General features: G+C 41.4%; 3 protein-coding genes across 3 annotated transcripts in view; all 3 read left to right on the top strand.

Annotated features, from left to right (window-relative positions):
- Positions 1-15,035: 15,035 nt before the first annotated feature.
- LOC120570373 (CD209 antigen-like protein E) lies at positions 15,036-33,768 on the top strand. Its single transcript, XM_039818684.1, has 6 exons — positions 15,036-15,244; positions 24,270-24,371; positions 25,896-26,075; positions 29,530-29,672; positions 29,832-29,935; positions 33,192-33,768. The coding sequence occupies exons 1-6, from the start codon at positions 15,130-15,132 to the stop codon at positions 33,343-33,345; spliced, it is 798 nt and encodes a 265-aa protein (XP_039674618.1). The 5' UTR covers positions 15,036-15,129; the 3' UTR covers positions 33,346-33,768.
- A 2,522-nt stretch (positions 33,769-36,290) lies between these two features.
- Positions 36,291-40,815, top strand: LOC120570103 (CD209 antigen-like protein E). Its single transcript, XM_039818330.1, has 7 exons — positions 36,291-36,360; positions 36,463-36,564; positions 38,656-38,799; positions 39,094-39,237; positions 39,895-40,037; positions 40,203-40,312; positions 40,491-40,815. Exons 1-7 carry the CDS (start codon positions 36,291-36,293, stop codon positions 40,636-40,638), a joined length of 861 nt encoding a protein of 286 aa, XP_039674264.1. The 3' UTR covers positions 40,639-40,815.
- A 21,113-nt stretch (positions 40,816-61,928) lies between these two features.
- The window catches only part of LOC120570372 (CD209 antigen-like protein E), an 18,055-nt gene continuing 8,140 nt past the window's right edge, over positions 61,929-71,843 (top strand). Inside the window, exons 1-4 of the mRNA XM_039818683.1 lie at positions 61,929-62,088; positions 62,196-62,297; positions 68,041-68,142; positions 70,808-70,921. Coding sequence (XP_039674617.1) covers positions 62,019-62,088; positions 62,196-62,297; positions 68,041-68,142; positions 70,808-70,921 — 388 coding nt within the window. The 5' untranslated portion in view covers positions 61,929-62,018. The remainder of the gene's footprint in view (positions 62,089-62,195; positions 62,298-68,040; positions 68,143-70,807; positions 70,922-71,843) is intronic.

The raw sequence follows: 71,843 nt of genomic DNA, 5'->3' as shown, positions 1-71,843 counted from the left end.
AAAGGGGCGTGGCAAAAGCGTAGGGGGCGGATCAAACCATCACCAATTAAAAAGGATGTCTGTGCTGAGTTCAATGATACCTCACATAAGACTCTACCTCAAACGGGTCAAAAGTTATGAAAGGGGGCGTGGCTTAAGCTTAGGGGGCGGGTCAAACCATCACCAATTAAAAAGGAAGTCTGTGCTGAGTTCAATGATACCTCACACAAGGGTCTGCATCAAACGGGTCATTAGTTATAAAAGGGGGCGTGGCTAAAGCTTAGGCGGTGGGCCAAACCATCACCAATGAAGAATGAAGTCTCTGCTGAGTTCAATGACACCTCACACAAGACTCTACCTTAAACGGTTCAAATGTTATGAAAGGGGGCGGGGCCTGAGTAAGTGGGCGTGGTCATATTATAGGGGGCGGATCAGTATCACATGTAGACCACACATTATAAGTTTCATGTAAATCTGATGATGTTTGTCATATAAGGCGCATTTCATGTTGCCAGCAGGGGGCGCTATGACCAAAAGTCAATTTTGGCCTGTAGGTGTCCTCAGGCCTGGACCCTTGTCAATCGTGAGAAATTTCGGGCAGATACGACAACGTACACTCAAGTTACAACAACTTCTTTGTTCATCGCTAAACACTCAAAATGGCCGCCACGCCACGCCCACACCGTCTGACGAAAAGTTTTTCTTTTAATAACTTTTCATCGTTAAGGTGTTGGGATGGTACAGACCAAGTTTGAAGTTGATCGGATGAAATCTGTAGGAGGAGTTCGTTAAAGTATAGCAACTTGACTTTTAGGCCTACTTCCTGTTGCCACTAGGGGGCGCTATGACTTTAAGTAAATATTGGCCTTTATTTGTCCTCAGGGTTGGACTCTTATGAATCCTGAAAAGTTTCGAGGTAATCGGACAATGTACACTCGAGTTACACCCACTTCCTGTTTCGGCGGCGAAACGCACAAAATGGCCGCCCCGCCACGGCCACGCCCTATGACGAAAAGTTTTTCTTTTAACAACTTTTCATCTTTAACTTCTTAAGACCGAGTTTGAAGTTGATCGGATGAAATCTCTAGGAGGAGTTCGTTAAAGTACGACGTGGAAATGGCCAAAATCGCACTAATTTCGAACATTTAATTCAAAATGGCGGACTTCCTGTTGGGTTTAGGGTATGGCTCTAATGAAGTTTTTTGTACATCTTGACATATGTTACATATGTGTACCAAGTTTCGTGAGTCTACGTTAAACGCACTGCGGGGGCTCAATTTTCTTAACTTTCTAGGGGGCACTAGCGAGCCATTTTTGTGCGCCTATTCCCGGAACCCTTAAAATACATAAATTTTCACCAGACTTGATGCGACCGCCAAATTTGGTGAGTTTTTGAATATATTAAGCCCCTCAAAAAGCCAATTCATTTGACGGGAAAATAATAATAGAAAGAAAGAAAGAAAGAAACAATAATTCCTTCAGTTAGAAACAATAATTCCTTCAGTTAGAAACAATAATTCCTTCAGTTAGAAACAATAATTCCTTCAGTTTCAATAGGGCCTTCGCCGCTGTCGCTGTCGGCGCTCGGGCCCTAAATATATAAATATATAGATCACTTACATTTGGTTCAGTCTGTGCTGCAGCGCTGACCCTTCAGGGAATAGTTGGCCACCTTATGAGTGATGGATGACATGAATGCCAATGTTGAAAATGACAAGTCTGTTAACACAAGACTTTCAACAAATCAGACAGGTAAGAATGTTCAGTCAGACAGAGAGGCTGACACACTGATCTGTATATTAACATCTAATTACTGTTGTATGATTAAATGCTCTTCTCTGTGTTTAGGTCCCAGGAGCTCAGAGAGGAGATTTCATGGAGCTGTTGTTCTCTGTCTGGGGCTGCTGAGTGTTTTCCTGCTGGCTGGGATCATCAGCCTCGGTGTCCACTGTGAGTCTAAAATCACATTCAGAAGTTAAAGTGTATAAAGTAATTGTTTTGTAAACCACCAGCAAACATAATTTGGATGGCTGTTATAAAGTTGCAACTGATGCTTATTTTATTTAGTTAATAATTAATTAGTGGTTTATAAAGCATCAATTAGCATTAATTTGGCCCCATTAAATCTTTTTTCGTGATCTACAAAAGAGATGACTTTATTATTTGTGTACTTATAATAGCTATCTAAATATTGTTTATAGACGCTTTACAAAGTGTGTATTAACCATTATAGTCATCAGTTGCAAATAATAGCATTATAATAGCAATCCAAATAATATTTATCGACAGTTTACAAAAGATTTCTTAAAGGTTTACAAATCATTTCATAACCTTAAAAAAGACTTTTTATAATGTATACATGAAGCTACTATAGGACAGCACTCCAATTTGATAGACAACGGACGTTTGGGCCAGCGCCCTTCTTCAACGTGTGCACAGGCAATTACAAACAATACTCCACACACAGGTGGGTTTAATTATACAACCAGTACTGCACAGGTGGAATAAATCATCCACAATTAGCACATCAGTCCCAACGGAGGGAGCCACAACCAATCCACATCACGGTTAGGAAACACAACCCAAAACCTAATAAGCAGTGACAAATAATATTGATACCTGAAACTGAATAAAACTAAAATCTACAGGAAAACCAAAACCAAACTAAAACTACATAATCAGGCCAAAGAAACCAACAATTAATGGAAAAAAAACCTCGTAAATTATAGCATTACTAATAATTATCATCATTAGCACTGTTCTACTCCAAAAGATGTAGATGCTTTCCCTGGATATGTGTGTTACTTTCTTTTTACTTTAAATCCAGGATCTCTTTTGTTCCTTTAAAGCAGTTTTGTTTTCATTTTGTAACAATATACACAGTAATCTAAATGAAACAGCAAAATCAACAAAACAATCATTTCATATTTAAATTCCAGCATCAACTTATTTGTCTTTTTTGACACAAGCAGCAATGACATGTTGTGTCTCTACACCTGACAGACTGAGTTATGTTAGAGATAAAACTGCAGTAGAAAATATGCTTACTGAAGTCTGCTGCAGAGTTCACTACACCCTTTGACATGTCATAGGTTGGTTAGTATGATTATCATATATCTAAAGAAAATGTAGTCTTGTGAAATACATTGGAAATGACATGAATGCAGAAGGTGTTTTGTGTTTCTGAGAAATGTCTCTTGATTATTTTAGACCATGTGTTGTTACGTAGATCAGCTGCAGAGTTCTCCTCTATCAAAGCCAACCTGACTGAGTGTCTCCAGGCCAGTGATAACAAGTCTTCTTCCCTGACTGAAGAGAGAGACCGGCTTCACTGAAATGGCTAAAGAGTTGGCTTAAACAGTGTGAGTGCTTGTGTCTGGTATTTAGATTTACCTGCTGTAACATTTTTACTCAGTCACCCTGCATTGTGATGAGGTCTGTGATTTTGGTAGGGCTGCACGATTTGAGGAAAATAGGCTCACCCTCCCCCACCCCCTTGACATGTCATAGGTTGGTTAGTATGATTATCTTTCACTATCATGGGGCAAAAAAAGGATATCAAGTTTTGTGAAATAAATTAGACATGACATGAATGCAGAAGGTGTTTTGTGTTTCTGAGAAATTTCTCTTGATTATTTCCGACCATGTGTCATTACGTGGATCAGCTGCCAACCTGACTGAGCGTCTCCAGGCCAGTGATGACAAGTCTTCTTCCCTGACTGAAGAGAGAGACCGGCTGAACTCCAGCCTCACTGAAATGGCTAAAGAGTTGGACCGGCTTCATCGTTGGTCCAAATAGGCTCACCCTTGACATGTCATAGGTTGGTTAGTATGATTATCTTTCACTATCATTGGGCAAAAAAAGGATATCAAGTTTTGTGAAATAAATTAGACTTGTGTTTCTGAGAAATGTCTCTTGATTATTTTAGACCATGTGACATTACGTGGATCAGCTGCAGAGCTCTCCACTATCAAAGCCAACCTGACTTGATTGCGCAAGAGTCAAAATTTATAAGATGATCATTAGTAGATAATAGGTATATAGATGGATAATCTATCAATTTGGTACAAAACCAGTCAAGTCTCAAACCATCTGATAAGATTAAATTAACCAAATGAGCACCATCATTAAAAAAGTTGACATCTACAGAACTAAATAACACATTGACATGAGTCTTGTTGATCTGTAATGTATCTTGTTTGTATCTTACAGAGAAAACGTGTCCAGCAGGATGGAGGATGTTCAGTTCTTCCTGTTATCTCCTCTCTGCTGAGAAAGGTTCCTGGGAGAAAGGCAGACAAGACTGCAGAGATAGAGGAGCAGATCTGGTGATGATAGAAAGCTCTGAAAAGCAGGTACAGTCCATGATAGGCTACAAGATTTACTTATTTTTTTCTAGATAATATTTAATAATGATGATTAGGCTAAAGTTAAGTTTTGGGTGGAGCTAAATACTTGTAAACTGCACATATTGTGGTTAAAACTCAAATGTGATGTGGATTTCTTTTACAGACTTTTCTCTCTGAATTCATCAAAAATGATACTTGGTATTGGATTGGTTTGACTAACAGAGATGAGGAGGGGACCTGGAAATGGGTAGATGGAACTCCACTGACTCTGAAGTAAGGCTTCACTTTGATTTAATATAGACATTAACTTATAGAATTCCCTCAAAGCTGAATTTTTACTGCTGACACTTAATGCTCCAGTCATCAACCGGGAGAGCATTATGTGACACAGAGGAACTGTGTTCATGTCAGATATTTGCAGTATCATGATTCTCTTTAATTAATTTGTTAGGAACTGGAAGAGAGGGCAGCCTGATAATGGCCGTGGAGATCCACGGTGGGGCGAAGAGGACTGTGCACTTATTGGATCAACCTTCACTGGGTGGAATGACCTTTCATGTGATTATGTTATGTACTGGATCTGTGAGAATAAAGCTTAACATTGGTGTACGTTTTGAGATCATACATTTGATAAAGCTTTTTACAGTGTAAGCTATGATCTCCGTCATGTGATGATATGCATGTGTGCTTGTGTGTCCATAGGGTATCAGTGAACACAAAATACTGGGACTAATATGTATGTATAAAATGCCTGATTAATCTATACCTAATATAAGCAGCAATGTAACCAATTCCTCTTCAGTCTAGTGTTGTTTGCAATCAATAAATAATCCTTTAAAATCAGAGACAAAGACTGGTGTGCATGAGGCTTTATAGTAAGAGTGATATTCATCATACAAAGAGTTTGCATGTTTGTTTTACTTCCTTTAAAAACATTTAAAGCTGTAACATTTACTCAGTGCGTTTGTACTGTCTTAATTACTTTTACTTGAATATAATATTCCGATAATGTTTCCACCTGTTTAAATACAAATCTCATGTCTTCATCACAGACCACAGCAATCTCCACAGCACTGCGGAGGAAGGTCTGGACCCTCCACACATACACTGTTAACGCCATACAGTACACATACATAGTTCAACATAATCTGCTCTTACTATAGTGTATCGCTGTGTGTATTTTGACCATAGTGAATCCCTGCCAATAGGTCCGTGACTATTTAACCTACTTTTTTTTGCACTTCTGGTTGGACGCAAACTGCATTTCTTGTCTTTGTACTTGTACTCTGCACAATGACAATAAAGTTGAATCTAATCAAATGCTCACATTCAATGGCGTCTGGCACTTTGGAGAGGTGTTCTCTTCATGGAGGAATCTCGGTTTTCACTGTACAGGGCAAATGGTGGTCACACCAGATCCAGAACTGTTGCCAATTACATTTTATTTTTTGCAAGTTAGACAGTGTGCGGGAGTTTCTTTGCAACTTTTGAACTACTTATCTCCCTCCGATGCACCTAGTATTTGTCTTTACTGGAAACACTTTTAAAAAAAAATGAATTTCGCGGCCCCCCTGCAGTAACTCTGAGGACCCCCTACGGGCCCCGGAACCCCTGTTGAAGATCTGTGCTCTAGATGCATGTCAACTCCTTTTCTTACTTTTCATCCAGAAGTTTTATCTGATTTGTTTGATTCACCGTCTTGTGTCAATTTTCTCATTTAGGTTTCAACATTTGGTGAATTATACAGAGAAAAGAAATCAAACAGCCAAATTGTCAAAACAATCATTTAAAATTCAAATTGAAGTTGGTGCAGTTCATCATTTCAGTTTTTATCCAGTATCAACTTATTTGCAGTTATTTAATTTTTTTTCGATTGCTAAACGACAGTGTGCACAACTGAAGCCACATGTCCAAAACTTTAACCAGAGTGTGTGTCTTCACAGCAGCAGTTCTTGTAGTGAGCTAAACCCTATTTGGTTTTTCATTGCTTGAACACAGTTTTATTCTACACACTTATCCCATGGCTTTAACCACAACCTGCACAACACTGTGAATTTACAGCACTTTGTTCAAATGCTAACACACTGCTGTCAAAACACACATGCAAAACAGAATGGATTTCAGCCTGGTCGACCTAAACCGCAGCTGATTGCAATTTTAGCTGAAAGCCTAAGCATGTGTCTTGTTTAAGACTCATTAGTGAACACAGTGTATTTATATAGAAAAAGCTCAGAAAGACCTTTTAGGAAATAAGGAAACACAAAGTAAGAATGAAACAGTTATACAGTGTACCGTTTGAGAGAAACAGTGAACAGGTAAAAGAGCAAAGATACCAATATGTCCAGGTAAGATGTCTGAGGTTATATAATACAGCTATAAACAAAATACAATATAAACAAAAAAAACACTAGCTTTACTACAGTAAAACTGTGCACATTAAGAAAGTAATAAAGGTGGAAGTAATAAAAACATCACATTCATCTGTATTCATAGATGCTGAAGGTGCATGGCAGGCAAGGACATCTAATGTGATGATGAAAACTTGTGGCCGGATGCTGGAGAGAGGAAGTTCTTTGTTACCATTACACAACTTTAGTTTGTTACTTCCCCAGTAATTACTTAACTTACTACAGACAAAATAAATAAATAAATAAATAAATAAATATATATTGAAGGAAACTGCTTATTTTCATTCCTTCTTGTTTACCTAAACAGGTTTAGTTATAAAAAGAAATGATGTAAACAAAGTATTGATTTGTGTGAAGTCATTCAAATTATTCAAACATTCATTTCTGTATTGGCGTTTCATGCTAGTGTTTTTACTCTGTGTGTGTTCTGAGTGACAGTGTGTGTTGTCTCGATGAGGATTGTTCAAAATGTTTCAGTGCACTGAATCTGTTTTGAGATGTGCGTGTGAAGAGTTGGGTTGTTTGGCATGAGTTTTGCAGCTGATATGAACTGTTTAGCTCAGTAGACTGTTGGCAATGCAGACTGTGGTAAGAGTTTTGCACATGTGGCTTCAGTTGTGACCACTGTCGTTTAGTGATATGTGTTGGTGATAAAACTGCAGTAGAAAAAAAGACTTACTAAAGTCTGCTGCAGAGTTCACTATGCCCTTTGATATGTCAGAGGAATAGCAAATTAAGGAAATGTAGTCTCATGAAATACACAAGACATGACATGAATGCAAAAGGCAAAGCAAGGCAGCTTTATTTTTATAGCACATTTCAGCAACAGGGAAATTCAAAGTGCTTTACATAAAACATGAAAGAGCAGTTAGAAAACAATTAAAACAATTTAAAACATTAAAAGACAAGAATAAAATGTACAGATGTTCACAGATGTTGTCTTTCTTACTGTTCTAGTTCACAGACTAAATCTGACCAGTTCACAGACGTGGTCCTTGTATGGATAATCTCATGTCACACCTGTGTTGTCACACCTGTGTTGGAGAGGTAATATCAGAAATATGTCCGTTATCTGCCAGTCCATATTTCTCCATCATTTCTCTGACCACAGGTCCTTTTGGCTCAAGTGACTTGGTGTTTTTTGTTACCCATTACAAGATTGCAGTAGTTCTACTTTTCACTACGATGTAGCCGTCGCTACAAAGCTTAGTTTAATCTCGGTAAACCTTGCTAAATCCGGGACAGTGTCTGTCTCTTGATAAGTTCACTGAAATATCTGACAAGTTCACAGACGTTGTCTTTCTTATTGATCTAGTTCACAGACTAAATCAGTCAAGAATAAAATTTACAGTGCAGTATAAGAATTAAAAAAACAGAGAAACATGAAAGAGCAGTTACAAAACAAAATCAATTAAAACAGTTAAACATATAAATGCAGATAAAATGGGTTATTTAAAGAAAGGCAAGATCAAAAAGATAGGTCTTCAGCCTTGATTTAAAAGAACTGAGAGTTGCAGCGGACCTGCAGTTTTCTGGGAGTTTGTTCCAGATATGTGGAGCATAAAAACTGAACGCTGCTTCCTCCTGTTTAGTTCTGACTCTGGGGACAACAAGTAGACCTGTCCAAGACGACCTGAGAGGTCTGGGTGGCTCATAGTGTAGTAGCAGATCAGAAATGTATTTTGGCCCAAAACCGTTTAGTGATTTATAAACCAGCAAAAGTATTTTGAAATCAATTCTTTGAGGCACTGGAAGCCAGTGTAGAGACTTCAGTACTGGAGTGATGTGATCCACTTTCCTGGTTTTAGTGAGGACTCGGGCAGCAGCATTCTGAATCAGCTGCAGCTGTCTGATTTTTTAGGGAGACCTGTAAAGACACCGTTACAGTAGTCAAGTCTACTGAAGATAAAAGCATGGACAAGTTTTTCCAAATCCTTCTGAGACATAAGTCCTTTAACCCTTGATATATTTTTAAGGTGATAATAGGCTGATTTTGTAATTGTCTTAATGTGGCTTTTAAAATTCAGGTCTGAGTCCATGACTACACCAAGATTTCTGGCTTTGTCTGTTGTTTTTAACATTGTCGTTTGAAGCTGAGCGCTGACTTTTAATCATTCCTCTTTAGCTCCAAAAACAACCACCTCAGTTTTTTCTTCATTTAATTTAAGAAAGTTCTGGCACATCCAGTTGTTAATTTGTTCAATGCACTTATTCATTTGTTGTATTGGGCTATAGTTCCCTGGCGATAAGGTTATGTAAATTTGTGTGTCATCCGCATAACTATGGTAACTTATTTTGTTTTTTTCCATAATCTGAGCCAGTGGAAGCACGTAGATGTTGAACAGAAGAGGCCCCAGAACTGAGCCTTGGGGAACTCTGCACGTCATATTTGTATGCTCAGATGTATAATTACCTATAGACACAAAGTAGTCCCTATTCTTTAAATAGGATTCAAACCACTTTAGTACTGAGCCAGAAAGACCAACCCAGTTTTTCAATGGGTCAAGTAATATGTCATGGTCGACCATATCAAATGCAGCACTGAGATCAAGTAATCCTAAGACTGAAATTTTAAGTGGATGTCATTAAAGGGAAACTTCACCGATTAGCATTAAGCTTTGTATCAGTAGAAACCTGGTAGTATTTTTGAATGACCATGCTTCCCTCCCTCATGTCCCCCTGAGAGGGAAGATCTCTGTATTGTGGGTCTGGAAAAAAGCCTCAGATGACGCAAAATGACGATTTTTGCGTCATCTGAGTTTTTTTTGCCCAGAGGCAAAAGACTACAGCCTGTACTAGGAGCCACGTCCACATAGCCCAAAGGGGGTTGGACTGTTGGCTTTTTCCGGAGATTGCCGAGGAAAAAACGAGTGTCAGCCATCTTGAATCCTCGCTTAGCTTCTCAGCAGGAGCAGAAACTGTTCATCCCGACGGAAATTTTGGAACAACAATTATGTGCATTCAGACTCCCACACACGTGTACCACCGGGATACATTGGAACACATCGGAGAATATGCAGGACACTTTATTACAGACGCAATACTCGACACACTACGCGAGCTTTGCCTGCACGGAGACCAGCGGTGGTGCTCGATTCCTGTGGCCGGTAAAGTGACCTCATCAGCGGGGAGCGTTGAACGAGTGTGCCGGTGGAAAGCTAACGCTAGCCAGCCATCTGTTCACCAATCCTGCTTGCAAGTGTCCGCTCATTAAACAAACTGGACTACATCCAACTTCAACGAAACTCCCAACGCGAGTTCAGAGACTGCTGTGCTGTGTTTTTGTTGTTGTGGAAGACTACTAGTGGAGGTGGGCTGTGTTACCTCGGACTGCCTGTTGCAGAAATGGGGTGATTTGCATCCAACTAACTGCTAACTGCTGGTGGAGTTTGTGACTGTAAAATGCCGACAATTCTAGCTACATCCCATGCAAATGTACGGCTGTGTTTATACTCGATGTTTATACCACAGCCCACCAAGAGCTAATGCTAGTAGCTATGTGTTAGCCTTCTTTTATTACATGGCTTGCTTGAATTCTAATGTAGAATGCTGTCTGTTATTTCTTGATAACAGACCGCTGCTAAGGATAACACACCGTTGCCATGCAAAAGCAGAGCGTTGCCATGGACGCAGTTCTGTTCACTCTGGAGGACAGCTATCAATCAATCCGCTGAAAGAAGTCCGGATAATTTAGCCTATCAGCTGTGGCAAAAAGTGGGGAAACGTGGAGCAACTTCTGTCCTCCAAGCAATGACAGCAGATCTGATGAGCGTCTATCGCTAGTATCTTTCTATACCGTCTATGATCGCTAGCTACGCAGTAACAGCCGTAGGGACAACAACGCTAATTAGTTAGCTTACATTGCAACTTGTTTAACGTTAAATTACAGGTGTGTCAACATGCAGCGGCTCTGCAAAAAGGAAACGAGATGAATGAGGACATAAACGTCCACATAAATATTCCCAAAGAAGCCATTCACCGTGTCTCACTTCACCGTCAACAGAAATGTTCAGTTTACTGTAAATTAGAGCAGCCGATAGCCCGCTAGCTCACTACAACGCTACGCTTCACTGTCAATGCCTGCAGTGATTAAAACAGCAGCTGGGTCATTTGTCCACCACGGCAGCACCCCATAAAATATACGGCTACTACCACAGCCCGTAAGGTGGTGTTGAGTAGCTAATAGACGAAGGATTGCATTACAGAGTTTTTACGTTGCTATGGACGCAGGATTCCAACCGTAGAGACGGAACGGACTATTTTCTCTAGTGGAAGCAATGCAATCGTATTTAAATCAATAAACTCCCATTTAAATCTATATTTTGTCAAGTTATTAGTCAAATTATTGATTTATTTGGTAAGTAGCCATGTAATAAGCGGGATAATGTAGAGCGAGGCGGTTGTTATAGCGAATACAACCCTTTCAGGCTGATTCAAGTCCTGATCACCCTGTCGGGGTTGTATTCACTATAACAACCGCCTCGCTCTACATTATCCCTTACTTATTACATGGCTTGGTTGAATTCTAATGTAGAATGCGGTCTGTTATTTCTTGATAACAGACCGTTGCTAAGGATAACACACTGTTGCCATGCATAGCAGAGCGTTGCCATGGACACAGTTCTGTTCACTCTGGAGCTATCAATCAATCCGCTGAAAGAAGTCCGGATAATTTATCAGCTGTGGCCAAAAAAAAGCATGTTTTAAATGTGTAACACCACTTGAGCCACGGTGAAACGTTTTTTCGTGTATATGGTTGAAATGACAATAAAACACACTTGTTGAGTTGATCGTCTCACTGTCTGTCTGTAAAGGGTAGGCGTGGCTTGAGAGTGGCCTCATACAGCAGCAAAGCAAGTGCATTCTGGGATTTGGTGTCTTTCATCCATATGAGCCAAAAACACATTTTCTGGCTTATCTCGGCCTAGAAGGCACCAATTTCAATTTTCTTTTCACATTTCTACTACATTAGTGACCCAATTTAAAGATATATTCAGCTTTCCAGTGGTGAAATTTCCCTTTAAAGACTTTAACAAGAGCTGTCTCAGTGCTGTGGTGTGGTCGAAAACCTGACTGGAAGGCATCAAAACTGTTGTTTAGTGATAAGAAAAGGTTGAGTTGTTGAAAAAACGCTTTTTCTATGATTTTACTTAAAAATGGAAGGTTTGATATCGGCGTATAGTTGCTCATTAGTGACGTGTCTAGATTGTTCTTTTTTAGGAGTGGTTTGATGACTGCAATTTTTAGGGCCTGTGGGAAAATACCTGAGAGCAGAGATGTGTTTACAATCTGTAGAAGATCAGAAGCCAAACAATTCGAAACATTTTTGAAAACACCCGTTGGTAGAATATCAAGGCAACAGGAGGAGGTATTCAAATGTTGTATAATGTCCTCCAGGTTTTTATGGTTGATCATATGAAATTGTGTCATGTTGGAATTAGTTTTGCGTGAACACTCACTGTAAATTTTAACAAGTTGACTTTACTTAGAAAATGTATGGAAACTCATTGCCTTGAAAAAAGTAAGTTCAATGAACTTAGTAATGGTAAATTAGTGCAGCTTAATTGTAAACAATACTTAATAAACTTAAAATGTTTAAGTGAACACAGCTTGTTTATTCTCAGTTAGTAACACTCAATAAGCTTATACTTATTAAGTGAAGACAACTTGTTTATTTTAAGTAAATTACACTTAATTTGCTCATGGTTTTTAAGTTAATGCAGCTTGCTTTTTCTGAGTAAATACTTAATTAGCTCACATTTTTTAAGTGAGTACTACTTAATTATCTGGCATTCACATAGAAAATCACCCTGCCATTTAACAACTTTATAGTACACTGTAAACCCGAATAAGTTACCAGACCTCAAATTATTTTCAGTTATTATGACTTACAGTTTTGAGGTTTCAAACCACAGGAATAAGTTCACAGAACTTTAAAAAATAAGTACACAACCACACCATTTTATGTTACGTCTGCTTTTTAACAGTTAAATGTTAAAATGAAATAGAAAAATAAATAAACATTTATAAATTAAAATAAAAAAATAATTTTAAAATATACTTAAATAAATTGTAATTGATTTTAAAGAAAAAAACTCAAAATTCTCTGATTCGCGCTAAGTGACTAGATAGCTCTATAGCAGCTAACCTATATCTGACAAGTTGCCAATCCCAACAAGACTCCCGTGATAAGCCAGTGAAGGGTGGGGGCTTGGAGAAGGTCTACGCTCTCTGAGACAAACACATAAAAAAATATATAAAAGAAGTAAAAGTGAATGAATGTTAACATTCAAAACTTACAGTAAGTCCAGTGATCCTGATTGCTGCTGCGTAGGTAGTTTCTGCAACCCTACTGTCTGTTGCTTCTAGCCTTGCTGCGTTGTTCAAACTTTTCTTCTTCTGTGTTTTTCCAAAGAGCGGTAAGGAATCAGTGTAGTATGTAAATTAGCGCCACCTTCTGCTTTGCAGGTTGAATCAGAGATTAACTCGCCATATAGTTGGGTCATCTATAGCATTTCCGTGACCCTGGAGAGGAAAGGTTTGTTTCTCACTGGATTTGTCATCTATGAAGGTTAAAGAGAGAAATTAGCCAGGGTGCCCCTCACAAAAATGTGTGGAAAGTTTTTGGGAGCCCTATATCCAAAATGGCTGCCGTCAGCCTAGCTGGAAATTAACTTTTTAATGGTTTTGCCCACAGTGCTGCATAATACATGGTTTCAGAGTCTATTTGGGTCAAGAAATTCATAAATGATAAAGATTTATTGATTTGACCTATGTCTGACCTTCAAATTCAAGATGGCCACCAGTTTTTGGCTCTTTAAATGTAATTTCTTCAAAATCGTCAAAGAGCCTTAATATTAGGCTCAAATGAAAGCTCTGCCATACTGAGTGCAGTTATGGACAGCAACATTATATAAACATACACATTATGTCATCAGATGTCTGGGGTGGAACCAATGAAAGACAGAGGAGATTATTAGGCGAGTGCCGACATTGGCCCTATTGAAACTGAAGGAATTATTATTATTTCCTGCAAATTAATCGCCTTTTTGAGGGGCTTAACATATTCAAAAACTCACCAAAATTGGCAGTCTCATCAAGTCTGGTGAAAATGTACGTATTTTAAGGGTTTTGGGAATAGGCGCACACAAATGGCTCGCTAGCGCCCCCTACAAAGTTAAAAAAAGTGAACCCGTGCAGTGTGTTTAACGTAGACTCACAAAACTTGGTACACATATGTAACATGTCAAGATGTACAAAAAGCTTCATTGGAGCCATACCCTAAACCCAACAGGAAGTCCGCCATTTTGATTTCAAAGTTCGAAATTAGTGCGATTTTGGCCATTTCCACGTCGTACTTTAACAAACTCCTCTTAGAGATTTCATCTGATCAACTTCAAATTCGGTCTGTGCAATCTTAAGACCTTAAAGGGGTGATATAATGAATATATAGGGTATTTCACACTGTTCCTTATGGTCTCCTAATGGGGTATGTAACATTGGTTGGGCTGAAAATGGGCAGGTTGATATTTCATTGGCCCTTATGCGTCCCTGTGTTTTGGCCCTATTTGTATCAAGAGCTTTTCTTCCAAATATGGTATGCTCACAGTGACAGACTGGTAATCTGGCATTTGGGCAGATGCCAGAGGGGCCACGGGCCCTCATGGGCCGTTTGGGCCAGCCGGCCAATGGGAGAGCCGCATGAGGCATGAGCCCATATAATTTCTCTCGGCCCCCTTTCAAGCATCAATAATAAAGCTTGATGGCCAAATAATAACCAAACTTGTCCAAATCCTTCAAATCTAGTAATGGAATCTGATCAGTATTTATACCACATATGACTCTCTCAATATCACAGTCATAGTTACCCTCTAGTCTACAGTGACGGACTTTTACATTAGTCTGTATTGTTTTGTAGCTAAATTACTTATTCACATCAGATGTTCAAAAACGTAAACATGCATGGTTTGAAATAAAAACAATCTACCTGCATTTTTTTAATTTTAATATTTTTTTGCAAAAGTTAAAATGAAGCAATGCCTTCTGGGAATTTCAAGACAGAATCGAGTAGATCGCGTCTTTATATATACGGTCTATGGTCTGCGTCAGCGTGGTTGTTGGAAGTTGGAAGCTTTACTGTTGACAAAAAAATTAATCGAGGCATCAAGCGACACAAAGGGGGGAGGGGGACAGAGAAAAAGAGAGAGAAATATAAGAGAGCTTTAAACTGACTGTTTTTAAAATCAAGTGCAGCTTCAGCTAGCATTAGTGCTAATACTGCTAGCATGTTATCGACACATCTGAGCCAGCACACCAGGGAGAAAGACAGGACAGTGAGGAATATGAGGAAGAGGAAGAACAAAACGAGCAAGAGGAGGATGAAGCGATAGACATGGATAACGAATCTATGGAACTAACCAACACAGAACAACAAGCCTGCTGTGGGTCTGAATGGGGATTACCAGAAGCAACAGAGATGGAGACCAATGCTGCAGGAGGGAGTGTAGGTACAGTAAGTTTGGCTACTTCAGAATATTATATTATGGAGCGGCTGGCACATACATACATACATACATACATACATACCATCACTGGGGCTATCAAAAGTGCATGTACTTTCCGTGCGTCAAAAGATCTATCAGCTAACAAAAGCTAACAGTCCGATTTGAATTTAAGGCATTTTTATAAACGCAAGGCGTCTTGTTAGGACGAGCAGCTACCTAGCTATATGTCCCATTCAATACAATGGGAAAAGTTCACGGCTAGCTAGCTACACTTTTGGCATAACTATAGTTTATTTACAGTTTCATCACGTCACTTATATTACAGGTTCCCCAAGGTCTTATAAAGCTAACAGTTGTGTCCGATTTCAATTTAAGGCATTTTTGTGAACGTTGGGGGTCTTGTTATGAGGAGCAGCTAACGAGCTATGTGTCCCATTCAATACAATGGGAAAAGATCACAGCTAGCTAGCTACACTTTTGGCGTTTGAATTTTGTCACGGCACATATATTATATACTATATAAATAACTCAACACACATATCCATTATAAGATTAACTGGAACCTTCACAGACCCTGGCCTGCTGTGAGCTAGATTGAGCTCCGTCACGGCCGGCAGCCCGCGGTGCTCACAAAAAGAAACCAAGGAAGTCCTGAGCGCAGCAGCAGGCAAAAAAAAAAATACCTCGGCAGCAGGGGACAGAGAGGCCTCTGGGAACAGGGGGCCGCAGAGAAGGCCGACTCCTACAGGCGGCCGGCGACGGAGGCAGAATCCTTCAGGCGACCAGCGGCGAAGGTAGAAGCCCTCAGGCGGCCGGCAACGAAGGCAGAAGACCTCAGGCGGCCGGCGACGAAGGCAGAAGCCCTCAGGTGGCCGGCGACGAAGGTAGAGCCCTCAGGCGGCCAAGCAGGACGTTAAGGACTCCGAGGTGGTCGTCGGCAAAGGCGAATCCCATCAGGAGGCCAATGGCAAAGGTGAAACCCCTCTGGCGGCCGAACAGCAGGTCGAGGACGGGGCCCCTCTAGAGGCTGGTGGTGAAGGAGAGTCCTCTCTGAAGGCCGATGGCGAAACCCATCTGGAGGCCAACGGCGAAGGCGGAACCTCTCAGGCGGCCGTCGGCGAAGGAGATATCCCTCTGTAGGCCGTCGGCGAAGGAGGGTCCCCTCTAGAGGCCGATGGTGAAGGCGAAACCCATCAGAAGGCTATGCAGGCCGACAGCGAAGGCGAAACCCCTCTGAAGGACATCCGCGAAGACGAATCCCCTCTGGAGGACGTCCACGAAGGCGAATCCCCTCTGAAGGACGTCTGCAGCGAAGGCAAATCCTCTCTGGAGAACGTCTGCAGCGAAGGCGAAACCCTTCAGGAGACCTGGCAGGCCGGTGAAGGCTAAAACCCTCAGAGGGCCGGGCAGGCAACGGGTCAGCTGAGCTGGAGCCAGGCGACAGGTCAGCTGGGCTGGAGTCCGCCAAACAGATAACCGGAACAGAGGTCGACAGGGGTGCCAACAGGACACGAGGGGCAGGAGTCAGCCTGACCACAGACAGGACAGGAGGGGCAGGAGTCAGCCTGACCACCGACAAAACACGGGGAGCAGGAGTCGGTCGGACCACTGACAAAACACGGGGTGCAGGAGTCGGTCGGACCACCGACAAAACACGGGGTGCAGGAGTCGGTCGGACCACCGACAAAACACGGGGTGCAGGAGTCGGTCGGACCACCGACAAAGGCAAAGTCTCTGGGGAGTAGGACAAAGGCAAAGTCTCTGCGGAACAGGACAAAGGCAAAGTCTCTGCGGAACAGGACAAAGGCATAGTCACTGTGGCGGTCTCAAGGGCGGTGACAGGAGCGCCGGAGACCGGCAAAGCCACTGGGGCGGTCTCTGGGGCACCGGAGACCGGCAAAGCGACTGGGGCAGTCTCTGTGGCGCCAGAGACCGGCAAAGTCAGACTCTGGACGACTGGAAGACTCTTGCAGAGCTGTCATCGGAGACTCTGGACGACTGGACGTCAGCGGCGAGTCTGGGCGGCTGGACGTCAGAGGCGAGTCTGGGCGGCTGCACGTCAGCGGCGGGTCTGGGCCGCTGCACATCAGGGTCAACAGATACTACCTGCAAAGATTCAAGAAGATTGAAATCACGGCCAAGGACAAGTTCGAATTCCAATTTTTGTGAGTTTTCTTATATATTGAGGCCGTCAAAAATGTGCCCAAGTGCTAAATCCAATTAGGGGGCGCTATAGAGCAACCGTACCACTCCCAAGCCTAAATGTGTATTCAGATGAAAGATTTTAATATTCTGCAAATGGCTGCAAAAGTTTGAGAGTTTTCGTGCATCCTAAAGTCCTCAAACATGTGTTCATAAAATGAAGATTTTTTCACGAAAACCAATATTTCAGAAATTTTTGAATTTTGTAATTTTTTCTAAAAATAGCACGATGGAGTTCAAGATGAGACCTATGTTCCCTCTAAAGTTTTTTGTGAGTTTTCGTGCATACTAACCCCCTCAAAATTGCAACAAAGGACTCGGAATAATAATAATAATCTGACGAAAAACAATAGGTTCCTTCGCACTTTCAGTGCAAGGCACCGTTGGGGCCTTGCACTTTCGTGCTCGGGCCCTAATAAATACATTTTGTGACCATTTGCTGATTGCAATTTATTTATTATGATTGATTTTACTTATTTGGTGAAGCACTTTGAGATTTTATTGTATTTTAACATGTGCTACATAATTAGGGCCCGAGCACGAAAGTGCAAGGCCCCAACGGTGCCTTGCACTGAAAGTGCGAAGGAACCTATTGTTTTTCGTCAGATTATTATTATTTTTCCGAGTCCTTTGTTGCATTTTTGAGGGGGTTAGTATGCACGAAAACTCACAAAAATTTGCACACATGTCACAACTGGTGAAAATTGCAAAGTTCTGTAGTGATTGGGCTTGGGCGTTGCCAGGGGGCTCCATAGCGCCCCCTAACGTGCGCCTTAAATTAGACAAAAGTAATAAGTTAATATACCAACTTTTGAGGGAACATAGATCTCATCTTGAAGTCTATGGTGCTATTTTTAGAAAAAATTAAAAAAATTCTAATATTTCCGAAATCTTGGTTTTCGTGAAAAAATCTTCATTTTACGAACACATGTTTGAGGACTTTAGGATGCATGAAAACTCTCAAACTTTTGCAGCCATGTGCAGAATATTAAACTCTTTCATCTGAATTCACATTTAGGCTTGGGAGTGGTACGGTTGCTCTATAGCGCCCCCTAATTGGTTTTAGCACCTTTATGACGGCCTCATTATATACAAAAACTCACAAACATTAGCCCCCACATAAAGACCTGGGAGCTTTGCGAGACTGTACAGCGATTTGGGCCATACCTGTAAGCGGGTTCCATAGCGCCCCCTAATGCGTGGAAGGCCTTAACTTGGACATAGTTGCTCCGATCTTCACCAGACTTAATACACATATTGCTCTAATCATTGCAGACATATTTCCAATTTACCTTCATTAGCTCCGCCCAACCGGAAGGCGGCCATTTTTAATTATGCATATTTCAGGCGTTTTACATTCTTTCGAACTCGTCCTAGGCCGTGATTTCAAACTTCTTGAATCTTTGCAGGTAGTATCTGTTGACCCTCATGACGAAAAGTTATCCAGAGAATTTTGATAGTTGAAATAACGCGCAAGTTATATCAACTTCCTGTCTAAACAGGAAGTTGCCTTATCGTGGCAACAATTATTCGGATTGCCGCGAAACTTGACAAGGTTGTTCTCGTGACAAAAAGTTATCAAAAGAATATTGATAGCTAACACAATGCGCAAGTTACAGCGGACCAACTTCCTGTAGGTGGATGTCGAAACAGGAACGGTTGTATCTTGCGCACGGCTATTCCAATGGACACAAAACTTAAAGGGGTGATAAAATGATTATATAGGGTATTTCACACTGTTCCTTATGGTCTCCTAATGGGGTATGTAACATTGGTTGGGCTGAAAATGGCCTGGTTGATATTTTACTGGCCCTTATGCATCCCTGTGTTTTGGCCCTGTTTGTAACAAGAGCTTTTCTTCCAAATATGGTATGGTCATGAATATTTAGATGAGCTGCGCGCTGATTCGTTGAGCGAATCCCCAATACACATACATTAGAGAAGCGACAGAATCTCATATTCCAGACACTGCAATGTTTCATTACCAAATTCACTTCTGAGACTTTTTTAAGCGAGAAATCAACTATATAAAGCTGAAATATGGGCCGTTTTACAAACATTGATGGCTAATTGCAAATTTGGTAAGACGTGTCGGACATTAGGAGCTCCACACAGTCTGACGAGAAAGCGGCAGCCTGCTGGGCTCCATACCCAGCGCAAAGTCACCCTTTGTGGATACTGCACTACGGGGCTCCGCGGCCAGCTGCCGGCATAACTCTAATATATTTACGGTTTGAATTTCGTCACGCCACTTATATAACATCATTCCCCAATGTCTTATAAAGCTAACCGTTGTGTCCGATTTGATTTTAAGGCATTTTTACGGATTTGTAGGACGAGCAGCTGCTTGCTATATGTCCCATTCATTACAATGGGGAAATACCGCAGCTAGCTAGCTACACTGTCGCCATAACTAAATTATATTTACAGTTTGAATTTCGTCACGCCACTTATACAACATCATTCCCCAATGTCTTATAAAGCTAACCGTTGTGTCCGATTTGATTTTAAGGCATTTTTATGAACGCAAGGCGTCTTTGTAGGACGAGCAGCTGCTTGCTATATGTCCCATTCATTACAATGGGGAAATACCGCAGCTTGCTCACTTTCGCATAACTAAAGTATATTTACAGTTTGAATTTCGTCACAGCATTAATATTACAGGTTCCTCAAGGTCTTACAAAGCTTAACTAACACTTGTCCGATTTCGGATTTCAATTGAATGTATTTTTGTGAATGTCAGAGTTAGGAGGAGGCTAGCTAGCTCTCATTGATGGACTCCATCTCACCGCGGCTCTATCAATGAGACTCGCGGACAAGAGGCGTTCATTTCCCCGATTGTTTGTTTAAATAACTCAACACACATACCCATTATAAGATTTACTGGAACCTGCGGGCTGCGGTAAAAGATTGCGGGCGTAACAAGCTGCGCCGATCTGCGGTCAGGGCGGCGATGTAGCAACCCAGGCAGCACCAACACGACGCACTAAACTCCGACACACAGTCGGAGAAAATTTGCAATTAGCCATCCATTTTCGTAAAGCGGCCCATATTTGAGCTTTATATGGTTGATTTCTCGCATAAAAAAGTTTCAGAAGTGAATTTTGTAATGGAATAGCAGAGATCTGCGTGACCTAGCTAGATTCAGAAAACTACCTGATCTCAGGTCAGTTGTGTAAATGTTGGGGCGTGACCGTTCTCTTAATACACCCATGGGCTGACAAAGGTTCCGGTTTTTGGGAGGTTGACGTCAACTTCCAGCTTTGTTGGGATTCGCCCGTTTTCAGCGGCAGTTTCAAAATATGAGATTTTCATAGTAAAGGGGTGTCAATGGGATTTTGAGCTTCTATGTATGTCCTATTTACCCACCGAACTGTCCTCATTCAACTATGACAGGGTAAAATTGGTTTTGCATTCTATCACCCCTTTAAGACAGTTGTTCCTCATATGCCAGTGAGGCTGTGTGCTAAATATGGCGTTGATTGGCCTTTAGATGGCGCTGTTTTCATTTTTTAAATTAATTAGCAAATTTGCTTTGAGCGAAACCTATTTTTTTTAACTCCTCCTAGAGCGTGAGTCCCATTTGCACAAAAATGTGCACGTAGACTCTGTGGACCGTCATGACAAAAATGTATCAAAAGAATTTTGAAAACTAACACAATGTGCAAGTTACAGAGGACCAACTTCCTGTAGGGGCTGTCGAAACAAGAAGTGGCGTATCTTACCAAGATTCATTCTGATTGTCATCAAACATGACACAGATGTTCCACATAGGGGCTTGAGCATCCATGCCAAATTTAGAGTGAATCGGCCATTAGATGGCGCTGTTAGAATTTTTTTTATTAAATAGCCACATCGTGATATAGGCCTATGGGAAACCTACTTTGTCTAACTACACCTGGGCCGTTAGTCCGATCTGCACGAAAGCTTGCATAGAGACTCGGAGGACCCTCATGACAAAAAGTTATCAAAAGATTTTTGATAGCTAAAACAATGCGCAAGTTATGGAGGACCAAGTTACTGTAGGTGGGTGTCGAAACAGGAACGGTTGTATTTTGGCAAAAGTTTTTCCGATTTACATGAAACTTAGAATGTGTGGTCTACATGTGATGTTGCGTCTGCCAGTACCCCCCAATGCAAGAAGCGAGGGCCCGTCATCACTCCTTGCAGCTTTAATTAAGTTTATTTTTAAATCATCCCTATTTTAAACAATAGAAATACTATAAAGATGTTAAATGGCAGGGTGGTTTTCTATGTGAATGCCAGATAATTAAAAATAAAGAAATTATGTGATTAATCTAAAACAACCTTCTCATTTCATTCTTTTAGATAGATTTTTTTTAAATAGATGTATATGCTACTTGTGTAGTCATTTTCAGTCTGTAAACTGAACCAGAAAACAAGTCAGTAGTATTAGGTAGTGCTCACTCTCAAAATTCACACACAAATGCTTCACAGCTCACAGACCGCAAGCAGTTTGTAAATCAAGATATATTTGTGTGTGCATCAGAAATACATTTCTGAATCTTGTCCTGTGCATTTCTGAATCTTGTGTGCATTTGTAAATTTTGTTTGCATTTCTGAATTGTGTGTGAATTTATGAATTTTGTGTGCATTTATGAATTTTGTATGCATTTGTGAATCTTCTGTGCTTTTTAAATTTTGTGTGTATTTGTGAAATTTGTGCGCATTTGTGTATCCTGTGTGTGTATTTATGAATCATGTGTGTGCATGTATGAATCCTGTGTGTGCATATGTGAATGTAGTGTTTGCATTTATCTTTATTGAGACTGTTCTAGCTCCATAGATAATTGCGTGCATTTGAATGAGTCATTAAACAAAATGGCGACTCCACCTCCTTTCTTATTCACTCTATTCTCACTCATAAAACTAAAGTTAGGGGGGGCTGACTCAATGAGAACAGCAGCACTGTTATTATGGTCCAACCAGGTTTCAGTTAAAAACATGAAATCAAGATTGTGCTTAATAATACAATCATTGATTAAAAATGATTTTCCTGCCAAAGACCTAACGTTTAGTAGTGCTAATGTTAGTGCATTTTCATTTTTTGGGACAGACTGTGGCTGACGAGGAATGGATGCTAAATTTGCAGTTAAGTGCTTATTCACCATTCTTTTTCTATTACCTATCACAACATAAATTGTGGAAGAATGTAATACACAGGGCCCAGGCTTGTCTTGGAAAGAGTCATGAGTGCTACTAGGCATGCAGCCTGGACCTGGCCCATATCAGTTAATGCTTGCTGCATTTTGCACACAAGCATCCTTATCAGTTTGGGGAGTAGGAGTTAACTGCCGTCCTTGAGGGGGCAGAGGTGGCTGGTGTTTTACGATGGGAGAAGGAAGTGGGGCATACTTGGTTCCAGCATTCACCAGCTGCTTCATCTGGTCAGTGAACTCCTTGAACTGTCCTTGAACTCCAACGTGGGGATGGGGGAAAGAGGGGAGAGCGACGTATCCTCAAAGGCGTCCTCAAAAGGTGTCGTGGTTGTCAAAGGGGTTTGAGGAGTGTTGGACGGGTGAGAAGGGGGGGTTGAGATTTCTCATCTCCACTCTTTGGTCTCCCATGGTCAAATCTTTGCTCAGGTGGGGGCTGTGGTGAATCACTGCCGCACTTTGTTGTGTCTTCCTCTTGTTTTGGTTAATCTTGTCTTGTGTCCTTGGCCAAGGGAGCAGATGTGTGGCGCAGAAAGTAAAGTAGGCTAGAGGTGAACAGCTTTACTCCTGGCTTGTTAAGGAAGAGTCCATCTGCTTTAAAAAGATGTCTGCGGCCCCAGAAAATGTTAAAATTGTCAATGAACTACAGAGAATGGTTGGTACATGCATTTGAAAGCCATCTGTTCAGTGCCAACAGTCTGCCGAATCTCTCAGCTCCTCTTCTGACTGGCGGTATGGACCTTTTTCACAGCAGACATTTTGACTTGTCATAGTAGGAAAAGCACAGCTGAAATTGATAACCTTAATGATGGCTCAATTCCATCAAGTGTCCCAGGAAGCTATTTCAGTGAGTCAGCATGCACAATACCAGGGCCTCTCCTAAGTGGACTGCAGCCAGCATTAATGGGTTTGAATACACCTGTGCTTTTCCTGCTATGACATGTCAACATGTCTGCCGTGAAAAAGGTCTATAGGGCCACTGATAAACACCTTTGCGTTTAGGGAGCTGACTGTGTTCAACAGATTCATAAAGTCACGATTCAGCAGTTCAGACTCTTGCTTTACAACATCATTTGACCCTATATGCAGTATAATGTTCTTCACAGTTGGGTGTGCTGTTACGATATCCTGGATTCTTTGGGCTAGGTCAGACACCATGTCTTTGGGAAAACAGAGTATTTTGGTGTTTTTACTGCTTTTTATATCTTTCAAAAGGTGTTTTGTGTTTCTGAGAAATGTAATGTGATGTTAGCAAATAACATTTTTAGTATTTCTATGTAATTGAAAAGGTGTTTAGACGTCTGTACTTGATCATTTAAGGAAGTATTAAATTACTCGCAAGCAGTTCCTGTTTTAAGTGGTGTAGCAGACGAAGTTCCTCAAAAATTAAACTTCAGAGAAACTATTAAGAAACCAACTAGACTCAGTTTAGTCTGTGCTGCAGCGCTGACCCTTAAGGAAATAGTCAACCTCCTTCTGAACAATGGAGGAAATCTATGCCAATGTTGACAATGACAAGTCTGTTAACCTAAGACCTTCAACACATCAGACAGGTAAGAATGTTCAGTCAGACAGAGAGGCTGACACACTGATCTGTATATTATCATCTAATTACTGTTGTATGATTAAATGCTCTTCTCTGTGTTTAGGTCCCAGGAGCTCAGAGAGGAGATTTCATGGAGCTGTTGTTCTCTGTCTGGGGCTGCTGAGTGTTTTCCTGCTGGCTGGGATCATCAGCCTCGGTGTCCACTGTGAGTCTAAATCACATTCAGAAGTTAAAGTGTATAAAGTAATTGTTTTGTAAAGCAACAGCAAACATCATTTGGATCGCTATTATAAAGTTGCAACTGATGCTTATAATATTTAGTTAATAATTAATTAGTGGTTTATAAGGCATCAAGTAACATTAATTTGGCCCCATTAAATCTTTCTTTGTGATCTACAAAAGAGATGACTTTATTATTTGTGTACTGATTATAGCTATCTAAATATTGTTTATAGATGTTACAAAGTATGTATTAACCATTAACAAGGTATTATATTCATCAGTAGCAAATAATAGCATTATGATAGCAATCCAAATAATGTTCGACAGTTTACAAAAGATTTCTTAAAGGTTTTCAAATAATTTCATAACCTTAAAAACAATATACTTTTTATAATGTATACATGAAGCTACTATAGGACAGCACTCCAATTTGATCGACAACGGACGTTTAGGGCAGCGCCCTTCCTCAACGTGTGCACAGGCAATTACAAACAATACTCCACACACAGGTGGGTTTAATTATACAACCAGTACTGCACAGGTGGAGTAAATCATCCACAATTAGCACATCAGTCCCAACGGAGGGAGCCACAACCAATCCACATCACGGTTAGGAAACACAACCCAAAACCTAATAAGCAGTGACAAATAATGTTGATACCTGAAACTGAATAAAACCTAAAAAAAAATCTACAGGAAAACCAAAACCAAACTAAAACTACATAATCAGGCCAAATAAACCAACATTTAATGGTAAAAAAAAACAACACATAAATTATAGCATTACTAACAATTATCATCATTAGCACTGTTTTACTCCAAAAGATGTAGATGCTTTCCCTGGATATGTGTTACTTTCTTTTTAGTTTAAATCCAGGATCTCTTTCTGATCTGTGTTTGATTCACTGTCTTGTGTTGATTTTCTCATTTGCGTTTTGTTCCTTTAAAGCAGTTTTGTTTTCATTTTGTAAAATTATACACAGAAAAGAAATCTAAATGAAAATGCAAAATCAACACAACAATCATTTCATATTTAAATTCCAGCATCAACTCATTTTTAAGCCTTTATTTATAGGACAGATGAAGACATGAAAGGGGAGAGGGGGGGAATGACATGCAGCAAAGGGCCACAGGTCAGAGTCGAACCCACGGCCACTATGTTGAGAAGTAAACCTCTATATATGTGCGTCTGCTCTACCAACTGAGCTAACCCTCCGACAAGCATCAACTTATTTGTCTTTTGTGACACAAGCAGCAATGACATGTTGTGTCTCTACACCTGACAGACTGAGTTATGTTAGTGACAAAACTGCAGTAGAAAATATGCTTACTGAAGTCTGCTGCAGAGTTCACTACACCGTTTGCCATGTCATAGGTTGGTTAGTATGATTATCTTTCACTATTTTATATCCTAAAAAAGGAAATGTAGTTTTGTGAAATAAATTAGACATTACATGAACGGAGAAGTTGTTTTGTGTTTCTGAGAAATGTCTCTTGATTATTTTAGACCATGTGACATTACGTGGATCAGCTGCAGAGCTCTCCTCTATCAAAGCCAACCTGACTGAGCGTCTCCAGGCCAGTGATGACAAGTCTTCTTCCCTGACTGAAGAGAGAGACCGGCTGAACTCCAGCCTCACTGAAATGGCTAAAGAGTTGAACCGGCTTCATCGTTGGTCCAAACAGAGTGAGTGCTTGCGTCTGGTATTTAGATTTACTTGCTGTAACAGTCACCCTGCATTGTGATGAGATCTGTATGGAGCCCACTTTTATTTTTTATATATATATATATATATATATATATATATATATATATATATAATTTTTTTTCTACTGCAGTTTTATCACCAACATAACTCAGTCTGTCAGGTGTAGAGACACAACATGTCACTGCTGCTTGTGTCAAAAAAGACAAATAAGTTGATGCTGGAATTTAAATATGAAATGATTGTTTTGTTGATTTCGCTATTTCATTTATATTTCTTTTCTGTGTATAATTTTACAAAATGAAAACAAAACTGCTTTAAAGGAACAAAACGCAGAGAAAGCATCTACATCTTTTGGAGTAGAACAGTGCTAATGATGATAATTATTAGTAATGCTATAATTTATGAGATTTATTTTACCGTTAATTGTTGGTTTCTTTGGCCCGATTATGTAGTTTTAGTTTGGTTTTGGTTTTCCAGTAGATTGGAGTTTTATTCAGTTTCAGGTACCAACATTATTTGTCACTGCTTATTAGGTTTTGGGTTGTGTTTACTAACCCTGATGTGGATTTTATATATATATATATATATATATATATATATATATATATATATATATATATATATATATATATATATATAGTGCTGTCAAACGATTTAAAATATTTAATCGAATTAATGTCATAGTTAACTTGCAATTAATTGCACATTTTTATCTATTCTAAATGTCCCTTGATTTCTTTTTGTCCCATTATTTTTTTTCTCATTTTAATGCTCTATCAACATGGAAAAGTGGATCGGCTTGCTTTGTGCTTTTGTCTGCTGGCTTTGACGAGGGGGCGGAGAATTTGCATCAGCTCTGTGCTCGGCCATCAAGTGGTATTTCAGACTGGACGTGCTGCGATGATAGCTCTGTTCACAACGACAAAACAAATCACTTTGGTCTTGTCAATGGAACCATTTGGCAACTTTTTAAAAGTAAACTTTTCATTCAGAATCTTATTAGCATCCATTTCGGCATCTCGCGCTCGCCATCCACTCAAAACGTAACGTTAGCCTACTACTCTTTGGCCGGCTTGCAAGCCCAAACAAGTGTGTGCGGCGTGCCTGTTGTTTTGTTTCCGGTCTAGCTAGATCCAGTGTGGTGTTGTAGTTTTTCTAACGTTACTAGTTGTTGCAACAGCATTTGTTAAAATGGGTTTGCGTTAACGCCGTTAATAACGCGTTTAACTGACAGCAATAATATATAAATGATGTTGCCTTAAAACATGATTAGAGATGCTGAATCCACACATATATTAAATGTTTTTGGCAAAAACTATTCCCCAAAATTGTGCATATGCCTATTTTTGAAAGGTAAGTGCTGTAGTACAACCAGCAGAAGAGTAATTATCTGTGAGGTAAGTTTAGAGACACAACTCTTTTTAGTTATTAAAATATTAAATGTTTTTGGCAAAACATATTCCCCAAAATTATGTTATGCTTTGTAGGAGCCATTTGTATCCACCTTTTAGTTAGGTTAATTTAATTATTTATTTTAGCCACTTGGGGGAGTATTGCACTGGGTGGGGCACGTCACTGGGAATTAAGTATATTTACAGGTGTGGCAGTGAGGGAAAGGTGTGGATGGCGGGGAACACAGTTCTTACCTTAGCCGTGAGCACGCCACAGCACTTTATTAATCAAATACTATTTTATGTGAAATACCCTTTTCTACTTTTATAATAATGGGAACACCATGCAAAGAGAATCAATGCCTGGACTTAAGATCTTTTTGCTACGCGTTGAGAACACCATGCCATCCATGCCGAGGCTTATAGGATATCCTCAACATGCTTATTTTTGAAAGGTAAGTGCTGTAGTACAACCAGCAGGGGGCCTTCTATGTGTGGAGTAGTTGTGGAGACATGACTCTCTGTAATTATGACAAATATTTTTAAAAATTGGCAAAAAATATTTACCAAAATTATGAATGTGCTTATTTTTTTTAAAGTAAGTGCTGTTGTACAACTAGCAGGAGACAAGTTATAATTGAGGTACGTTTGGAGACACTACCTTATTTCGTCATGTATTTAATTAATATTTTTGTTGTATCTCTTTTCAGTGTTGTAGTTTGTAGATGGTCCCTAAGCACTCGTCTTACTGCCGTCTCACCGCCGGCTGCTCGTAGAGGCCACTGTTATTTCTCCAGGTTGGAGGACGGCTCGTTTTGATGAAAATTTGTTGGTAGCTCGTTGTTGACCTTACCACGTGAGGAAAAATGTGTTTGTAATTTAATAACATTTCGCTATGGAGAAATTGATCCCGGAAGTTTGAATCTGTGAATATCTTTCTAACTTTGCACATGTTTATAAAACCGAGGGCATGGATTAAGAATCTGTGCGAACAGTTTATAAAACCGAGGGAGGGGATTTTTATACTGTGCGCACAGTTTAGTTTTTCATTTCTCAGCTGACCCCAGGGGGGCTCCGTAGATCTGTGATTTTGGTAGGGCTGCTCGATTTAAGGAAAATAGGCTCACGCACTTTGACATGTCATAGGTTGGTTAGTATGATTACATTTCACAATCACGGGGCAAAAAAATTATATAAAGTTTTTTAAAATAAATTAGACATGACATGATGCAGAAGGTGTTTTGTTTTTCTGAGAAATGTCTCTTGATTATTTCTGATGTGACAATATGTGGATCAGCTGCCAACCTGACTGAGTGTCTCCAGGCCAGTGAGAACAAGCTGTCCTCCATGTCTGAAGAGTAACATTTTTATTCAGTCCCCCTGTATTGTGATGAGATCTTCTTAGTATCTTCTTTATGATTTAGTAGCCAATTTCAGTCCAAAATTAGAAATTCATGGAAATTCTTTTATTAGGAATAACCCCTTGAGATGTAGCATCTCGTTTTTGAGGGGGTCCTTAAAGGCAAACTTATACAATACATACACAATTAGACAAAACAGTTAACAAAACTTGTGGAAACCTCAAGAAAAACATACATCAAACATACATACATACTGACAGACAAAAGACAAAGCTCTCCATCACACCAAAACCACCCATATCCTCCCCATTCAAACCATTACATTTTATGAATCAAACCTTATGGAAACAATACATGATTATAGACCCTGGCAAAATTGTGTCCTCTTTCCCTGCATGTCGCTACATTGCTACATTATATTCTCCTAAGTGACAATTCTCTCTTGTCTGTGCTTGATTGCGCAAGAGTTACAATGTATACGATGATCATTAGTAGATAATAGATCTATAGATAGATAATCTATATAATAAATTTGGTCCAAAACCAGTCAAGTCTCAAACCATCTAATAAGGTTAAATTCACCAAATGAGCTCCATCAATAAAAAGTTGACCTCTACAGAACTACATAACATTGACATGAGTCTTGTTGATCTGTAATGTATCTTGTTTGTATCTTACAGAGAAAATGTGTCCAGCAGGATGGAGGATGTTCTGTTCTTCCTGTTATCTCCTCTCTGCTGAGTCTGGTTCCTGGGAGAAAGGCAGACAAGACTGCAGAGATAGAGGAGCAGATCTGGTGGTGATAGAAAGCTCTGAAGAACAGGTACAGTCCATGATAGGATACAGGATTTACTTATTTTTTTCTAGGTTGTTTTTAATAATGATGATTAGGTTAAAGTTAAGTTTTGTGTGGAGATACATACTTATAAACTGCACACATATTGTGGTTAAAACTAAAATATAATATAATTATGTTGAACAGACGTTTATCTCTGGGATCACCAACAGAGATACTTGGATTGGTCTGACTGACAAAGATGAGGAGGGGACCTGGAAATGGGTAGATGGAACTCCACTGACTCTGAAGTAAGGCTTCACTTTGATTTAATATAGACATTAACTTATATAACTGTAATTTCATATCACTGTGCTGAAAAATATTTGATTTGAATTTCCAGCAGACATTTCTCGCAAGCATAGATGCAATGCATGCATAAATATATTGATTGATTTATTATAGATAATAAAATATGACCCAACCCAAACTGTTCCTTCTGATGCTGAACGTTTCACGTTCTGAATTGCAGTTTAAAGATAATAAAGAATAACTAAAAGGAAATATTTAGTAATAACAGTTTTATTGCAACATTATTTAGTCAACCCACAATTTAAGCTTTGAGCATCAAACACATCCCCTGTAGAAGGGGGTGTAAAGTGTTTAGTTTGGTACTTCACAGAGAGCTGAGGCTGCAGTCTGCTTCAGTTTGTGCAGCGTGCAGTTTACTTCAATTGTGACTGTCATTATCTGCATGGATAAATTACCACTAGAGGAGAGTGACAAAGTATGTGTTTTGTCAGTAGGATGAAACAAGGAGCTTTAGAACATAACTGGTGTGAAAGCGTGATAGCGTCTTATTCCTCTGAGTCACTGTTTGTTCGGCACTCCCTTTCTTCATCTACTCTCGAGCTTATTGACGCACCGCTCTCTTAGCCAACTTTGATCACTGTGTGTTTAATAACAGTAAGCAATACATACTTTATAATATACCTTTAAAGCTGCAATAATGTTGTTGTTTTTTTGGCTAATTTAGAATCCTCTGAAAATGTACTTGTTTAAAGGGTAACTACCGTTTTTTTCATCCTATTTTCCTATGTTTTTGTGGGTAAGTAACTGATAGGAACAACAATCTCTGAAATTGGTGCAGTATTAAGCGTGAACGCTGTAAACGGCAGCCACAGACCAGGCTGCAATGTAACCCTATGGGGCAAATGTTCAGCGTCAGTTTGGTCCACCTAAAGTGCTGTTTTTGCCACTGACAGGCTCAGATTAATATTCTAAGTGTCTGATAACATTATATAAAGGATCCCTACAGAGATAGGGCTTTTTAAAACCTCTTCGAGACCTTTCTGTTTAACCAGAAACAGCTCTGAGGTCGCTTGCGCTAAACACACCAGACTCCATTTAAAAAACAATACTTTTAGTATAGAGACAATATATTTTAACATGTAAATCGGTAAACTGTGTTTATTTTAGGGCTGCAACGATTCTTCAAATAACTCGAATAATTCGATTACAAAAAATCCTCGAAGCAAAATTCTTTGCCTCGAAGCTTCGTTAAATCAATGTAATTAAGGTTGTACGGCTCACTGTGTTTCCGCACAGAGGATTATTACTAGCGCACAAGAGGTTTGCGCTTCTGCGGACACAAGACTGACGGCCCAGATTACAAATGAAGGAAGACGAAAATAGCGAGGGTCTAAAAGGGAGAGACAGGCGAGAGAAAACGACAGAAAGTTTGGGATCATTTTAAGCTGCAAACATGCTGCTACATCACCTCTGTAACAAACCTCCAGTGTACTCATCCATTCCACGGAGCCAACCCGACACAAGGTAGCTAACGTCTGCTGCTCTCGTCCACCGCGCTGTTTACACAACTAGCCTGCAGCATGCTATTTTGCTAATAGCGATGTTTTACACAACTAGCCTACAACATGCTACTCTGCTAATAGCGATGTTTTAACAAGCTAAAACGAAAGCTGTCGGTTTGTAGTGTAACTTTTTATTAGTTTGCTTCTAATCTAGCTGCTGCCGGAGACAAACCGGCTCCTCCCCCAGCATGGCTACTTAATATGCACGTGAATGACGTCATCATGCATTCTTTATTCTTTCTCCTCACCATAGATATAGCTGTGCTCCTACTGTGTATTAGGCTTCTGAAAATGTGTCCCCCAGAACAGTGTAGTTGAGTAGCCCTGCTGTAAACCCTCTGGTCAGTGAACAGCTCTTTTGCATATCCAGTGCAAAGAGCCAGAGGCAATAAGGGGAATTGGGCCACCAAAAATGTACTATTGTAATGTATTTCTTTTTAAGGGTCTTGGAATTTGGCAATAAAAAATGTTGCTTTTTCTAAAAAAGGAAACCAGTCTTTTGTATATATACAAAAGACGGGTTTCCTTTTTTTTAGTAAACAGCACTAATAAATATTTACTATTGCTGCTTACTAAGTATTTCTTACTAAGTGTTTCTTACTAAGTATTTCTTATCCGATTACTCGATTAATCGATGGAATAATCGGTAGAATATTCGATTACTAAAATAATCGATAGCTGCAGCCCTAGTTTATTTCAACCAAAACTAGAGTTGTGATGGTTGGTAAAGTGGGAGGACGACCCAAAACGTCTTTTAATAGTTTTATTTTGTTTCTGTCGACTTCGAATGAAGTGTATTTTACGATGCTAAAATTATTGTTTATTTACATGGTGGGTTTGGCGAACGGATGTTTTTATGTTTAAACGTACAATATGTAACTTTATGCCGCTAGGGGTCTCTCAACCAAAACAATGGATTGTAAACAGACTTTTGATGACGTTGGGAAGTTGCATGGAATTATAGGAGGTGTAGTTTTATTGTTAAACACCATCGCTGGTTAGAATGCATCTGTTCACGGATGCATTTAGTTTATTCTCATTGTCTCTCTCAGTTGGAGGCTGCGCAGTAACGCTCAGCCATCACCGGAAAAGTACTTATAATATCCTTCACTGGTCTCCATCCAGAGCAACGGTTTACAATTACGATTTACAATTACTCTCGAACGTATTATCTGGGTGCCAGAGTTTTGACAGAAGTTATGAGTAACTAGAGGGTGAAAGGTTATAGGACGCACTGACAGGCGACTAAAGGAAACAACCCGTGTCTGAAAATAAAATAACATATTTCTCTGAGTTTGACATTTGGTGGAAACATTTGGGATAGTGTAACTACACAACTCAAAAAAATATATAACATAGGTATGGTCGTTTTTTAGACATTTTAATGCAGAAATGTTACATATTGTACCTTTAAAAAAAGGACCGTACTCATTAACAGAAAGGTCAACCTCCTAAGAAATCCTTTCCATAATGTTGTCAGACACTTAGAATATTAATCTGAGCCTGTCAGTGGCAAAACCAGCACTTTTGTGAAGGTTACATTGTAGCTTGTTTCGCAGCTGCCGACTGCAGAGATCTCGCTTAATACTGGACCAATGTCAAAGATTGTTTTTTCCATCGGTCACTTAGACACAAACACATAATAGGGTCCAGGTTGAAAAAAAACGGTAGTTACCCTTTAATAACCTCCTAGGTACTGGGCAGGGCCGCCTGATAATGGTGGTGGAGATCCACAGTGGGGTGAAGAGGACTGTGCACACATTGTGGCTGGCATGGACACTGGAGCAAACTGGAATGATCGGAGGTGTGATAACTCTCTGCAATGGATCTGTGAAAAAATGGCTTAGCATTTAAAACATTTGTAAATAATTTTAAATGTAACCTACGATTATGCAAATTACATTTTAATAACGTTATTGCATGTGTAATAAATGGGGAGAGAGAGAGCATCTAAATCAACATGTAAAGGTTTGGTGGTCAAGAATCGAGATCTCTGTGATTTATAAAATAGATTCTTGCTGGGAAACTTTATTGTGGGACTCTGGAATTGTTAGCATATTGGCCTATCTGTATACAAGTGTATGTATATATTTGTACGGAGCCCCCCTGGGGTCAGCTGAGACAAAAAAACTAAACCGTGCGCACAGAATAAAAATCTTTTCCGTCAGTTTCTTTAACTGTTCGTGCTCTTGGTTTTATAAACTGTTCTCTGTCTCTACAAGCAGCCGGCGGTGAGACGGCAGTAAGACGAGTGCTTAGGGACAGTCTACAAACTACAGAGAGAGATACAACAAAAATATGTATTAATTAAATGATTAAATAAGGTAGTGTCTCCAAACTTACCTCAATTATAACTTGCTGCTAGTTGTACTACAGCACTTAATTTTAAAAATGAAGCATATTCATAATTTTGGTAAATATGATTTGCCAAAAAAATGAATATATGTCATCATTACAGAGAGTCATATCTCCAAAACTACTCAGCACTTACTACAGCACTTACCTTTCAAAAATAAGCATAATATAATTTTGGGGAATGTAATGGAAAATATTCAATACAAAATTATGCATATGCCGATTTTTAAAAAGTAACAAGTTAGAGACACCACTCTTTTTAATTATTAAAATATTAAATGTTTCTGGGCCAATGTTATTTCTCAAGGTTGGAGGACGGCTCATTTTGATGAAAATTAGTTTGTAGCTCGTTGTTAACCTTACTACATGTCAGGATCCGGCTGAGACTGCTTGCCTTTGTGCCACTCTTGTGGCCTTTTTGTATATTTTGTTATCTGTGCTTGTTGCTGTGTTCTGTTGTTACCTGTCTGTCAGCTGTCTTTGTCTCCGCCCTTCCCCTTATATGGTCTGCACTTCCTCTCTTGTTAGTTTCCCTCCAGTTCTGTTCTCACCTGTTCCCAATTGTCTCGTTAGTTTCCCTCCGTTTCCACTCTCACCTGTTGCTCGTTACTGTCTTGTCCAATCCCCTGTCTTTCTGTTTATTGGTCTGTGTATTTCTACACCCCTGTGTTCCTTTGTCTCTTGTCGGTTCGTGTTTCTCTCTGTTCGTCCTGTTCGTCTGTAGTTATGCGTTTGTAGTTGTTGTGACACAATAAAGTGTTTGTTCTGCACTCCTGATTGGAAGAGTCTTGCATTTGGGTCCACCTGCTGAAACCGTGACACTACATGAGGAAAGATGCATCGTTTGTTATTTAATAACATTTCATTACAGAATAATTGATCCCAGAAGTTGGAATCTGGGAATATCTTTCTAACTTTACCGAGGGAACTGATTTTTATTTTTTTTCTATTTTTTTTTTAGTTTAATTTAGTTTAGTTAGTTTTTTTTTTCTCAGCTGACCCCAGGGGGTCATTTGTTAATGAAATATACAATAAACAAAGCTACACATTATACTGAATAGATACTATAACAAAGTTTGACCCTGAATTGCACTTGTTAGGATAATAAAGTTGACTTACGCTGTTTCCTCCAACTGTTTATTCCACATTGTGTATTTTAATTCAGAGAACTTGCTGGATAGACATTTACTCTCACATTCACTGCTTTGGGTTAATCAGTCACCAATGCACCTGACTAGTATGAACCCTTCCTCAAATTTCCCTGTAATGACATTAAAGTCCATTAAAGAGAACTTTATAACACATCATTTATACAGTATGCTATATATATATAGTATAAAGTCTGTACTTGATCAATTAATGAAGTATTAAATTGCTCTCAAACAGGTTCTGTTTTTAGACCGTTGCCTTCAAGAATGTTTATCATGTTACTTCCTCAAAAGTTAAACTTCAGAGAAACTATTGAAAAACCAACAAGACTTGGTTTAGTCATTTACATGTAGTGCAGTCTGTGCTGCAACACTGATGTTTGCCACAACAAGCCCAATTACACAAATCACAAATTTGCCTCAATGGGCTTTACAATCTGTACAGCATACATGACACACACTGGCTTTAGACCCTCAATTAAGAATTGCTAAAAACTCCCCCAAAAAATGTTTATGGGGAAAAAATGGAAGAGACCTGAGGAAGAAGAACAGCAGCAACCTCTGGTGCTGGAAAATAAAGCCAACGCACACGTGCCAAAAAGTGCAAGGCTGGCTCCAAAAGCTAGTAAGTAAAATGTCCATTTTTACAGCAGAATGAAACATGTTTATAGCCTGGTGGATGCCATTACATGAGCTTCATTCGGGGGCTCTATAGTAAGAGTGATATTCAGCAAGGAGTTTGCATTGTGTCACTTCACTTTTAGAAATGTAGCACAGTAATGTTTACTCACAGTGTTTTAACTGACCTATTCTTACTTTTACTTGAATATAATATTCTGGTTTCCACCTGTAAAAATACAAATCTCATGTGTTTGTTATCTGTAGGTGGATGGATGGATGGATGGATGGATGGATGGATGGATGGATAGATAGATGGATGGATGGATGGATGGATAGATAGATAGATAGATAGATAGATAGATAGATAGATAGATAGATAGATAGATAGATAGATAGATAGATAGATAGATAGATAGATAGATAGATAGATAGATAGATAGATAGATAGATAGATAGATAGATTTGTGTCTGTCTGATAACAATGAGAGGAGGAGAGGATTGTCAAAGAAACTTCTTTTACCACCTCTGAAACTTGTGACTTCCTCAGAGCGTGAGACACTGTCAACATGAAACCAACAACAATATATAAATACTTAGACCTCTTACATGTGGTGCAGTCTGTGCTGCAGCGCTGACCCTTCAGGGAATAGTTGGCCACCTTATGAGTGATGGATGACATCTATGCCAATGTTGACTATGACAAGTCTGTTGACCCAACACCTTCGACAAATCAGACAGGTAAGAATGTTCAGTCAGACAGAGAGGCTGACACATTAATCTGTATATTATCTAAATACTGTTGTATAATTGGTTGTATTCGCTGGTCTTCTCTGTGTTTAGGTCCCAGGAGCTCAGAGAAGAGATTTCATGGAGCTGTTGTTCTCTGTCTGGGGCTGCTGAGTGTTTTCCTGCTGGCTGGGCTCATCAGCCTCGGTGTCCACTGTGAGTCTAAATCACATTCAGATGTTAAAGTATCTGAGAGATTATAAAGTTAAGTTACATATTTAACTGGGCCTACAATAAAAGCCTAAAGCCTTTATAGTACATAGAAAACTAAGCTATACAAATTGTTGGCATGATACACCTATAAACATAAGTCATGTTTTAATGTTAAACATACATGTGACAGTGAATCTTTAGGATGAACTGTATCTGTGGATGGTTACCTTAGTGACTACCTAACCTACAGTATAGGCCGGTAAGCCTATCATCAATGTTTTTTTTTCACAAACAGGCTGATTTAGATTTGCTATGAAATTGTTGGATCCATGTTAAGACATTTTAATTTTTGAAAAAACTTCTTAAAAGTTGTAAAGAAACTCCCTTCATTCATTTTGCCTGATGAAGGTCTAGTACTAAAACGTTGCCTATTACATTTTATTATTTGCAAGTTAGACAGTGTGCGGGAGTTTCTTTGCAACTTTTGAACTACTTATCCCCCTCCGATGCACCTTGTATTTTTCTGTACTGAAAAAGCGCAAAAATTAATTTTGAGACCCCATTGGAGTAACTCTCCGGAACCCCTGTTGAAGATCTGTGCTCTAGATGCATGTCAACTCCTTTTCTTACTTTTCATCCAGAAGTTTTATCTGATTTGTTTGATTCACTGTCTTGTGTCAATTTTCTTATTTACGTTTCAACATTTTGTGAATTATACAGAGAAAAGAAATCAAACAGCCAAATTGTCAAAACAATCATTTTAAATTCAAATTGAAGTTGGTGCAGATCATCATTTCAGTTTTTATCCAATATCAACTTATTTGCAGTTTTTTTTCTTTTGATTGCTAAACGACAGTGTGCACAACTGGAGCCACATGTGCAAAACTTGAACCACAGTCTTCACAGCAGCAGTTCTTGTGAACCAAACTCTATTTGGTTTTTCATTGCTTGAACACAGTTTTCAAAAGTCTACACTCTTATCCCATGGCTTTAACCACGACCTGCACAACACTGAATTTACAGCACTTTGTTCAAATGCTAACACACTGCTGTCAAACCACACATGCAAAACAGAATGGATTTCAGCCTGGTCCACCTAAAACACTGATGATTGTAATTTTAGCTGAAAGCCTAAGCATGTGTCTTGTTTAAGACTCATTAGTGAACACAGTGTATTTATATAGAAAAAGCTCAGAAAGACCTTTTAGGAAATAAGGAAACACAAAGTAAGAATGAAACAGTTATACAGTATACCGTTCGAGAGAAACAGTGAACAGGTAAAAGAGCAAAGATACCAATATGTCCAGATAAGATGTCTGAGGTTATATAATACAGCTATCAAAAAACAAAAAACAAACAAAAAAACACTAGCTTTACTACAGTAAAACTGTGCACATTAAGAAAGTAATAAAGGTGGAAGCAATAAAAACATCACATTTAATTCACAGACAAAATAAAAAGTATATATCTATTGAAGGAAACTGCTTATTTTAATTCCTTCTTGTTTATATGTTTTAAAAGGAAGAAGGAATGTTTTGTCTCTTTAAAGAAAGTATTGATTTGTGTCATTCAAATTATTCAAACTATAAAGTTAAAAGTTTCTAATTTCTGTATTAGCGTTTGATGCTAGTGTTTTTACTCTCTGTGTTCTGAGTGACAGTGTGTGTTGTCTCGATGAGGATTGTTCAAAATGTTTCAGTGCACTGAGTCTCTTTTGAGATGTGCGTGTGAAGAGTTGGGTTGTTTGGCATGAGTTTTGCAGCTGATATGAACTGTTTAGCTCAGTTGACTGTTGGCAATGCAGACTGTGGTAAGAGTTTTGCACATGTGGCTTCAGTTGTGACCAGTGTCGTTTAGTAATCGAAAAAAACTGTAACAGCAGCAGTATAATGTGTTAGTGATAAAACTGCAGTAGAAAAAAAGACTTACTAAAGTCTGCTGCAGAGTTCAGTATGCCCTTTGATATGTCAGAGGAAGAGCAAATTAAGGAAATGTAGTCTCATGAAATACATAAGACATGAATGCAGAAGGTGTTTTGTGTTTCTGAGCAATGTCTTATGGTAATTTCCGACCATGTGTCATTACGTGGATCAGCTGCAGAGCTCTCCTTTATCAAAGCCAACCTGACTGAGCGTCTCCACGCCAGTGATGACAAGTCTTTTTCCCTGACTGAAGAGAGAGACCGGCTGAACTCCAGGCTCACTGAAATGGCTAAAGAGTTGGACCGGCTTAAACAGAGTGAGTGCTTGCATCTGGTATTTAGATTTACTTGCCATAACATTTTTACTCAGTTACCCTGCATTGTGATGAGATCTGTGATTCTGGTAGGGCTGCACGATTTGAGGTAAATAGGCTTACGCCCTTTGACATGTCATAGGTTGGTTAGTATGATTATCTTTCACTATCGTGGGGCAAAAATAGGATATCAAGTTTTGTGAAATAAATTAGACATGACATGAATGCAGAAGATGTTTTGTGTTTCTGAGAAATGTCTCTTGATTATTTCCGACCATGTGTCATTACGTGGATCAGCTGCAGAGCTCTCCTCTATCAAAGCCAACCTGACTGAGCGTCTCCAGGCCAGTGATAACAAGTCTTCTTCCCTGACTGAAGAGAGAGACCGGCTGAACTCCAGCCTCACTGAAATGACTAAAGAGTTGGACCGGCTTAAACAGAGTGAGTGCTTGCGTCTGGTATTTAGATTTACTTGCCGTAACATTTTTACTCAGTCACCCTGCATTGTGATGAGATCTGTGATTTTTGTAGGGCTGCACGATTTGAGGAAAATAGGCTCACGCCCTTGATTATTTCCAACCATGCCTCATTACGTGGATCAGCTGACTGAGTGTCTCCAGTGAGAACAAGCTGTCCTCCATGTCTGAAGAGTAACATTTTTACTCAATCACCCTGCATTGTGATGAGATCTTTTTAGTATCTTATGTATGATTTAGTAGCCAATTTTCGTCCGAAATTTTATAAATCAAACCTTAATTTATGAAAACAATACATGATTATATCCCATGGCAAACTTGTGTCCTCTTTCCCTGCATGTCGCTACATTGCTACATGATATTCTCCTAAGTAATTCTCTCTTGTCTGTGCTTGATGGTGCAAGAGTCACAATATATAAGATGATCATTAGTAGATAATAGATATATAGATAGATAATCTATATAATCAATTTGGTCCAAAACCAGTCAAGTCTCAAACCATCTGATAAGGTTAAATTAACTAAATGAGCACCATCATTAAAAAAGTTGACTTCTACAGAATTACATAACACATTGACATGAGTCTTGTTGATCTGTAATGTATCTTGTTTGTATCTTACAGAGAAAACGTGTCCAGCAGGATGGAGGATGTTCAGTTCTTCCTGTTATCTCCTCTCTGCTGAGTCTGGTTCCTGGGAGAAAGGCAGACAAGACTGCAGAGAGAGAGGAGCAGATCTAGTGGTGATAGAAAACTCTGAAGAGCAGGTACAGTCCATGATAGTATACAGGATTTACTTATTTTCTTCTAGGTAATATTTAATAATGATGATTAGGTTAAAGTTAAGTTTTATAAATAAAAAGAGATAAATACTTGTAAACTGCGCACATATTGTGGTTAAAACTAAAATGTGATGTGGATTTCTTTTACAGACATTTCTCTCTGATTTCATCAAAAAAGATACTTGGTATTGGATTGGTCTGACTGACAGAGATGAGGAGGCGACCTGGAAATGGGTAGATGGAACTCCACTGACTCTGAAGTAAGGCTTCACTTTGATTTAATATAGACATTAACTTATAGAATTCCCTCAAAGCTGAATTTTTACTGCTGACGCTTAATGCCCCAGTCATCAACCTGGAGAGCATTATGTGACACAGAGGAACTGTGTTCATGTCAGAGATTTGCAGTATCATGATTCTCTTTAATTAATTTGTTAGGAACTGGAAGAGAGGGCAGCCTGATAATGGCCGTGGATGTCACCAGTGTGGCAAAGAGGACTGTGCACATATTGGACCTACCACCGCTGAGTGGAATGACCTGTCATGTGAAAAAGTTATGTACTGGATCTGTGAGAATAAAGCTTAACATTGGTGTATGTTTTGAGATCATACATTTGATAATGCTTTTTACAGTGTAAGCTATGATCTCCGTCATCATGTGATGATGTGCATGTGTGCTTGTGTGTCCATAACAGGGTATCAGTGAACACAAATACTGGGACTAATATGTATGTAAATGCCTGATTAATCTATATCTAATATAAGCAGCAATGTAACCAATTCCTCTTCAGTCTAGTGTGTGTCACCTGGGCGTAGATGGGGACTGTTGTTTGCAATCAATAAATTATCAGAGACAAAGACTGGTGTGCATGAGGCTTTATTGTAAGAGTGATATTCATCATACAAAGATTTTGCATGTTTGTTTTACTTCGTTTAAAAAAAAATGTAAGCAGTAACATTTACTCAGAGTGTGTTTTAACTGACCTAATTACTTTTACTTGAATACAATATTCTGGTAATGTTTTGCAGAAGAAAAGGCTTGTGTCCAATGAAGAATTAACAAAAGATTTAATTAAACAAAATGACTTAAATGACATGACCAAAAACATTAGACTGCAGCAGCAGACTGAAAAGATGTGTCGCCCTGTGGAATCACATTTTAACATCATGTCATGAACATTTCTTAGTATCACAATTATATTCCCTTGAAGTCGGGCGGTTCCTCAAATGAAAACTCTCTCTATTGGTCCGTTGCCCCCCAAGACAAGGCGCACCTCTGAATTCTCAGGTTACTCCAGGTCAAGATGAAAGGTTTGTAACGTGTGAATGTAAATGCCCCCTCTAGCCTTACAGAAATACACAACCTTTTTTCTAGTCTTGTCTGCCCCAGCAGGGGGCTTGGTTCAAGCCAGAATCAAAAGTTTTCTTCCTGCTGTGTGACAAACGTTTTCTTTCTATATGTTAAATGTTTGACTTTGGTCTATTCTATCTGAGAGAGAGAAATAGAGAGAGAGAGAGAGAGAGAGAGAGAGAGAGAGAGAGTATGAGGTGCAACAGTATTTGATCCTATCCTAGATGCCTACCCCAGCTGCAGCATACATAGAATACATTAAAACATGAAAGTAGATTGTTATCAAGCTGTTTCCTTCAACTATTTCTCTCACATTTGGCCTTTTAATTTAGAGGACATGCTGGATAAAGACATTTACTTTTACATTCACTAATTTGGGTTAATCAGTCACCAATGCACCTAATTATTACAAGTCCTTTCTCAAATGTCCTGTATATTCATACAGTCTTTGGGACTGTTAGTTATTTATTTAAGGGGACACCAGAGGAGTTTTGGGATCTTTAGTCAAAATAGACTTGACCCTCCCCTCACCAGTAATAATTTTTCTATGACCCTCCAAAATAATTTGGAAAAGAGGCATGACCTACCCCAACAATTTAATGATGCCTTATGTATTGGTTTGCGCTTGGGTAAGATGTATATATGCCCTTTGATTTTTAACGGTCATGACATAGAGCTGCCAACTCTCACCCATTGGCCGTGAGACACGCATTTGAATGGTTTCACACGCTCACACGCCACACCCCCGATTTCTCACGCTGAAGTGTCAACCCGGTCGCAAAATTACGAATCCCACTATGGCCACGCCAAGACCCGCCCTACAAAGCAGCTTGATTGGTTGGGGTTAGGCATTTCACCTCGAGTGGTTAAGGTCAGGATAGCTGATTGGTCAGGGGATAGGACCAGCATGGACGCCTGGTCAATAGTAATGTGTGAATGCTATTGAAGGGCGGGTCTTGGCGTGGACATAGTAGTGGGAAAACATTTTTGCAATCCGGTCGGTCAAATGCCTGAAAGATGAGTTTATCTATAGATCTACCTATTGAGCCGCTCGTGGTTAGTGATGGGCATTCTGGCTCTTTTTCGTGAGCCGGCTCGTTTGACTCAGCTCACTGAAAAGAGACGTCTCTTTTGGCTCACAAACGGCTTGTTAAAAAAATTAATGTTTTGACTATGATAGGTGTGAAAAACAATTCTAATTAAATTATTAAATGAAATCATACTCACAATGTCTCACAATTTCTTTAAAAATGCATTGATTTGTTATGAAAAACGAATACTATTAAACATTTGCATTTAAATTACAACTTTTTAATGTATAGAAACAACATTCAAAACAAATACAATCTGAATCTGAACAACATAACAGAACCCATATTAAAGAAAAATAAATAACTGAAAGGATTAAACTGGTCCCTCTTTTTCTCTGTTTTGTTTTGAGAGCTGTTTTTTTTCTCCTCTGTCCTCTCCTCCGAGTTTGACTGTGTTGTGTGTGTGTGTGTGTGTGTGTGTGTGTGTGTGTGTGTGTGTGTGTGTGTGTGTGTGTGTGTGTGTGTGTGTGTGTGTGTGTGTGTGTGTGTGTGTGATGGCTCGGCCCCTCCCTCATGCCGTATAATTGGTTAACACCTTGTGTATGATTGACAGGAACAGAATGTGAGGCTGATCAGACAGTCGAAACTAATGTGTGCCTATATATTAATATTTGTTCTTTGAATTAGTCAATTATTTTAAATAAAATAAAATTCACTCATTATTTCATTATTACATAATGATTTAATTTCTAGAGGCTAAATTTTTAAAAATAGAGTCGGCTCTTCGGATATGCGAGCCAGCTCCCGTCGTTCACCTACATGAGCCGGCTCTTAGAGCCGACTCATTCGCGAACGTCCCATCACTACTCGTGGTCGACTAGTTATGTTTTCAGAGACGGTAAGGGGGTTCAGGAGCGCTCCCTGTCTGGAATTTCTGAAATGTCGAAAATGTCGCACATTTCTTCACGAGCCATCCCAGGCGCATTTCCCCGACTTCAGGTATGCTTTGAGTATTACAGACCCGTCCGTCGCTTTGTGTCCACTCTCTCTGTAAAAATAGAGGTGAGCAGCGCTGCTGGTAAGTGTTGCAACTTCAGTTAATTTTAGTGGACTCGCTCTGCTGTGGGCAGTGACGCGTACATCCGTGCTCTACCTCTGATGAAGAGCAGCGTACAGCCACCTCTAAACTTTGTCAGAGACCAGAGACCCAAATGGGCCTCTGTGTCTGTCAGACGGTCTGAATGAGATACTACCATATCAGCGGAGCAATAACATGCACAGCAGACTATATTACAACACAGATGGGAAGAGTTATATTTTGAATGTGCACAAAGTTGTAAACATGAGCAGAAATCTGATGTAACACATCTGAGCTATTGAAGTCCAGGGGTTTATAAATTAATTAAAATGAATTAATGTATGATTCACATGAATAAGTGCCACATGCACATTTAAAGAGATTTACTTCCCCAACAAAAGACGCAAAAGAGGAGGGAAGAGTAAATTGTTGACTCAGAGAGATGACGTTAAATTAGAAAAGGTTGATCTACTAGACTAGAGAATAGTTGAAAGTAATACAGAATGCCTGAGGGCCTTATTTTTCTATATTTTCAACTGTTTCCAGCATAAATTGATGTAGAAAAGGGTAGAAATAGGTACATAAAAATCCAGTGTAATGCTCAAAATGATATGTCTCCTCACAAAATCTGGAAACAAAACCTATGCCATTTGGTTCCCAGGCCATGCAGCTGTGACTGGTCCAGATGTTTGTGCCAGCTCACCAGGGGGGGGGGATACTGGGAAACTTTGGGTCACTATTGTGCTTCTCTAACCTCTGTGCATCTCTAAATGTAACTAAATAATTCATTAAATGGTTCAGAAAATGGACGCATGGACACAGAGGACGAGGGCCAAACATTACTGCGCCTTGGCACAAAAAAGAGAGAAAGACTGTGATATATTGCTGTTGGTATTTTTCAGTCTATTTCTGCTGGACCTTGTGGTGGGTAAAGACCTTGATTGAAGAATGAATTTCCCTCACTGCCTAATCTAATGAGATTTGGTCTTTGGCCACCAGTCCCCCTGGTGTCCAAACAAATGGTTATTTCTATTTATTTATTTTTAAAGGATTAGAATGTATGTAAATTAGTGGTTTTCATTCTTTAGAATTTCAGTGGTCCTAGTAGATCCCTTTGGTAGACTAATGTTAATTTAACTTTGGGTCCCTGGTCCCTACACTGAGAACCACTAGTGTGTGTGTGTGTGTGTGTGTGTGTGTGTGTGTGTGTGTGTGTGTGTGTGTGTGTGTGTGTGTGTGTGTGTGTGTGTGTGTGTGTGTGTGTGTGTGTGTGTGTGTGTGTGTGTTGTGTAGTAGTCGTAAAGAGAGATAATGGGAGAAGGAAGTTTGTGTGAGGTGGACCTGGTCACCACAGACCCAAATCTTCTCAGCTGTTGCTACTGTCATATGATGCACTCTCTCTTCATATGGCACTTCATGTTTGGCACATTGTATGGGTCACTTCTTATATCATAACAAGGTAATACAATGTGTAATCAAGTGATGACTGATTAACAGTAATGTAAATGCTAAATGCCGTAATACCTGTTGATACTACAACAATGCAAAGTTTGCATATATCATGTAAGACTCGATTTCTCCATTTCTTTGCACAAAACTGTCCAGAAAGTGCCATTTAATGGTTTATTTAAAGGGGTGATAGAATGATTATATAGGGTATTTTACACTGTTCCTTAAGGTCTCCTAATGGGGTATGTAACATTGGTTGGGCTGAAAACTGCCCGAATGCTATTTTATTAGGCCCTTAACTGCCCTGTGAATATGGCTCTATTTGGAACAAGAGCTTTTCTTCCAAATATGGTATGATCATTAATATTCAGAATGAGCTACGTGCTGATTGGTTTGAGCAAACTACATGGAAACACATGGGAGACTCGACAGCAGGGCTCACTGCAAAGTTATACATTGTTTGTCGGGCTATTACGTTATTAAAATTCACTTCTGAGACTTTTTTATAGGCGAGAAATCAACTATACAAAGCTCAAATATGGGACGTTTTACGAAAATTGATGGCTTATTGCAAATTTGGTAAGACTGTGTCTGAGTCCAGGCCAGCGAGCATCTCCCCTGAGTCCAGGCCAGCTAGCATCTCCCCTGAGTCCAGGCCAGCTAGCATCTCCCCTGAGTCCAGGCCAGCTAGCATCTCCCCTGAGTCCAGGCCAGCTAGCATCTCCCCTGAGTCCAGGCCAGCTAGCAACCTCCCTGACTCCCCGCTAGCTAGCAGCCCCCTAGAGTTCCTTGAGTCCCGGCCGTGTAGCGGCCCCCTTGACTCCCATCTAGCTAGCAGCTCCCCTGATTCGCAGCTAGCTAGCAGCTCCCCTGATTCGCAGCTAGCTAGCAGCTCCCCTGACTCGCAGCTACCTAGCAGCTCCCCTGACTCCCATCTAGCTAGCAGCTCCCCTGATTCCCATCTAGCTAGCAGCTCCCCTGATTCGCAGCTAGCTAGCAGCTCCCCTGACTCGCAGCTACCTAGCAGCTCCCCTGACTCGCAGCTACCTAGCAGCCCCCCTGACTCCCAGCTAGCTTCCAGCCCCGCTGACTCTTCGCCTGGCTCCAGCCCCGCTGACTCTTCGCCTGGCTCCAGCCCCGCTGACTCTTCGCCTGGCTCCAGCCCCGCTGACTCTTCGCCTGGCTCCAGCTCAGCTGACTCTTCGCCTGGCTCCAGCTCAGCTGACCCGTTGCTTGCCCGGCCCTCGGAGGGTTTTAGCCTTCATTGGCCTGCCAAGTCTCCTGAGGGGTTCAGCCTTCGCCGCCGGCCGCCAGAGGGGTATGGCCTTCGCCGCCGGCCGCCAGAGGGGACTCTCCTTCGCCGCCGGCCGCCAGAGGGGACTCTCCTTCGCCGCCGGCCGCCAGAGGGGACTCTCCTTCGCCGCCGGCCGCCAGAGGGGACTCTCCTTCGCCGCCGGCCGCCAGAGGGGACTCTCGCCTTCGCCGCCGGCCTCCTGAGGGATATCGCCTTCGCCGCCGGCCTCCTGAGGGGTATCGCCTTCGCCGCCGGCCTCCAGAGGGGTATCGCCTTCGCCGACGGCCTCCAGAGGGGTATCGCCTTCGCCGACGGCCTCCAGAGGGGTATCGCCTTCGCCGCCGGCCTCCAGAGGGGACTCTCCTTCGCCGACGGCCTCCAGAGGGATATCGCCTTCGCCGCCGGCCGCCAGAGGGGTACGGCCTTCGCCGCCGGCCTCCAGAGGGGTATGGCCTTCGCCGCCGGCCGCCAGAGGGGTACGGCCTTCGCCGCCGGCCGCCAGAGGGGTATAGCATTCGACGGCGGCCGCCTGAGAGACTTCCCCGTCCTGTTCGTCCTCCTGAGGGGATTCGCCGTTGCAGACGGCCTCCTACGAACCCTCACCGTTCTGTTCGGCCGTCTGAGGGGTTCTGCCTTCGTCGCCCGGCGCCGCGGAAGCATCCTGCCTTGCCGTCGCCCGGTCGCCTGTGGGATTCTGCCTTCTCTGTGTTTCCCCGTGCCCCCGGGACTCTCTGTTCCCTGTGCTCCTGGACTCCCTGTTCTCCGTGCCCCAGGACTCTCTTTTCCCTCTGGCCTCTCTCTGTTTCCCTTGCCCCGAGTGTCTCCAGTGCCTTCCTCGCCCCTCCGGGGTTGATTGGGTTTGACTTTTTTGGGTTGTCCCTCCTCCGGGCCCCCTCCTCCCTCCCTGGTTTGTCTTTTGCTCCTTTCTTGTTTTTTTGGACATCTGGGATCTGTCCCTTGGGGGGGGGGGTACTGTTATGGTTTTGGTGTCTTGTCTTATTTTGGTGGTCTGTTTTGTGCTCGGTTTCCTGTTTTATTTTGAAGTCTCTGGTTTTCTGTCTTGTCTTGTCCACTTTACTTCCTGTCTTGTGTTTCCCTCCTTTTGTTGATTGCTCTGCCCTGCCTAATGTGTTTCACCTGTTTTCCAGCCCTTGTGTCACCTGTCTTGTGTTATCTCAGTAGTCTGTGTATTTAGTCTTGGTGTTCCCCTTGTCCAGTGTCAGATCATTGTTTGTGTTTGTGTGTTCCTGTCGCGTCTCCGGTGTCCGGTTTTTGCTCTTGTTTTGTATGGACTATTAAACCCTCCGCCTCTGCATTTTGGGTCCACTATTCCCTACTCCTCCCTGCTACACCTAACATAATGATCTGAAACTCCATGGACCCAGCAGAGACAATGGCATACGACCTCAGTGACCTCACCTGCAGGCTTATTTGTGCTGTTGGGGAGTGGAGGTTCACCAGAGGTCGGAAGGCCAAGGAGGCAGTTCTCCAGGCTGCTCGCCGAGACGCCTCCGCTCATCCCTGGCTCCGGAGCTCCCTCCCAGACTGGATTCAAGACTTCCTGGAGTCTCCTAACGGTGAGCCTGAACCTCGCTCTGTGTCTTTCCCAGTGCTGTCTAGTGTCCCCAGGCCGACCAGTGCCCACGAACAGACTTCTGTTCCCGAGCTGACGTGCAACCCTTCTGTTCCCGAGCCGACGTGCAACCCTTCTGTTCCCGGGCTGGCGTGCAGCTCTGCTGACCCTGGGCTGACGTGCAGTTCTCCTTACCGTGGGTTGATGTTCGGTCCCTTCCCAGACTCCCAGCTAGCGAGCGGCTTTCCAGAGTCCCAGCTAGCTAGCGGCTTTCCAGAGTCCCAGCTAGCTAGCAGCTCCCCGACTGCGCAGCTAGCTAGCAGCTCCCCTGAGTCTAGGCTAGCTAGCAGCCCCTGAGTCTAGGCTAGCTAGCAGCTCCCCTGAGTCTAGGCTAGCTAGCAGCTCCCCTGAGTCTAGGCTAGCTAGCATCTCCCCTGAGTCCAGGCCAGCTAGCATCTCCCCTGAGTCCGGGCCAGCTAGCATCTCCCCTGAGTCCGGGCCAGCTAGCATCTCCCCTGAGTCCGGGCCAGCTAGCATCTCCCCTGAGTCCGGGCCAGCTAGCATCTCCCCTGAGTCCGGGCCAGCTAGCATCTCCCCTGAGTCCGGGCCAGCTAGCATCTCCCCTGAGTCCGGGCCAGCTAGCATCTCCCCTGAGTCCAGGCCAGCTAGCATCTCCCCAGAGTCCAGGCCAGCTAGCATCTCCCCAGAGTCCAGGCCAGCTAGCATCTCCCCTGAGTCCAGGCCAGCTAGCATCTCCCCTGAGTCCAGGCCAGCTAGCATCTCCCCTGAGTCCAGGCCAGCTAGCATCTCCCCTGAGTCCAGGCCAGCTAGCATCTCCCCTGAGTCCCCGCCAGCTAGCAACCTCCCTGACTCCCCGCTAGCTAGCAGCCCCCTAGAGTTCCTTGAGTCCCGGCCCGGTAGCGTGCCCTTGACTCCCATCCGCAGCTAGCCGCTCCCTGATTCGCAGCTAGCCAGCAGCTCCCCTGACTTCGCAGCTACCTAGCAGCTCCCCTGACTGCGCAGCTACCTAGCCGCCCCCCTGACTCCCAGCTAGCTTCCAGCCCCGCTGACTCTTCGCCTGGCTCCAGCCCCGCTGACTCTTCGCCTGGCTCCAGCCCCGCTGACTCTTCGCCTGGCTCCAGCCCCGCTGACTCTTCGCCTGGCTCCAGCCCAGCTGACTCTTCGCCTGGCTCCAGCTCAGCTGACCCGTTGCTTGCCCGGCCCTCGGAGGGTTTTAGCCTTCATTGGCCTGCCAAGTCTCCTGAGGGGTTCAGCCTTCGCCGCCGGCCGCCAGAGGGGTATGGCCGCCGCCGCCCGGCCGCAGAGGGGACTCTCCCGCCGCCCGGCCGCCAAGGGGACTCTCGCTCGCCGCCCGGCCGCAGGGGGGACTCTCCCCCCTCTTTTCGCCCGGCCTCCTGAGGGATATCGCGCCGCCCGCCAGCCTCCTGAGGGGTATCGCCCGCCGCCGACGGCCTCCAGAGGGGGGGCCTCGCCCGCCGGCCTCCAGAGGGGTATCGCCGCCGGCCCGGCCTCCAGAGGGGACTCTCCTTCCGAACGGCCTCCAGAGGGATATCGCCTTCGCCGCCCGGCCGCCAGAGGGTGCGGCCCTGGCCGCCCGGCCTCCAGAGGGGTATGGCCTTCGCCGCCCGGCCCCAGGGGGTGCCGACCCGCCCGCCCGGCCGCCAGAGGGCGTAGCATCGGCGGCGGCCGCCCTGAGAGACTTCCCCGTCCTGTTCGTCCTCCTGAGGGGGATTCGCCGTTGCAGACGGCCTCCTCCGAACCCTCACCGTTCTGTTCGGCCGTCTGAGGGGTTCTGCCTTCGTCGCCGGCCGCCTGAAGCATCCTGCCTTCGTCGCCGGTCGCCTGTGGGATTCTGCCTTCTCTGTGTTTCCCCGTGCCCCCGGGACTCTCTGTTCCCTGTGCTCCTGGACTCCCTGTTCTCCGTGCCCCAGGACTCTCTTTTCCCTCTGGCCTCTCTCTGTTTCCCTTGCCCCGAGTGTCTCCAGTGCCTTCCTCGCCCCTCCGGGGTTGATTTAGTTTGACTTTTTGGGTTGTCCCTCCTCCGGGCCCCCTCCTCCCTCCCTGGTTTGTCTTTTGCTCCTTTCTTGTTTTTTTGGACATCTGGGATCTGTCCCTTGGGGGGGGGGGTACTGTTATGGTTTTGGTGTCTTGTCTTATTTTGGTGGTCTGTTTTGTGCTCGGTTTCCTGTTTTATTTTGAAGTCTCTGGTTTTCTGTCTTGTCTTGTCCACTTTACTTCCTGTCTTGTGTTTCCCTCCTTTTGTTGATTGCTCTGCCCTGCCTAATGTGTTTCACCTGTTTTCCAGCCCTTGTGTCACCTGTCTTGTGTTATCTCAGTAGTCTGTGTATTTAGTCTTGGTGTTCCCCTTGTCCAGTGTCAGATCATTGTTTGTGTTTGTGTGTTCCTGTCGCGTCTCCCGGTGTCCGGTTTTTTGCTCTTGTTTTGTATGGACTATTAAACCCTCCGCCTCTGCATTTTGGGTCCACTATTCCCTACTCCTCCCTGCTACACCTAACAACAACGGTGTCCGATTTCAAGTTAATGACTTTATGTGAACAGTGGGGGTTTCGTTAGCTATGACTGTCCCTTCAATCCTAGCTATGTGTAGCTAGCTACAAATCACGGATAGTAAGCTTCATTTTCAGCGTAATTTGTTTATATTTACAGTTTGAATTTCGTCACGCCACTTATACAACATCTCCCTAAATGTCTTATAAAGCTAACAACGGTGTCCGATATCAAGTTAATGACTTCTTGTGAACAGTGGGGGTTTCGTTAGCTATGACTGTCCCTTCAATCCTAGCTATGTGTAGCTAGCTAGCTACAAATCACGGATAGTTAGCTTCATTTTCCGCAAAATTTGTGTATATTTACAGTTTGAATTTCGTCACGCCACTTATACAACATCTCCCTAAAGGTTTTATAAAGCTAGCAACGGTGTCCGATTTCAAGATAATGAATATTTGTGAATTTCAGAGGAATTCTAAGAGGAGCTAGCTCTCATTGATAGAGCCTGCGGCTGGATGTAGCTCTATCAATGAGACTCAGGGACAAGCGGCGTTTATTTCCCCAATCGTTTGTTTAAATAACTCAACACATTATAATTACACACATTAAAAGATTAACTGAAACCTGTGGTAACAGATTGCTGGCGTAACAAGCTCGCTGACCGTGCTCTCACTCACACACACCGGGCATTTAGCTAGCAGGAAGAGGGGAGCTGCAGGTCCTGGAGCTCTGTCAGAGCAGCGGCGTTTAGTAGTCCATTATCCAAAAACCGGTGACTTTGCGCGGGTATGGAGTTCTGTGGGCTGCCAGTCGTGACGGAGCTCCAAGTTCCTCAGAGCAGGCCGGGGTGTGTGAAGGAAGGCAGGTCGGGCGGCGAGGCAACAACACAGGCAGCACCGGCGCTGAATTCCGACACACAGTCGGACAAAATTTGCAATTAGCCATCCATTTTCATAAAGTGGCCCATATTTGAGCCTTACATAGTTGATTTCTCGCATAAAAAAGTTTCAGAAGTGAATTTTGTAATGGAATAGCAGAGATCTGCGCGACCTAGATTCGGAAGACTACCTGATCTCAGGTCAGTTGTGTAGCCTATGTAAATGTTGGGGCGTGACCGTTCTCTTAATACACCCATGGGCTGACAAAGGTTCCGGTTTTTGGGAGGTTGACGTCAACTTCCAGCTTTGTTGGGATTCGCCCATTTTCAGCGGCAGTTTCAAAATATGAGATTTTCATAGTAAAGGGGTGTCAATGGGACTTTGAGCTTCTATGTATGTCCTATTTACCCACCGAACTGTCGTTATTCAACCATGACAGGGTAAAATCGGTTTTGCATTCTATCACCCCTTTAAAAAAAAATCCCGGGGGGGCATACCCCCGAACCCCCCTAAGGAGAACATTCAAAGTGCTTACAGGCAGAAACAACAAAAATATACAATTGAGATACATGAAAAGACAGACACATTTACGAGACTAATTAAAAGCTCTGGAGAAGAGAACAGTCTTTAACTTAGATTTAAAAATGGTTATAGTTGGTGCTTTCCTTAGATCCAGTGGAAGCTGATTCCAGAAGTGGGCAACATAATGGCTGAAGGCCATTTCACCACTCTTGGAAAGAACTCCACCACCACCAACTGAACAGTACCTGCTGATCTGAGAGACCTACCAGGCTCATAGTCAGTATACATATCTGCAATATATTTCGGGCCTAGACCATTGAAAGACTTAAAGGCAATAAGTAGGGCCTTGAAATCGATTCTGAATTTAACCGGAAGCCAGTGCAGGGATTTGAGAATTGGGTTAATGTGCTCTCTTCTTTTGGTGTTTGTGAGTATTCTCGCAGCAGTATTTTGGATGAGTTGCAACTGTTTTATGGTCTTCTTAGGAGCATTAGTAAGAAGTGCATTGTCGTAGTCTACCCTACAAGAAATAAAAGTGTGAATGATCTTTTCTAGATCATGTTTGGACACAACGTTTCTGATTCTCGCTATGTTTTTGAGATGCCAGAAAGATAAATTGGTTACCGCTTTAATGTGATGACCAAAATGTAGGTCTTCATCAATTATTACGCCAAGGTTCTTGACTTGAGTCAAGGTAAGTACTAAGTGCCAGTCTTCCTTTTTTATTTCCAACTATCTTCATTTAGTTGGAGGAAATTTAGTTGCATCCACTTTTTTACTTTCTCCAGACAAAGACATAGAGAGTCTATGGGCCCTATCTTGCACTCAGCGCAATTGCCTTTGTACACCAACGCATGTATCATTCCTATTTTGCACCCAACGCACAGCAGGCTTTTCCCTTCACAGACGCACGTCGGTAAATTAGGGAATGAACCTGCACTACCGGGGGCGGTTCAGCAAAAAGAGCAGGCATGTTCCGGCGCAAACGTTCCCTGGTGCTATTTTGCTGTTTCAGAAAAAAATTCCACCACTGACCAGGAAAAACCTGCTCTAAAGTCAGTGGCGCTAGTCTAAAGTCAGTGGTGCATTATTCAGATGCTATTTTAAGGCGCATGCTTGGCCGTAATGTAGAGTGTGCACACCGCGCACACACTTTGCTTCTCTCATCTCACGGACCCAGCAGTTCCCATTTTTGCAAACCATACATAATTACAAGGAAAAATATGACCTTGTTTTACACATTTCCATGAATCATGGATGTGTTGATGACATAAATGAGGAAATATTAGAGGACTTAAGGAGATGTGATGTTGAACTGCATGTACCAATGCCACTTGACCCAAATGCCCTAGCAGCAGCAGCAGCACGGGAGAGGAGAGACAGAAGAGCTGCATCATCTATAGTGAGATAATCTCGGTCTAATGTTAGACTACTTTGCAAAAATTTCACCATGCATTCATAAACTCGTGATTCAGTGAGAGTGAGCCCAAAACATCGGAAAGTATGTTTTTGTGACCTTTCTTTATTTACAGTTTGTCAAAAAGAAAAATCAATAGCAAAAGTTGGTCTCCTTGACTGTGAACCGCTCCTAGCATGCACCAATGGATGTATTACAGTTTTTTTTTCGATCAACGCTTTTTCCGAAAGTCGCTAAACGACAGTGGGCACAACTGGAGTCACATGTGCAAAACTCAAACTACAGTCTGCACTACCAACAGTCACCTGAGCTAAACAGTTCACATCACCTGCAAAACTCATTCAAAGCAACACAACTCTTCACACACCTCTCAAAACAGGCTCAGTGCAGCCAAACACTATGAACAATCCTCACTGAGATAACACACACTGACTACGTTTACATGCAGCCAATAACCCGTTCAAAACCGGAATATTAGCAATAACCCGGTCGCGCACGGCCATGTAAACACCGGCAAAAACCTGAATATGCTCATATTCGGGTTTTTAAAAACCCGAATATGCTACCTGGGTTACCCCTTTTCTAACCAGAAATTCTGGTCATGTAGACGCGTATCGGCATATCCCCATCAAAAGGAACATTGATTTGTGTTCTGCGCATGTTCTTTTCGCAAGGAATCTTGGTCTTTTGAGTAGAGGAACTTGTTGTATGCGCCAGAAAACATAGTTATAATAATAATGATATACTATAATAATATAGTTATATATATGTCAATGCAGAAAACCTGCGCGCAGTATACCGGAAGTAAACAACAAGTAGAGGTAAACATGGCGAGACGCAGCACAGCACCACACTTTTGGAGCGAGGAGGAAACCAATTTCTTGATTAATGTGGTGAAAACCATGAATATAATGTCTTTTGTTGACGGCAGAAAGTACCGAGATAGTGAGATTTATAAGAAGGTGACCGAAAAGTTACGCGAAGCAGGGTTTGTCCATACGTCCAGACGCTAACCGTGCGTCGCCGTTTACATCGGGATATTGCCAATTGATTACAAATTCCATGTATACAGTAGTAACTCTCTCTGCTCACGCATGTAAACGGGTTATTCCGAAACCCGAATAGTGACCTTAACCCGACCATAACCCGAAAATTGACAGCTTGTAAACGTAGTCACTGTCACTCAGAACACACTAGAAAGAGTAAAAACACTAGCATCAAACACCAATACAGAAATTACAAACTTTCTCATCTTTACAGTTTGAACAATTTGAGTGACTTGACACTACTCAATAGTTTCTTTAAGGAAAAGATATAGATTTTATAATATACCAATTTTTACGTAAGGTAAACAAGACGGAATGAAAATCCGCAGTTTGCTTCAATATAGTATTTTGTTTCTAATAATTTATGAAATTACTGGGGGAAAAACCTAAAGGTACATAACAGTAACAAAGAATAGTGTGACTAATTCTGCCTCTCTCCAGCATCATGTGGCACGTTTTCTTCATCACATTGGATGTCTGCATCATCTCTAAATACAAATGAATGTGGTGTTTCCATTGCTTTCACCTCCATGACTTTCTGAAAAACAGTAAGAACGCAGTTTTACTATTGTAAAGATTTAGTGTTTTTCACTTTTTTATAGCTGTGTACATAACCTCAGACATCTTACCTGGACATATTGGTATCTTTGCTCTTTTACCTGTTTCTCTCACACGGTACAGTGTATAATTGTTTCATTCTTATTTGGTGTTTGTATACAAAAAAAGGCTTTCTGAGCTTTCTCTGTATACTGTATATGTTCAATAACTAGACACCTGCTTAGGCTTTCAGCTGAAATTGCAATCAGCAGTGTTTGATAGGTACCAGACTGAAATCTATTCTGTTTTGAATGTGTGGTTAACAGTTTTGACAGCAGTTTGTTAGCATTTGAACAAAGTGCTGTAAATCCACAGTGTTGTGCACATTGCAGTTAAAGTCATGGGATAAGTGTGTAAGGTTTTTAAAACTGTGTTCAAGCAATGAAAAATGAACTAGAGTTTGGTTCACATGAACTGCTGCTCTGCAGACTGTTGTTAGAGTTTTGCACATGTGACTCCAGTTGTGCCCACTGTCGTTTAGCAATCGAAAAAAACCTGTAAGAGCGATATAATAGGAATCCGCCATGGAACAAGTGCGCCTGCTTTTAAAGGGAATGTGAGATAACGCTTTGATGGGTTTATTGCACGTTACGCCCAAACCACACCTATGAGTAATGTAGCTACTTCAGACCAACCCATTTTAGATTTGCGTCGGGCACAAGAGTCATTTATCTCGCCGGTATAATAGCAACAGAGCCCGAGATTCGCCCACAAAGCTACTTGCGTTTGGCGTTTGATACATGCGTTTCAGATCGTTAAAATAGGGCCCTATAGGGGCATAGTCATTTGGTGAGTGCAAGATAAATCTGGGTATCGTCCGCATAGCTATGATAAGAGATCTTATGGTTTTGCAGAGTATAACAAAGAGGAAGCATATACAGATTGAACAGAAGGGGTCCAAGAACAAATAAAAAAGGAAATATGATAATTTCACTCTTTTCATATAGAAAAAAATATTGATTAGTGTAAAGTCACTTAAATTGTACAAACTGTAAAGATGAAAAGTTTGTATTTTCTGTATTGGTGTTTGATGCTAGTGTTTTTACTCTCAGTGTGTTCTGAGTGACAGTGTGTGTTTTCTCAGTGAGGAGTGTATATAATGTTTCGCTGCATTGAGCCTGTTTTGAGACGTGTGAAGTGTTGCTTGGAATGAGTTTTGCAGGAGTTGTGAACTGTTTATCTCAGGTGACTGTTGGTAACACAGACTGTAGTTAGAGTTTTGCAAATGTGGCTTCAGTTGTGACCACTGTCGTTTTAGCAATCGAAAAAAACTGTAAATTGTCTTAAGTTGTCTTGTCTAAGAGCAAATTAGCATTTCCCAAAATGACCTTGTTAGTTGCTTAAACAATATACATGTATAGCAACCACCAACCGAAAAGCTCCTTTCAGTTTTCTCTGACCAAGGTAAGCTCCCCCTAGAATTTTTCAACACAGAGCAAGATGCACAGGTGTTTGGAATGTTTAATCTCTCTTAGAAATACTTGAATACTAAATTAAATTTGAGACTATCAAATATAAAATGACAAGTAACTTTCATTTCTCTTAGGTCCTCTCCTAAGGGTCCTGTTAGTTCACTGCTCATTGATTCACTTCTGTTGAAGTCTGCAACTCATTCTGAAACCCAGTTGAAAATAACTTTAGTACTCATAGTATGTACTGTGACGATCATTACACAGATGCAGAACTTTATTAGTTAGTTATTATTATCACCTCTGAAACATGTGACTTCCTCATTTTGCTGGCGGGGAGAATTATAACCAATCAACCATTCATCAGTGCAGTCTGTGCTGCAGAGCTGACCTAGGAAATAGTTGACATCCTTGTGAGCAATGGAGGGAATCTATGCCAATGGTCATTATGGCAAACGTCCCAAGATCTTCAACAAATCAGACGGGTAAGAATGTGAACATATGTATATATTACCATCTGTCATTATTACTGTTGTATGATTGGTTGTATTCCCTGGTCTTCTCTAGGTTTAGGTCCCAGGAGCTCAGAGAGGAGATTTCATGGAGCTGTTGTTCTCTGTCTGGGGCTGCTGAGTGTTTTCCTGCTGGCTGGGCTCATCGGCCTCGGTGTCCACTGTAAGTCTAAATCACATTCAGATATCAGAGTATGAATTTTAGGAGCATTATTCTGCTCATATTTTATTAAGATGTCTATTTGAGTTTTTTTTTTATTTATGTTGGGTTGCCCTGCCTTTATGCTGTCAGTGTCTCCTTCATGTATTCTCATTTGATTTTTAGCTCATTTTCATCTGTTTGTTTGAAATTAAAAAGCAGCTTTTTTTAATTTAATTTGTAAAAATGTTAACACATATAAACACAACATTTTCATAGTTTGTGAATAGAGAATTTGACCCAGAAGGTATATGTGTATAAAGCTAAGTAGTAGCTAAGTAGAGCTTAGGATAAAAACAGGCATCAAGCAAACTCACTCAGCCAACATTTAACTTACATTTTTAAATAATTTTTTATATTATTTATTTTAAGGGGAATTCAAAAGGTTCTACAGGAAACGTATTAAGTCAATTCACAGTTGAAGGTGTTTTACTGTTGATTTGTTTCACTGTTTTTTAAGTGCAATAAATGCAACATCTTTCCAAAAATCAATAATTAATCGTGTGAAATAAATGTGATTTCAATATTGACTAAAATATTTGTGATGATTATGATTTCCACAATTGAGCAGCCCTAATTCCAATCATAATGCTGCTGACTTCTACATATTACATAAGTGGGTTAGGTGTCAACCTTAACTTGATTTCTGAGCCCTGTTTATTGGGCAGAGTTAGGAAAAAATGTGGCCTTGACCAACTGCCACTTTGCTCGTTTGAAAGCCATGATGTCTCTCTCTCATGGGTTGGCCAAATTCTCTGGGCAGGCAAAGCAGAGAAAGGGGAGGTAACCTTGCTTGTTATGACCTCATAAGGAGCAAGATTCCAGAACGGCTCATCTGAGCTTTCATTTTCTCAAAGGCAGAGTAGGATACCCAGGGCTCGGTTTACACCTATCACTATTTCAAGCCAATTGGGGACCATAGGCAGGCTGGGGGAACGCATATTAATGTTAAAAAACCTCATAAAGTGAAATTTTCATGCCATGGGACCTTTAAGGTAACACTACACTCGACAGCAGGTAACGTTAGCCTACCGTTAGCTAGCAGCTGGAGTAAACACGGTTAAAATGCTGACAGCTAAACGGTGAACCGTGTCTGTATTTCACTGGAGAGGATTCCAACAACAGTCTATAGCTAACGTTGATGTGTCACCTTTTTCAGCCCTTCTGAGTTTGCAGGTATGAGGGAAACATAACTGTCTCTTCACAAGACTGGGTCCAAGAGACATACAGAGACTTGCAGACATGGCATATTACTGTATAATGAGGAAGTAACATACAATAGAAGAAGGTCCAGATAATTAATGAAAAAAAAAGATTTGAATGAAACATAAATAGAAAATCTTGCGATGGAATCACACCAGCCGCCAAATCGGGCCAGCTGTGTAAATTGAGGGGTGGAAGGCAATTCCCAACTTCCTACCCCTCTACTTCCAGCGTGCTTGCGTGGACCACATCCATCTTTGAATTAGGCTTTCATTTTAACCTCAACTAAACACCTGTAAAGTTTTGTAATCACATCTTGTGCAGTTTTGACAGAGACAAAATCTGGCCGCAGACAGACAGAAATATAAACACCTGGCAAAGTACTCAAATCCTCTTCTGTATTAGTTCCATAGCTGGTATAAAACCAGGGTACGGTATGGGTAGATCCCACTACAGTATGTGTCTCCAGGACCACATTTGATGAAATGATGACACACACACACACACACACACACACACACACACACACACACACACACACACACAAACAAACACACACATCAACAAAACAAGTGTACAGCATTAAATCAGGAGTAATAAACAATACAAAACCAGCAACATAAGACGATATGTGAAAAGGTTTGTTTGTGAAGGACGCAGAAAAGATGGTGTGTTATGGTTGGCTATAGTATACTGAGTATAGGTGGGTTTTCAGTCTAGATTTAAAAATGTCAACTGAGTGAGCTTCTTTAACATGTAATGGGAGGCCATTCCACAGATTAGGGGCACGGTAGGAGAATGCTCTATAACCAGCTGATTTTTTTTTTTCTTTACCAGGGGAGTGACCTGGAGACCAGCATCAAGGGAGCGGAGAGAGCGTGCCAGTGTATATGGTGTAATAATCTCAAATAAGGTAGTGTGAGTCCATGCAGGGCCTTACATGTTAAAAGAAGAACCTTAAAATCAGCTCTAGCTTGCACTGGGAGCCAGTGAAGAGAGGCCAGAATAGGTGTTATGTGATCATATCGTCATTTTTTTTTTCAAGATTCCGGCTTCAGTATTCTGAGCAAGTTGAAGGCCTCTAATGGCACAATTTGGAAGAGAAAAAAGTAATCAAGTCGTGAAGACACAAATGCATGGATTACAGTTTCAGCATCACAAAATGGTCAAATTTTTTCAAAGTTACTAAGATGTTAAAATGCTGACTTGGTAATAACCTTGTTGTGAGACTGGAATGTCAGGCGAGGATCATTAATCACACCAAAGTTTGTGATGCTCGAGCTTTCAGAGATAATACAGCCATCAATATTAATACACAGATTCTTCAACAAGTGACCATGTTTGGCTGGTCTTACTACTACTAGCTCTGTTTTATCAGACTTTACTTGCAGCATTTTCAGCATCTTCGTTTACTGTATTGTAGGATATAAGTTCAAAAAGACAAAAATACAAACACTTACAAGGAGTAAATATGACAATTTAAACATGCTGAGTCCACACAATAGCTAATAACAAATTTCCGCATGTTAGCATCTAGCGCTAGTTGTGTTACCCTGAAGCAACAATGAGAACAATGACTTACAGCTAGTATCTGTGTATCATCAATTAGCATTTAAAGTAACTAGCACACCCAATGGCAGAGCTTTTATCACATAATTTTGTTATTTTGTGGAGGCCCATTCAGGAATTGGCTGCACACAACTTGGTTTAGACGTGTAAAAAAAATATATATATATATTATTTACCTAGAAAATATTGTGCATGCAAATGTGCTGACAGTAACTTTTAGGATTAATGACACTTCTCTTTTTATTAAACCTAAAGAGGAATATAGAGATATAGAGAACCTTCCTGAAAATTATGTTAAAATTGTGTCAACTTCTTATTTTCATGATCAGCAGCAGATAGAGTGCTCCTTTGTTATAATGGTATCTGATTTCTCTGAGTGTGTGTAATCAAGAACAGAATAAAAAATATTTCACAATGTTCTTTGAGCGCCTTAATATTTATTTTTGTGTTTATGACAATATTCAGTTAATTCTGCAGGAACCCTCGGTTGTCTTTTACCTCCCGTCCACACAGACGCCCTGCACGCTTTGTCTGCTGGTCTGAAGATAATCTTCCTTTCTATTGCACTGTCATACTGTTAGGCTTCTTATTACACCTCTTTACAGGATGAGTAGATTTCCAAATGCGTTATTGCTCATGGGGTCAGTAAGTTGATGTCTCTCTATTTAAAATGATGAATTTGATTGACACAATGTACTTGAGTTTAGCTTCACAAGTTTCACACCAGAGGCAGTGTCAAAGTCAGAGGAAACCCACAATTCATCCTGTTGGGTTGTCTGTAGGCGTGATACGATATTATCACGATACTTATGTCAATTCACTTCAATTTTATTTATAGTATCAAATCATAACGACAGTTATCTGGAGACACACTATAATTTACAAAGACCCAACAATTCCAGTAATTCCCACTGTCACCATACAATATTATTGCAATTTTAAACATATTCTGTGATTTATTGCAATTTACCTTTTTTTTCAACTTCAAATTATGTCTTCAAAACTTTGTCAACGTCTGTTCTATCTAAAGAGATTAATTTCTCCTGCTGACCTCACCAGAAACAAAATCTGATCTGTGCCGTCTAGTGGACTGAAAAGGCAATTGATTTTATCATTCTAGTACCAAAAAGTTAAATTCAAATGTGCAATTTATATAATAAAAGATCGATACGTGGCATCCGTGTATCGCTATAGCATTGCCACAGAATATGTGCTATAGCTAATATATACTAAGCTGTATCAATTTTTTTTTCTAGTTGTCTGTATCACATTTTGTGCCAGTCCCTCTAACAGTTGTCTTAATGTGTCTTCCAGTCTTAAATTGTCTTAGGTTGTCTTGTCTAACTAAGAGCAAATTAGCATTTCCCAAAATGACCTTGCTAGTTGCTGAAAAAATATACGTGCATAGCAACTAAGGCTACACGATATGATGAAAATATGCGATATGCAATAAAGTTGTTGAATATCTCAATATCGATATTACTTGCAATAACAGATATTAAAGTGTAATCAGTTCTGCATTTCTGCGGCTTTGAGTATTCTGCTGAAATACAACAAATTATTTGTTGGACTTAAGACAAACAAAAGGAAATAATTCCCAGCATTTTGAAAGGCACCACAAAATAAATATTGACAGTTTATTTCTAAAGTGTTATGTCCTACTGATATTTTCTTTCAACTAACACAAAAGACCTCTGACATCGTGATATGTCACAGCCTTTCGTGATGTGTAAATTGCGCCAGTTGATATTGCGATGACGATAAAAAAAACAATATATTGTGCAGCTCTAAGAGCAACAGCCAACCAGAAAGCACCTTGATGTTTTCTCTGACCGAGGTAAGATCCCCCTGAGGTGGTGCACTTTATTTCTTACTGGATTTTCTCAACACACAGCAAGATGAAGAGGTGTTTGAAATGTTTAATCTAACTTAGAAACACTTGCATTTCATGCTAAATTAAATATAAATAAATATAAAATGACAAGTAACACTTGATTTTCATTTCTCTTAGGGCCTCTCCTAGTTCCCTACTCATTGATTCACTCCTGTTGAAGTCTGCAACTCATTTTGAATCATAATTGAGAATAACTTTAGTACTCACAGTATGTACGGTATGTGTTCATGTGCGATCACAAATATAGAACTTTATGTAAATTGTTTTCATTACATCTGAAACATGACTACGTGACTTCCTCTTCTTTAGGGGAAAAAGGAGAAATTATAACCAACAGGAGTTTCATAGTTTACTTGAAGTGCAGTCCGTTCTGCAGCGCTGAACCTTCAGGAAATATTCTGACACCTTATGAGTGATGGATGACATGTATGCCAATGTTGAAAATGACAAGTCTGTTGACCCAAGACCTTCAACAAATCAGACAGGTAAGAATGTTCTCAGTCAGACAGAGATACTGACACACTGATCTGTATATTATCATCTAATTACTGTTGTATGATTGGTTGTATTCCCTGGTCTTCTCTGTGTTTAGGTCCCAGGAGCTCGGAGAGGAGATTTCATGGAGCTGTTGTTCTCTGTCTGGGGCTGCTGAGTGTTTTCCTGCTGGCTGGGCTCATTGGCCTCGGTGTCCACTGTGAGTCTAAAATCACATTCAGAAGTTAAAGTGTATAAGTAAGTGTTTTTTAAACCATCAGCAAACATCATTTGGATGGCTGTTATAAAGTTGCAACTGATGCTTATATTTAGTTAATAATTAATTAGTGGTTTATAAAGCATCAAGTAACATTAATTTGGCCCCATTAAATCTTTTTTGTGATCTACAAAAGAGATGACTTTATTATTTGTGTAGTGGGGCTATTGCACAAAAGTAGAATGAAGAAATCCATGATAACTGAAAAAGCGCAGCTTGACTTAGTGTGATCCGCTCATCACGGCTTAATCAGTTGCACGTTTGCCGAGCCAGGATAAGAAGGTGAAGCTATGTCAAGCCAGGTGTAGATAGCTGGGATAAGGGCACGTTCACGGCTTTCTTAAATAGACCACGGTATCCATCAGATTTACTGATGCAGAAATGGAGAATGTATTCTTTACACAGAGTGAGCAGCAGCTTCATATGGAATTATGGCAACGTGAAACACATTATTTGTAAAAAAGAAACACGGATGCTTTAATAAAACAGCGAGATAAAGTGAGGCAGACAATCGCAGACTGAGTGAATGTGTAAGAAGCCTAAAAATATACATTAACTGACCACTGCCCTGAATTGAAACCACCATACCGTTCAAGGAGTTAGGCTAATTACTTGCACAAATTAGCTGTTGTACTCTTTGCCTTAAAAGTGAGCAGAAGACAGCCTAATGTTATGCAGGAAACCATGTTCGAACATAGGGATGCTCATAAGTGTACCTGGTACCAGAGCACCATAGGCCAACGGTCAATGATCGATTTTATAATCGTTTCATCTGATCTGAGGCCGTATCTTTTGGACACTCGAGTGAAGAGAGGGGCGGAGCTGTCAACCGATCACCATCTGGTGGTGAGTTTGGTCAGGGGGTGGGGGAAGACTCTGGACAGACCTGGTAAGCCCAAATGGGTAGTGCGGGTAAATTGGGAACGTCTGGAGGAGGCCCCCGTCCGACAGACTTTCAACTCACACCTCCGGCGGAGCTTTTCGTGCTTCCCTGTGGAGGCTGGGGGCATTGAACCCGAGTGGACAATGTTCAAAGTTTCCATTGCTGAAGCTGTGGTCTTAGGGTCTTAGGTGCCTCAAGGGGCGGTAACCCACGAACACCATGGTGGACACCGGTGGTCAGGGAAGCCGTCCGACTGAAGAAGGAGTCTTTCCGGGATATGTTATCCCAGAGGACTCCGGAGGCAGTTGCAGGGTACCGAAGGGCCCGAAGGGCTGCAGCCTCTGCCGTGAAAGAGGCAAAGCAGCGGGTGTGGGAGAAGTTTGGAGAAGACATGGAGAAGGACTTTCGGTCGGCACCAAAGTGCTTCTGGAAAACTGTTCGCCACCTTAGAAGGGGGAAGCGGGGAACCATCCAAGCTGTGTACAGTAAGGAGGGGACACTGTTGACCTCAACCGAGGAGGTAATAGGGCAGTGGAAGGAGCACTTTGAGGAACTCCTGAATCCCACTAGTATGCCTTCTATGTTAGAGGCAGAGCTGGAGGATGACGGGGGATTGTCATTGATTTCCCAGGCGGAAGTCACTGATGTAGTCAAACAACTCCACAGTGGCAAAGCCCCGGGGATTGATGAGATCCGTCCAGAAATGCTCAAGGCTCTGGGTGTGCAGGGGCTGTCCTCGTTGACACGTCTCTTCAACATTGCGTGGAAGTCTGGAACAGTGCCAAAGGACTGGCAGACTGGTGTGGTGGTTCCCCTTTTTAAAAAGGGGGACCAGAGGGTGTGTGCCAATTACAGGGGTATCACACTTCTCAGCCTCCCTGGTAAAGTCTACCACAAGGTGCTGGAAAGGAGGGTTCGGCCGATAGTCGAACCTCGGGTTGAAAAGGAACAATGCGGATTCCGTCCTGGTCGTGGAACAACGGACCAGCTCTTCACTCTCACAAGGATCCTGGAAGGAGCCTGGGAGTATGCCCAACCAGTCTACATGTGTTTTGTGGATCTGGAGAAGGCGTATGACCGGGTCCCCGGGAGATACTGTGGAAGGTGCTGCGGGAGTATGGGGTGAGGGGGTCTCTTCTCAGGGCCATCCAAAAGTGAGAGCTGTGTCCGGGTTCTCGGCAGTAAGTCGGACTCGTTTCAAGTGAGGGTTGGCCTCCGCCAGGGCTGCGCTTTGTCACCAATCCTGTTTGTAATATTTATGGACACGATATCAAGGCGTAGTCGGGGTGGGGAGGGGTTGCAGTTCGGTGGGCTGGGGATCTCATCGCTGCTCTTTGCAGATGATGTGGTCCTGATGGCATCATCGGCCTGTGACCTTCAGCACTCACTGGATCGGGTTTCGCAGCCGAGTGTGAAGCGGTTGGGATGAGGATCAGCACCTCTAAATCGGAGGCCATGGTTCTCAGCAGGAAACCGATGGAATGCCTTCTCCAGGTAGGGAATGAGTGAAGGAGTTCAAGTACCTTGGGGTTTTGTTCGCGAGTGAGGGGACAATGGAGTGGGAGATTGGTCGGAGAACCGTAGCCGGGGTGCGGTATTACATTCCATCTATCGCACCGTTGTGACGAAAAGAGAGCTGAGCCAGAAGGCAAAGCTCTCGATCTACCGGTCTTTTCGTTCCTACCCTCACCTATGGTCATGAAGGCTGGGTCATGACCGCGAAAGAACGAGATCCAGGGTACAAGCGGCGAAATGGGTTTCCTCAGGAGGGTGGCTGGCGTCTCCCTTAGAGATAGGGTGAGAAGCTCAGTCGTCCGTGAAGCTCGGAGTAGAGCCGCTGCTCCTGCGTCGAAAGGCGCCAGTTGAGGTGGTTCGGGCATCTGGTAAGGATGCCCCCTGGGTGCCCCCCTAGGGAGGTGTTCCAGGCACGTCCAGCTGGGAGGAGGCCTCGGGGAAGACCCAGGACTAGGTGGAGGGATTATATCTCCAACCTGGCGCGGGAACGCCCCCTCCCCGGATACGCCGTTCGGTGTAATGTTGCTCGGGAAAGGGAAGTTTGGGGTCCCCTGCTGGAGCTGCTCCCCCCGCGACCCGACACCGGATAAGCGGACGAAGATGGATGGATGGATGGATGGATTAACTTATAGCATTCCCTCAAAGCTGAATTTTTACTGCTGACACTTAATGCCCCAGTCATCAACCTGGAGAGCATTATGTGACACAGAGGAACTGTGTTCATGTCAGAGATTTGCAGTATCATGATTCTCTTTAATTAATTTGTTAGGAACTGGAGGACAGGGCAGCCTGATAATGGCGGTGGAGATCCACAGTGTGGCGAAGAGGACTGTGTACAAGTTGGACCTACCACCGCTGAGTGGAATGACCTGTCATGTGAAAATGTTATGTATTGGATCTGTGAGAAAAAAGCTTAACATTGGTGTATGTTTTGAGATCATACATTTGATAATGCTTTTTACAGTGTAAGCTATGATCTCCGTCATGATGAGATGATGTGCATGTGTGCTTGTGTGTCCATAACAGGGTATCGGTGAACACAAAATACTGGGACTAATATTTATGCAAATGCCTGATTAAGCTATATCTAATATAAGCAGCAATGTAACCAATTTCTCTTCAGTCTAGTGTGTGTCACCCGGGGGGGACTATTGTTTGCAATCAATAAATAATCCTTTAAAATCAGAGACAAAGCCTGGTGTGTATGAGCTTTTATAGTAAGAGTGATATTCATCATACAAACACTGTTAACGCCATACCGTACACATACATGGTTCAACATAATTTGCTCTTACTAGTGTATCGCTGTGTGTATTTTGACCATAGTGAATCCCCGCCAAAAGGTCCGTCCCAAAACATCCCAGTTTAAGAGTAAATGCCATAAACCTATTCTTTGTGAATCTTTACAATCATTTCCACAAATAATCAAGCATACCTGCCATGTTGCACCATCTACATTTTCTTCAAAACCATTTTCAGCATGTAACGTTAGCTTGGTAGCTCAGAGAATCCGGTTGCTGTTCCTCAAAGCGATCGGAGTTCAGAGTGTAAACTCAAAGAAAGTAGAAGGTTCTGGCCGCTCCGGAACTATCAGGTAAATGAACCGTTGTTCTACTTTAACAAACCTGCACATTATACTGAATATATACTATGATGAAGTTTGACCCTGAAATAAAGTTGACTGAAGCTGTTTCCTCCAACTATTTCTCCCACATTTGGCCTTTTAATTTAGAGGACTTGCTGGATAAAGACATTTACTTTTACATTCACTAATTTGGGTTAATCAGTCACCAATGCACCTAACTATTACGAGTCATTTCTCAAATTTCCGTTTAAAGACATTACAGGTCCATTAAAGAGAACTTTATAACAAATAACAATTATTCAGTATAATGTATTTCTATGTAATTTCTTTAAAAACAAGCTTCATTTTTAAGACACAAGCAGCAGTGACATGTTTTGTCTCTACTGCTGACAGTTAGACTGAGTTATGTTGGTGATAAGTGCAGTACAAAATATGCTTACTGAAGTCTGCTGCAGAGTTCACTACACCCTTTCATATGTCATAGGTTGGTTATGATTATATTTCACAATCATGGGGCAAAATAAGGAAATGAAGTCATGTCAAATACATTAAACATGACATTAATGCAGAAGGTGTTTTGTGTTCCTGAGAAATGTCTCTTGATTATTGTAGATCATGTGTCATTTTGTGGATCAGAGTGAGTGCTTGTGTCTGGTATTTAGATTTACTTGCTGCAAAACTTTTACTTATTCACCCTGCATTGGGATGAGATCTGTTTAGTATCTACTTTATGATTTAGGACCCAATTTCTTTCCAAAAAATAGAAATTTCATGAATCAAGTTAGTTCATGAACTAGTTATTATTATCACCTCTGAAACATGTGACCCCATAGGCCCCCATGTTAAAATGCCCAACTTTACAGAAGAATGAAACAAGTTTACAGGCTGATACAGCCTGGTGGATGCCGTCACAGGAGCTTCATTCGGGGGCTCTATAGTAAGAGTGATATTCATCAAGGAGTTTGCATTGTGTCACTTCACTTTTAGAAATGTAGCACAGTAATGTTTACTCAGACAGTGTTTTAACTGACCTTCTAACTTTTACTTGAATACAAGATTCTGGTAATGTTTCCACCTGTAAAAATACAAATCTCATGTCTTTGTCATCTGTAGGTGGGTGGGTGGGTGGATGGATGGATGGATGGATGGATGGATGGATGGACGGACGGACGGATGGATGGATTTCTGATAATGAGAGGAGGAGAGGATTGTCATAGAAACTTCTTTTACCACCTCTGAAACATGTGACTTCCTCAGAGCGTGAGACACTGTCAACATGAAACCAACAACAATACTATAAATACTTAGACCTCTTACATGTGGTGCAGTCTGTGCTGCAGCGCTGAACCTTCAGGGAATAGTTGGCCACCTTATGAGTGATGGATGACATCTATGCCAATGTTGACTATGACAAGTCTGTTGACCCAACACATTCGACAAATCAGACAGGTAAGTGAGGTAGAATCTGGGAAACTGGTCGCTCTCCGAGCTCTGCAGGGCTTGTAATTTGATGCTGATTTCTTGAATGTGAATAAACCTTTATAATCAAGAAACAGTGTCGGCAGATTCCTCTCTACACAGCAACGCATCATCGATACCATATAAACCACATAAGAATGTTCAGTCAGACAGAGAGGCTGACACACTGCTCTGTATATTATCTGATTACTGTTGTATGATTAAATGCTCTTCTCTGTGTTTAGGTCCCAGGAGCTCAGAGAGGAGATTTCATGGAGCTGTTGTTCTCTGTCTGGGGCTGCTGAGTGTTTTCCTGCTGGCTGGGCTCATCGGCCTCGGTTTCCACTGTGAGTCTAAAATCACATTCAAATATCAGAGAATGAATTTTAGGAGCATTATTCTGCTCATATTTTATTAAGATGTCTATTTTATTTTTTTTATTTATGTTGGGTTGCCCTGACTTTATGCTGTCATTGTTTCCTTTATGTATTCTCATTTGGTTTTTAGCTCATTTTCATCTGTTTGTGTTTTTGTTTGAAATTAAAAAGCAGCTTTTTTAATTGAATTTATAAAAAGTTCAACACATATAAACACAACATTTTCGTAGTTTGTAAATAGAGAATTTGACCCCGAATGTATCTACGTTGAACTTAGGATAAAAGCTTTCATTTTTGGTGCTACATTACAATTAAGGCTGTGCAATTCGAATTTTGGTCGCAATTTCGCGAACGATCACAAAAACAATGTAATCAAGAAAAACTATTATTTTGCGCATTACGTTTTGCCCTTAAGCTTTTATTTTGTCTCGTCTTCTAAATGACGCGCACATTCGCCCTTCCTGAAGGCCAAACTCACTCAGCCAACATTTAAATATAGTTTTTATATTATTTATTTTAAGGGGAATTCAAAAGGTTCAACAGGAAACGTATTAAGTCACAGTTGAAGGTGTTTTTACTGTTGATTTGTTTCACTGTTTTTTAAGTGCAACATCTTTCCAAAAGTCAATAATTAATCGTGTGAAATAATTGTAATTTCAATATTGACTAAAATAATTGTGATGATTATGATTTCCACAATTGAGCAGCCCTAATTCCAATCATAATGCTGCTGACTGCTACATATTACATAGGTGGGTTAGTATTTTCCGCACTATAAGGCGCACCGGATTATAAGGCGCACCTTCAATGAATGGCCTATTTTAGAACTTTTTTCATATATAGGGCGCACCGGATTATAAGGCGCACCTTCAATGAATGGCCTATTTTAGAACTTTTTTCATATATAGGGCGCACCGGATTATAAAGCGCACCTTCAATGAATGGCCTATTTTAGAACTTTTTTCATATATAGGGCGCACCGGATTATAAGGCGCATAGAATAGAAGATACTGCAGTCAAACGTTTGACTGTGGTTGCGTTATGCATCCACTAGATGGAGCTGTGCTAAAGGGAACGTCAACAAAACCGTCAGATAAAGTCAAACTTTATGAAGCGTTCTGACAACTCCGTTCACTCCCTCCTTATAGCATTTAAATCTAAGTGGTCCGGAAAATGGGCGTCGTCTCTCCGTGGTCCCTGACATGTTGTCATCGGCTTGTCCGCTTCCATTGCATATCGGAGGCAAACCTGGAACGGATTGGCTAATATGAGCTACCAATCGAAGCTTAGAAGCTAGGGAATACGATGACGCCCACATCGATCATGTAGCAAGCTGGGCAGAGAAGCTACAGCGATGACAAGTGCGGAAATGGAAACCACGTTTTTCCGTTGTGATTCGGCCAGAAACTTCAACATTGTGAGGGAACAGATCGTTTTGGAATATAAAGCTTGGATATTACATTTCCTTGGACTTTTGTGGATTTATGAAAATCAAGTTTTGGCCAAAATACCACTTTGTTGCTGAAAGGACAACGAAATCAGGTATGGATGCACTCGCCAAACGCCGAATGAGTGGAAGTTTTATCGAGGTTACAGCGACGTGTGTCCCGTCAACGGGGCAGTGATCCGAGAGGTTGATCCATATATAAGGCGCTCCGGATTATAAGGCGCACTGTCGTTTTTTGAGAAAATTAAAGGCTTTTAAGTGCGCCTTATAGTGCGTAAAATACGGTAGTTGTCAACTTTAACTTGATTTCTGAGCACTGTTCATTGGGCACAGTTAGGAAAAAATTTCACTTGGGTAAATACAGTAACTTTGTATGACATGGATGCAAAAAAAATATATTTTCTACTAGGGAAACATAACTGTCTCTTCGCAAGACTGGGTCCAAGAGACATACAGAGACTTGCAGACATGGCGCATTACTGTATAATGAGGAAGTAACATGCAATAGAAGAAGGTCCAGATAATTAATCAAAACAATTTATTTGAATGAAACATAAATAGAGAAAATCTTGCGATGGAATCACAAGAGCCGCAACGCCAAATCAGGCCAGCGGCGTATATTGAGGGGTGGAAGGCAATTCCCAACTTCCTACCCCTCTACTTCCAGCGCGCTTGCGTGGACCACACCTATCTTTGAATTAGGCTTTCATTTTAACCTCAACTAAAACCTGTAAAGTTTTATAATCTCGTGCAGTTTTGACACTATTTGCGGAGACAAAATCTGGCCGCAGACAGACAGAAATATAAACACCTGGCAAAGTACTCAAATCCTCTTCTGTAGTAGTTCCATAGCTGGTATAAAGCCAGGGTACGGTATGGGTTCCCACTACAGTATGTGTCTCCAGGACCACATCTGATGAAATGATGACACACACACACACACACACACACACACACACACAGACTTATGTAAAAACAATACCAGCGTTATTGTCAGTAGGAGGTTCACAGTAGCGTAGTAGTAAATACAAACAAGCACTTCAGTCATTCTTTAATGATTACAAAAGAAAACTGGTCGTCTTCCAAACCTCTATCCTGCATGCAGCTCATTGGATGCTGTCTAAAATGAATTGACATTTGGTTCTGAGATCCTGTAATAAACATGAATGTGTCTCTTATTTGTTTTAGACTATGACACTGTACAACGCCTCCAGGCCAGCGATTACAAGCTGTCTTCCCTGACTGAAGAGAGAGACTGGCTGAATGCCAACCTCACTGCAATGACTAAAGAGCTGAACAGGAGTAAGTGTGGGGCACAAACATTCTCATCTGCAGGAGCAGCATGGTGAAAAAAAAAACTCATCATGGCATGTCTTAATCTGTAATTTCAGTTCTGCAAAATGAATCTTCAAAACTCAGCTTTGTTGTCAAATGCATGGAACCTAATAGACCCTGTTAACAGTTTGACTGGTCTTATTTGCATCTAACTTACTGTTAGATTCTGTTTAACATGTTTCTCACCTATTTTGAATACTAACAGGCAGGACCTTCCTGTCTATCAAGATCTGTTTGCAAAAGTGCTTATTAATAGAGGGATAACATTTTAAAACTGCAAGCACGGGTTTGCACACAAACCTTTTTTTTTAACACTGTGGTCATGAGACAGTTATTTTTGTTGTATTTGTATTAAAAGTATACTTCCAAGACTCAAATGTGTTTTCATTTGGTAATCTTGATAATAATTATAACTTTCTCATTAAACATAATGATTAGTTAGCTGAACAAAAGCAACATCACCATTTGGCATCAATCCAGGAAAGCAGAGGTGGAATATAACTAAGTACATTTACTCAAGTACTGTACTTGAGTTCAAATTTAAACTTGTACTTTACTTAAGTAAAGGAAGAACTACATCTCAGATTGAAATATTGTACTTTTTACTGCACTACTATTGTCTAACCGCTTTAGTTACTTTTCAGATCCCCTTCCAGTCCAGGGAAAACCATGTATCTCCCGATATCTTGATGTCAGATGTTTATGATAAACTGAAGGATTTCAATTTCAATTCTCCTCCGTCTTAAGCTAAATAAAGTCTTTAAAAGGCTTTTTGGATCAGCTGAAAAAATGCATCGTCACAAAGCTGAAAACAGGGCTGTTTTTCTGACACCATGAAAAGTTTTAAAACTTTTTAGAGATGATTCTCACGGGACAGCGACGCTACAAA

Source organism: Perca fluviatilis, chromosome 12 (genome assembly GCF_010015445.1).
Source record: "Perca fluviatilis chromosome 12, GENO_Pfluv_1.0, whole genome shotgun sequence".
Taxonomy (NCBI): Eukaryota; Metazoa; Chordata; class Actinopteri; order Perciformes; family Percidae; genus Perca; species Perca fluviatilis.
Note: the sequence above shows the minus strand (reverse complement) of the source record. Positions and strands in the feature narration are given on the sequence as shown.

Excerpts from the sequence above, each read along its gene's own strand:
- LOC120570373 (XM_039818684.1), top strand. The coding sequence starts at position 15,130 with ATGGATAACGAATCTATGGAACTAACCAACACAGAACAACAAGCCTGC. Across the intron at positions 24,372-25,895 it reads CATCAGCCTCGGTGTCCACT|ACCATGTGACATTACGTGGA; the intron begins GTGAGTCTAAAT and ends TGATTATTTTAG. Across the intron at positions 26,076-29,529 it reads TCATCGTTGGTCCAAACAGA|AGAAAATGTGTCCAGCAGGA; the intron begins GTGAGTGCTTGC and ends TGTATCTTACAG.
- LOC120570103 (XM_039818330.1), top strand. The coding sequence starts at position 36,291 with ATGGATGACATCTATGCCAATGTTGACTATGACAAGTCTGTTGACCCA. Across the intron at positions 40,038-40,202 it reads TAGAAAACTCTGAAGAGCAG|ACATTTCTCTCTGATTTCAT; the intron begins GTACAGTCCATG and ends TTTCTTTTACAG. Across the intron at positions 40,313-40,490 it reads GGAACTCCACTGACTCTGAA|GAACTGGAAGAGAGGGCAGC; the intron begins GTAAGGCTTCAC and ends TTAATTTGTTAG.